The following is a 72,089-nucleotide window of genomic DNA, read 5'->3' on the forward strand; positions in this document are numbered from 1 at the left end:
CATAACATCTAAGCAATATCAATTAGGTATTAATTGCGTAGTAAATGACAATACAATTGTTGTTTCCCATTGCCATACGCATATACCCAGCTTCACTCAATGTAGTTCCCCGAAACAAAGATATGAGCCAATTGTCTACAAAATTTTATATCTTGACTATAAATTACGAATCAACCAATCGCTTGTGTCATTCTTAACTATCTCTCGCTGCCCTTTACCAATTATCAATACTAAACGCTAAACTATCTCTTTCATCAACCTCTTTTTAAGAGTTCTTTGAGCTTATTCGGGTTCTTTTGCCATCTAAGTATATAATGGATAACCACTGCAAGTTAGAGCCACCACAAAGTTTTGGGATTATACAGCAGGACTTTCTCAGGATGATCTTAGACAATATTTTAAGGAATTATCCACTTTTCGATTACATCACGAGCATCAAGAACATTGCAACTATGTTCACTGGCATGCTACAGATCAGTTGAAATGCATGGTTCTGCTTGATTGGCTGTATCTCAACTTACTCTATCGCTCTGATTGTCAACTGTAAGGTACTGATAAGTAATGCATTTACGGTTCATTAAAAACGGTTTATTTTTGTAACAAAAATTTTTATTTTAAAATACTTTTTAATCAGATACAATGATGTCTATATCATGTACAAATCAATTCATCAAACTACTTATATTATTTCTCGTTTTGAATTTTCACTATTTCACTACTTTTATTCAACGCCTATGGCCCAACAAGCCACGTTGCATGTGTTACCCATAGCCATTCTTATGTAGCCTGATTCACCCCAAGAACTTCCCTAAAAGATAAAAAGTGTTTAAAAGTAAGCCTAATTTAAATTCTTCTAGATGACTTACCCATGAGTTACGAACGATGAAATATTCTTGACCTGCTGTTGATCCGTAACCAACTGCAACCATTGCTGAGAATTGAACATTTTTAGATCGTGTCAAATAAATTATTCATTTTATCCTTACCATGATTAACTGTTCCACATTGATTGGGACCAGGACATGAAGCATCAGAGAAAATTCCAGTTTTATAATTTTGGAAAAGTCCAGAACTTGAAACTTGCATTGCAATAGCAACTGGTCCATAATTGGAAATGATTTTCTTCAATGCCGTTGCATTACCATTCAAGAAGAACTGGAAGGGAGTTGTGAAGTTTAGTGGAACAGATGGAGGACTTTTACATGATCCTGCCACTTTTGTGGTACCAGATGTGTATGGATAGTTAATAGAATTTGCAAGTTTGGTTCCATAATTACTCTTTATAAAGTCTGTAAAAGTGAATTGAGTCAGTAAGACTTTAAAATGTCCTCTGTAACGATTTCTTACCTAAAGTAGCTCTAGGCCATCCTCCATTACATCCACTATTAGTTGTATCACAATCAACAAGATTTTGTGGTGACATTGCAGTCATTCCTTTACCTCTAATTTCATTGAATGCCTCTGTTTGAATTTAATTCCAATATTTTAATCTCAATTGCTAAGCTTAATGTTTAGGTCTTACCAACTACAGAAACAGCAGAAAAGGCCCAACAACATGCACATTGTCCTTGATTTACAATAGGTTGAGTGTAATTGGGTCGCCAGTCAACTGCTGGACTTGCTGGAGTTGTGGATGCTAAAATTGCTGGTGGAAGTGGAAGTGAACGAGTCATTTGAGGTATTTTAGTTCCACACATATCGTCAACGAATCTTTCTGGATGACGATCAGAATATGCATTAGAACCAAGTTTGAATCTATGCTTTCCTTCCTTGTTGTGCTTTTCAATCAGGTCCAAATTCTTCAAGTAGTTCTCTCGGCGTCTAACTCTTACTTCCTCTGGTAAATTTTCGTAATTCTTTCTGTGCTTTCTCAAATGGCTATTAAACTTCGTTCTTTTTCTGATTTCCTTATCTTTGCTATCTTTGCTTTCTTGGCTTGCCAGCACACAGGTTACAACAACCAAGAGAATTATCAAATTCTTTAACATTTTTAAAGCACTTCCTTCTTTTTAATTTTACTTGTAATCAATAAGCTTGATAATTAATAACTGATATTATGGGATCAATTTTGGGCTTAATTTATACTATAATTGAATTAGGGCACACTTGACGCACGAGACTCGTGTTCAAAACCAATTTACTGAAGGGTATTCATAAGTAAACAGTTGCACATATTTAGATTTCATCATGTTGCCTGGATGAGAAAAATGTTTAGTCTAAATGATGAAACTCTGGATGGAACTTTATATTTCTCATGGCTCATTTGTACATCTGCCTAGCTTCCCAGTAAGTTTTTGAAGAAACGACATTAGAGAGAATTTGAGACTTTAAAGAATCCCTTTGTAGTTTTGTCTCGACCTCGAAAATTCATCGAAACCTAAACACCTGGACATTCTAGGGCATAAATTATTGATTTGATATGACTATTTTATTAAACGCTTTTGTAGATTGTATTTGGAATTTAATATATTAATGTTATAGATTGCATATTACAATAAAGATAATGAAAATTTCAAATGATCAAGAGGCGCAGTCAGAAAATTTTGTTAAAGAAAGGCACGACCGATTTTTTGACTAGTTTTTCTAATTACCAATTTTTGGAGCGTTGTCTGTGCCTTAAATAACCTCTCCACTCCCCCTTCCCTCTCTGGCTACGCCCCTGACGTTTAAGTTTGAGTATCAACAAAATTGTTGTGGAAATTAATTTTCCACAAGTTTTTTTTAAATCAAAAATTGGTAGAGCTGAACCTTATTTTTAGTGAACCTGGTTAAGATTATATTAATGAATTCAATTTAAATATTGCGCGATAACGGCATTGAATTATGATTTATTTGTTGGTCAAAACCCGAACAGGCAAAGAGGCCGCTTTAAGATACCGTAGTGGCATTTCTTTAGCATGAAAGCATGTTCTTAGTCTGATAAGGAAAATAACTGTATTCTACGCAGATCTGGACTTTATTTTACGAAAGCTTTGAGATGTTACCAGCAATAAAGTGAGATGTAAAGCCTTTTGTAATAACCTAGACTTCAAGTTGAAGCAAAGTCAGTAAGTACGTGGTGCAGTCATTCAAGTTCATTGCTTTGCTACGTATGCCTCGTTTTTATCATTTTATATTAATTCAACAAATATGAATAAACAACACGCACACACGCAGTTACAAAACCTTAAAAATTTTCGAATTCAAGTAATTCAAAACAGAAACCTTAACTAAGGTTCATTGGCATTTATAGTATTTTAAGGTGTAACAAAAAAATCTTAGGTTGTAATTAATTTAAGGTTATTACCTTTTATATTTCATAAGAGCTTGTGTAAGACCAGCTTGTGTGAGGGGCCAATGCCTACTGGAAACACTTGTCATATGGTTTTGATCAAAACAGCTACGTGCCTCTGTGGAGTAAACCTTACAGTGAATGAAAAAATTAGCTTTTTTTTGTAACAACAATTTTATTTTAAAAGATGATTTTAATCAGATACATTGACATCAATATCAGGTACAAAACAAAATTTCAGTTTTTTCAGGTTGAATTAAATTTTTTTTATTCAACGCCCATGGCCCAGCAAGCCACATTGCATGTGTTACCCATAGCGACTCTCATGTAACCTTGTTCACCCCAAGTTGTTCCCTAAATGAATTAAAATTAGGAATTAACTTTATCATTTAAATTTACTTGAATGACTTACCCATGAATTACGAATGATGAAATATTCCTGACCTGGAGCTCCACCATATCCAACGGCAACCATACCTGATTTTATAGAAAACATTAACAGATTCCATCGAATAAATTATTCATATTCAATCTTACCATGATTAACTGTGGTACATGTATTTGGACCAGGACACCATGGATCAGTGAAAATTCCAGTTTGATAATTTTGGAAAAGTCCAGAATTTGTAACCTGCATTGCAATAGCAACTGGACCATAATTGGAAATGATTTGTTTTAATCCTTCATAATTTCCATTTAAGTAATATTGGAAGGTATTTGTGTAATTCAATCCAACGTATGGAGTAATTCTACATGGTCCAGCCACTCTTGAGGTACCAGATGTGTATCCATAATAGTAAGAACTTGCAAGTTTGTTTCCATAATTATTTTTCAAAAAGTCTGTAAATGTAAAATTAATTAATTGTGAATATCACTCAATTGCAGAGCTTAAAAGTACCCAAATCGGTGAAATGGCCAGTAAGCTTCTAATTAAGAAGGTTTGGCACGTAACGTCATTCCTGACTAGATATCACTGATTTCATAAGTTAGCCATATTTTAACCTCACAGCCAAATATTCAAAAAAATCCACAGTTTACTTACCGAAAGCATTTTTAGGCCATCCACCATTACATCCACCATCAACTGTATCACAATCAACAATATTTTGTTGTGACATTGCAGTCATACCTCTACCTCTGATTTGATTGAATGCCTCTGTAAGAATATAATTCCAATATTTCAATCTCAATTGCTATAAATTAATTATGAAGTCTTACCAATTACTGATGCAGTTGCAAAGGCCCAGCATGATCCACATTGTCCTTGGTTAACAATAGGTTGTGAGTAGTAATATCTCCAGTCCATAGCTACTCTTGCTGGTGTTGATGGTGCATAAATTGCTGGTGCAGCTGGAAGAGCACGTGCTGTTGCTGGTACTTGTGAACGGCACATGTCATCAACGAATCTTTGTGGATCACGATCAGTATATTCGTTAGAACCAAGTTGGAACTTATGCTTTCCTTCTTTATTGTGTTTTTCGATCAGGTCCAAGTTCTTAATGTAGTTCTCGCGACGTCTAAGTCTAACTTCCTCTGGTAAATCGTCATAGTTCTTTCCATGTCTTCTCAAATGGCTGTCAAATTTAGCTTTTTTAATGTGTTCTCTTTCCGCGCTATCCTTGCTTTCTTTGCTAGCAAGAACACAGGTTGTAACAACCAACAGAATTATCAAATTCCTCAACATTTTTGAGTACGTCCTTCTTTTTTAATTATACTTGCAATCAATAAAATTGATAAAAGATAACTGATATCATTGAGACAATTTTCGCTTCAATTTATACTAGGATTGAGTTAAAGTATGTGTGATACGTCCGGACTCAAAAACCTATTCTTGTGTAGGATATAGTAAAACAGTTGCACATACTTGGATATCGTCATAAATATCTTGGATGAGAAAAATATTTATTTTGATCGATAGAAACTTGATGTTTTTCACGTAGCTCAATAATTTAGGTACATTTTTGTACTGTTGGTATTAAGGCACATTTTTGAGAGCAACATTTCTTTAATCGAACTTCCTTGGTCATAATTGATTAGAATTTGGACATTTTATATTTAAATAAATCTGTAATTGAAGGCAAATATGTCAAGTCTAAAGTAATAGCGATTAAAAGACCTAGAATGGTTGAGTCCTTCGTTACCTTACTTCGCTGGCCGGACAAATCAATTGTGATCCATGGCCTCCTTCAGATAGCCCCTAAAGCTGGTTCTATTGCTGGCTTCCGTCTGCCAATTACCAATACCAAATGCAATACTGTCTCTATCGACAGTTTCCTTTCAGGAGTTCTTTGGTCTTCCACGAACTCTTTTATGATCTTTAAAGTCGGATTAACCTAATTATTGCGATACCGACATAGCTTTCATGGGTTCGAGACTTAGCTGAAAAAAATTGTCACTTGTACTCTTTCAAATCATATGTAGCGGGAATACGACTCAAAGCCTTCATATATTATGTTAAAGACAGTAATGGTATCAAAATAATGATTCTGATCTCACTAAAACTGTTCATCTGGAGGGGATGCAGAGTGAAGAGTGGGTGCAGCAAGTTTGACTCATCCTCAATAGTAGCTCAAGATCTCAATCATCTGAATAGCTAAAGGTTTTAGTTTTCGTTTTAAGGTTTACGTAAGGATCACAGGATAAGTTAAAAACAAGAGCTAAAATTCTACGGTGTATAAAATGGACGGCTTGGAATGTCTGTCTTAAAATATGTTATTTCCGATTTTACAGTCCTTAATTTAATCTATGTAAAGTAAATCAAATCTTTAATATCTAATTCTTTGATTAATTTAAGATTTATCCAAAATATATTGTTATATCCTGTATGTAAATGCTAAATTTATTTTCACCATTTAAGGTACATATTACGTGAAAATAACAGAGAATAAATTACTTCCTCATGTCTGAAATTAAAAACAACATTTTTCTCAGAATTATTAATATAAACATATAATAATAATGATAAAAATGTGATATATTAATTACGTACATGCTTGCATTAAAATATATTGTGAATATGGTGTGTGTTGTTTTATTTAAACAAATTTTTTTAAACATTTTTTCAATAAATTCACGTATTCATCAAATTCCATTCAATAAGATCCACGAGTAGTAACACGTATTGTTAATCACGACATTAAGGATATCAATCATAGAAGTTGGGACATATAACAAAATGATTTTAAAAGGATTAGACCCGATTAGACATATTACAATACTTTAAAGGTTTTATGTGATTTTAAAGTCTACAGTTATGACTCATAGCTGAGATGCACGTGGATATCTTGTAAAGGATGTCTTGAAATTGCTCTAAACTCATGAGCTCTAAATGAGACCGAGACTGAGACTTAGACTGGGACTGCGTCTGCGACTGATACACTGAGACTGAGACCGAGATACCGAGATACCGAGATACCGAGACTGCGAATGAGGCCGAGATCGAGACTAAGACTGAGACTGGGACTTCGACTACGACTGACACTGAGACACCGAGACTGAGACAAATCTTGAGACAGTGACTGAGAAATTTTGGTTTAAGTATCAAAGAACCTTAATTTCTACTTGCAAAATACATGATTTATCAATCACTAACGATTGTCTTATATAACAATCAATCCTTTACCATAAGAATCAGATCCCGATATTCAAAATTAAAAAATGCTTTACATATTCAGATAAATCATGTCTTTAAAGTATTTTAGAGATAAAGCAATAATGTAATTTTAATTCTTATAGAAAATCAGCTTAAAAGCTTTTCAACATTACATTGAGCATCTAACAATGCATTCAGGTGGATAAAATATACTCCATACACATTGTACTAAAGTGTACGAGTCGATAAATGAATGAATCCATCCATAGCTATCTTTAGATTTATAAAATTTATTCATCTATCCATTCTACATTCTTTGATAGCTATGTCATTGTCGCATTTATTCACACACATACACACACACAAATTTTTACTCATACTCATGAAATTATTATCAGCATGTGAGATGATTCTAATGTTCATAGTCGCATGAATTGCTTATGCTTTTACATCATCTATGAAATTTTCATTTTACATAAGAGCTCAAAGTCATTCAATAACACGAATTTTCCATTATCTGTTCTATCCTCCTTTATTTCTTTACGCCCTACTCTCACCACTCGCCGTTATCTCACATGTCATAAATACCCGAGAAATGCATGAGATTTTTTGAATTTTTAAGGTGGGGGAATTGACAAGGTAGCTAAATGTTGAATTTTAGAGCATTTTAAAGCACTTTTTAGCTTGACGTGCTGACAGAAAATTTGTACGAACTTGGTCAATAAGTAAGTTGGATGGAGAACAACTGTTGTAACGTAAGCTCTACATAAGAATATGATTACAGCAAATAAGTACCTTAACAGACAAGGAGCAAGCTTTTAAGGTATAGTAGCCACTATGGTCTTTGTCTGGTCAGGTTAACGGCAACAAAATCTATCTAAATAGCATTAAATTCCCAAATTTCAGTTCGGTATCTTTCCGATCAGCAATTGATTAAGTTCTTAATATTATTTACTTACATCAATTTACATTGGTACAAAATAAGCTATATAAATATGTCATGCATCAGTTTAAGTATTTAAATGAGTGAGACAAAGCTATTCACTCAAACTTTCGCCTTTGAGTTATGCAAAATGATTACTGATGATTTTCACCACATTAATATCGAGTGCTATAATCAAATGAACTTCAATTTAAGTATTGTGAAGAAATTTTATTCATAATATAAGTCATGCATAAGTTATTTTTGATATTTAGGGTTTGTGGAAGCTGTTCTCAAAATTTTTAGTAGGACAGTCGCTAAAAATCTTATTTTAAGACTGATGCATTGAGTTCTCATATTATCACTGCATTATATAACTTTAGTAGGATTCGAGCAAGATTCGCAGACCAGAATTTCTTACATTTAAGATACAAAGACCTTTGCAGGCCTGAATCGTAAACGAATGGCTTGAAGAAAATCTTTAAATTCAAGTATTGAACAATATATTCAGTACAGCATTTGATATTGATAATTGGCAAAAGACAGCCAGCAATAGATCTAGCTTCAAATGCCAGCTAAGAGAGGCCATGGATCTCATTTGATTTGTACGCCCAGCTAAGTAAGAAACCATGTTCATTTTTTTACAATTATCCAGAAATAATTCACCTTAAAATTCGCGTCTAAACTCAAAAATCCTTGCAAATTTTTCCAACTTGCTTTATGTCACTACTCATAAGGTCAATGCTTTTTATTCACAAATATAAACATCATTAATTTTATGTGATGATGAATGTGTAGCGTGTAGAAAATTATCATGAATGATAGACTCTCTTTGTAAATTGGCACTCGACCTTGCTGAAAGCCGAATACACGTTGATTCTATTAGCAGAATATTCTACTTTTGTCTTTAATTATATTTTTATTTATTTTGGGGATTTTAATTGGTGAGGGTGTATTTAAGGAAGTGGTTTGAGAGAGGGTTGGGAGGACTTTGGAGGTCCGGACACCAAATGATCGACTAAATTGCAGTCCGGAGGAATTTGGAAGTCCAGACACCAAATGTTAGTTGTCCAGCATCAAGTGAAGTTCAAATTTCGTTCAATATGAACTCAAATTCTTTTGGAGCACTGGTTCTAGTAGAGGCACCCTAATATTGGAGTCCTACCAACTCTGGTTTGGGGATTAGCTCTTTTACTTCCCCTAACGACCATTTATTAATACAGGCTATGAATATTACACTGCATAACCTCCCAAATGAAGTGTAAAGTCCTCAACTCAACAGCTCATTCCATGCAAGAATCGATTGAATTAAAAACACTTAAAATCGTTTGATATTTCCTCATTTCCTCATCCTTTGGCCTCATGAAAATTTTACATCAAACCGATTGAGATGGAAATGGAAGTTTATCAAAAAACTATAACATTCAAGTCGAAATCGTCATCAATAAAAAAATATTTTTATGACCATCTGTTTCAATATTTTTTTTTTACGTTTATAAGATCATTTCAGTTCCAAACATTCACAATTTCTCATGACAATTTTCACACTTACTTGTACTGTCTATCATAAAAAATGTTTATTGAATGTTAAAAAACATAAACATACAACATAAAGGCACATTCAGGTCACAAAAATGTAGTTTAGATTTTTGTCTTTAGCACTTATGTGCTTGATATGAGTGCTTCGTGTGACATATTTGCAAGTGATATGATATTGTAATAAAAAATATGAATATATAAAGTCATGAATATTTGAATAATGGAATTTGATATGGAAAAGTAGTGAAGCGGATGGATTTATTGGGTGAGAAATTTCATGGGTATGGTTTGAGATTAATTTATTTTTTGGGGATTTTTAAAGGAAATTTACATTAAATTTTTGAGTCGTTCACTTATTAAGGTACGCTCTTAGGGTGGAGAAGGTGGGTGAGATTAAGTTACGCTTCATACAAAGAAAATTATTTCTAGGGTCCGACCAAGAAGCGTAGGCTTACAATTCCAGTATTTTATATGCGCAGGCTTCCAGTTTTCGGTTATACTTTTGTCTGCAGTTTTGGACGAACCCTATTTTTTTTTAAATTCTAACCAAATAGGGGTCTAGAGTCAAAAAGTAAATTTTTTGCATTTACTCACAGTAATAAGTGAACGACTGCTAAGCAGCAGACTACAATTTAAATAGCTTTTTCGTGACTATTTAATAATTACAAATTAAGAATTTAAATCCCTAAAATTAATTACTTTTAATTTTTTATAATAAAATATCTAAACAAGCTGATTGAACTGCTTGAGAAGTACGGAATCTCAAGCCCCACCTAAGAGCCCCTACCTAAGAGCTCCTACCTAAGAGCGTCATCATGTCATATTACGAATCACATTTCATTAACGTATTTGATTTAAAACCGACGAGGTTAATATCAAGATAAAATCTTATTTGTTTCGACCTATGTAATGAATTAAATAAAGGATTATTATTATTATTATTAAGAGCGTTACATAATAAATGAACTGCCCCTAAACTGCCTCTATTTTTCGAATGCTTCTGTGAAATTTTTTACATTAAAAATTTGAAACATTCTAATTTACTATCTATATTACCTTGATGTACATATCAAAAGCATTAGGTACTAAACTCAAGGCTATGGGTCAGTTATGGGCAACCGATGTGTCACGATACACTGAAGGGTTCCAAGTTGAAGGCGACACACTGATAGGATCAGATGCAGCTTTTTTCAAAATTCCAAAAAGAGAAGATTTTTTTGAAAATTTTCAAATTTTGTAAGGAAAATTTCAAAATAATAGCTCCACTTTTGAGTACATCAACTACATTTGTATGCCGTGACACCAAAACAGGTTGCCCAACACTGATACAGTAATTCAAAATTTTGAATTTTTTATTAAAAACTAAAATTCACAAAATATCATAAAAAAATTATTATCTTCTAACCCCCCAAATGAATCATACAGCACACAAAAAAGTAAATCATACAGCACACACATATCTCTCAATAAAATAATCAGAAATAAAACATTTTCATACTCATTCTCATCTTATTATATTATACCTATTACTATATTATATTATATATATATATATATTTTTATGAAAAGCTTTTTGAATAATTTACGACCAAAAACAAAACAAAAATGCGAGAAAAAAAAAAGTTTTTTATTTTTATTGTGATAGATCACTAAAAATATATGATACACTTTCCTACATCTCAGCTCCTCATTTCTTTAGTTTATTTAATATCTAGAACAATAAACCACATTTTTGGCTATCATTGTTTTGTTGAGTTTATTAAAGTCATCAAGATGAAATTGTTTCAATCATAAAATTTATTATCATCGTTCCGCATCTATATTCACTATTTTCTAGATCATAAGAATCTCTCTTATGTGTACGTACAGATGCGAACAAGTGAAAGTAAAAAAAATGGCACACAATAATCATTTCTAAGTCACATTTTCAAACTTTATATCCGCGTGCAAAATGTTCCATAGAAATGCAAATTTGCATTCATCATCTACTTAAATCAAAATGGGAACTAAATTCACATTGAATCAGTTTTTATTTTATCTTCCTTATTGTTCATGAATGTGAACTATGTAATAAAATGAATTGCATGTAACATCGAGTTTGCATTGCTTCCGTCTGGAGTCTATTACGTCTTGTAAGACATAATTCATATGAGACATAACTTAGACATTATAATAAAATCAGACGTGCTGATGATTGTAGAGTGAAAAATTATCACATATGCATGGACGAGAGAAAGGAGCTGCAGCGAAAAAGCTACAATCAAGATGCAATGGTCTAGTTGTTGAGGAAGTCGGGCAATTGACTCAAAGGTCCCTGGTTCGGTCCAAGGGACAAGTGGAGTTGAATTCAGATGCTTTTTCGCTGTTCCTGTCAATTCAACAGGTTTTGAGCATTTGCGGCACACAAATTGTGGCTAGGAACAATGCATTGATATACCCTGGGTCATGAAGTGTGCAGAGTTGGGAATAAGCCATTAAATAAGGTCCATTGGGACAAAAACAGTCATCACGACGAGATCACAAGGACGGACGAGAATTTACTTAAAGTTTTCAATTTGTCAGGCAAGGACATGCAAAAAAAATGCTCGCCAAAAATTATATTCATACCCAAACAAAACATAATTGACCTTCCTGAATTCTAAACGTGAATAAATCAGATCATAATGACAATGATTACTCTAACTACATGCTGGCATTCACAAAAGGCATGCGACGGAAATAAAGTAGGAAAGAAAATTTAAATTCATGATCAATTCAAAGAAAAGAATTCTATTGTGACCGTGACCCGATTTTACTACTGATAGTAGAGGACACACGAAATAAAAATTCGTTTTTAATGATTGTCAACCTATTTTTATGTATCTATTGTGTTTACATATTGTTACTGCTTCGGTTTGCCTTTTTTTGTTTGTACAACTTTTTATTGAATAGGCTGTACATGCATAAGTTATAGAAAATTGAATATGAGCAACGATGATTGTGAAAAAAATAAATATTATGTACGATTGCGGAGAATGTAAACATTTTTAAATTGTTATTCTTATTAATTATGAAGGACAAAATATTTTAATGTCTAACAATTTAGAATTTATGCAATTTAGAGAGTGAAGAAATTGTGTATTTTAGAGAAAATTATAGAGCAGGCAAATATTGAGCTCTTAAGAGCAGAGCAAGCTGAAAGCAGCATTCATGAGCATGCTCATCACTCAAGCAAGCACTCGAGAGAATCTTTGTCAGTTCAAGTAAGTTGATATCTGTACGTTTTATATTACCTATTAGAGCTCTAAGTCGACTCTAACGACTTTTGACTAAAATTGTTAACACCTGCTATAACATATGGGTTTATTAAGTAGAAACCGAAAACATTGGACCATAGACTGTCCCTAGTGTATTCTCGGGTGTATCTCCCTTTCTATTTCACTCTGAATAATATTCAGTTGATCGATCATTCTTCATCATTGGCAAGTCTTCGAGTGTTTTAAGCTCAATGGATAGGTCAATGTGAATATCATTAACGTCATCATCCAGTCAAAACAAAAACGTATTAACATATTTTTTTTGGTGTCTTCTTCTATTTTCATTTTATCAGACATCGCGTTACACACGAGATAATCTCTTCATTTTTAGTATAACAAATAAAAATGCAAATGAGTATTTTTGGTTACACTTTTATGTATCACTTTTAGATCAGGTTTGGATACTCAAACTAAAAATTCAACAAATTCCTACTTGGGTCACAACTTGTTAGAAGAATATTATGATTTTTTTAGAATATTCTTATTCTTTATTTAAAAGTCAGTGTCAATGTAATTTTCCCGCAGAGTTGATAAGCCTCCATCTGAAGACATACGACATTGATTTGGTGCAAAACATACGACTTTTAAAAACGCGAGAAACGAAGCCTCAGGCTAGTGTAAATCGTGACTATGTCCATAACAATAATTGAATTTTGCTATCATTCTCTGACCTCAGGTCACAATTGATGATTTCCTGCCTCAAGCCAGGGTGGAGTCAGCTTGGGGTCGGTCTATCGACCATATACTGTAATTCTGCCCATATTCTACAGCTTATAGATAAGTGGTATAATAGCAAAAGTTCTATTTCTTAATTTAAGTTAGTTCTTAAGTTAGTTTCCAACCATCAATTTTTGCATAACATTAAAGAAGCTGTTTTTCGCCAAAACAAAACAAAAAAAAAAATCAGACGAATAAAGTCATTCAACCTTATTATAAATATTCGATATTCATATCTCACAAAATAAATTTGTTTGTTTTACATAATCAAATATATTAGCCTTATCGAGCACCACCACAGTTTACTTTCTATTTCTTCTATGATAATAATTTACAACACTTTATGGACTTCTATGTTGATTTTAGATCCAATACGATTTGGTCTCATGGATTTTGTAAGGTTAAAAAATTAATTTTATGGTCGCATGTTTATGAATGAAATAGTTAGAAATAGTATCAGAAAATAAAGTTGCAAAAAATGTGTGTGACTAATACGAGGTGTGTTTGGATTATTTAATAAATTAACATAAATAAAGGTTTAATAATTTTTGGGGAATTTTAGGCCCGAGCGACACAAATTAAGATGGCTTCGCCAGGGATCTTAAAAGGCTTCACTAAACTTTTTTTATTAATAGCCGTCTTGTGTCCATTTAGTGTTAATATAAGAGGTTTAGCGGAGCCCGACAAGCTCAATGGCGGAACCTGTTTCATTTCATTGTCGCTCGGGTAGGCTGACTTTCCAATTTGCCAAAAAATTCTTACATAAGCTTATAAGTTGTAATAATAATGCATGATTGGTATTGGGTCAATGACACATGTCCATTGCTAAATATGAAGACTTTAAGACCTCTTTTGATTCTCGGGTATCAAAACTTGAATTGTTGTCGCAAATTTCAAGTTCATTGGTAAAATGGGATACAAATAGTCGTTAAGATACTGACAAATCAGCACATCTTCATGTAATTTTGATATTTTTGGGAAAATAACGATGTTGCAGTTAGGATTTCTTGAGGTTTCGGTTTGAACGAATATTCGATTTCAAGGCCGATACTATATGAGAGTTCTTTGAAGTATCAGTCTCAACAAATTTCAAAAGTAAAGGTTCTTGAGGATAGTTCGCTTGCAGTCTCGTATTCCGTCACGGTCTCGTTCTCCATCCTCGGTCTCACTAACGATCCCGGTCTCATTAACAGTCCCGGTCTCGTTCTCCGTCCCGGTTTTGTTCTTCGTCTCAGTCTCATTCTTGGTTTCGAAAAACTCGTTTGAGACACCCTACTCCAGATTAGTAGTGCCCTAATGACTATGATATGCTTTTCGGACAAAAATTTGATTCAAAGTTCCTTGATTTCTCACAACTTCCAAAAGAATTTTTCATAATAATCCTAGACTGTTCAGCACCTTAAATAAAGTCTCTCATCGAAAAAGGTCGTTTCCCAAATTCATAACACAATGTCAAATGATGAAAAATTTGTCTCCCAAACTCTAATTGAAATTTTATGTTATCACACTGTGAATCCACTCATATAAAGTTATCAGCAGGTACATTAAAATCAGTACGTAGAGCTTTATCAAAGCATAAAAGGAGACATGTCATCACCACCTTAAGGTACGAGAAAAAAATATGAAATTTCGTTCCTTTTCTTATCATCATCATTATTATCATCATGAAAACTGACACATTCAGGGCACAATTGTTAAGAATGTTCTCATCCTCCATTTCTATCAAGGAACATATTATATGTGTGTGATTGCAAATTCGATTCACATAAGATATGTGAGACACCAAACTGTGTCACTTCACAATGGCACCATTATGATTAAAAAAAAAAAGTGTATATATAAAAATAAAAAATAAAGATGTGCGTACATAACAATCACATGATGATGAAAATGTTCCCTTTTGTGTGATTACGATCAATTCTTCTACATTTTCATCTTCTTATTCTTAATTCATTTTACATGCTTTTCCACTTCCTTACTTCTTTTTGTTACAGAACAAAACTTTCACTTTTTTCTCCACATTCACTTGTTCCTGGTTACTTAATTCTGACTCACATCATATTTTGTAATAAATAATCAGTTTATTTTTATGCATTTCAGTTATCTTGATTGCATTGTTGGAATCGTTTCGCTTATCATGTGATGATATTATAAATTGCAATTTATGACAGAACTAGTGCTTTTTGTGACATAAAGGTTGTCTTATCTTTTTGAATTGAGGTTCAAAGTTGTGCTTAATCTAATTACAGTTGATCATTGAATAAAATTCATTGTTTGTGGAAAGGTTGTCGATCTGACTCGGTGGCTGACCAAAAGTCAAGTGTTTCACCTCACCGTGGTACTTCTTGTTTGCACTAAGAACACCGCTGGCGATCGAAACTATGAATTGAATAAAATATGAATGTAATCATGACAATTTGGGTCACTATCATAATTGGGAAATTGGGTCACTATCTAAACTAGAACACTAGGTCGAAACACACCTCCAAGGCAAAATGTACAGCATCGTCTCGGTAAAAATGCAGCAAACGTCTTCTCTACCTACTATTTAACTTCTTTCAATAACCAACCTTATTGCTCACTGAAGATTTTCATATTATTTCTGAGATAAAACTTCTTCTGCATGGCAACTGCATCATTTTCTTTAGATTTTCAGCCGCGGCCACTAATGACCAAGGCTTAGACACTCATCTGAAAATTGTAAAAATTGTAAAATGTGGATTAAAAAAACTGTACAATTATTTAATTTTAAGTATAATAACAATTTTCTACAATCAGAACTGGCATGAGGTACTGAGGGCAATGGCTGCTTTTGGATGGTTGCCGCCAGAGACAACGGCCACCGATGGGCTCCTTTCGCCAGTTACAACGGTCGCCGAAAGACATCGGTAGCCGGGAACAACAGCCATGTTGAACGCCAGCCGCCAGGGACAGAAGGTGGTGATGAACAGCCGTTTTTCCAACGCTTAATACAATTTCTGTTAATCGAGTCTCATAAACAACTTATTCTTGCCACATTACTGCTTATAATACCCAACTTTTTTTAAGTTATCAGATTCCAAAAGTCAAACGTTAAGCATATCCATACAAAATTTTCAAACAAAAGTGATCATATCAAGCACACATCTCATAAAAGAAGGAAGTTGAAAAATAAAAGTGTGAAACAAACTTTTTTCTGGAGCGATAATCATAAAAGAAGTGATGGCAAAAAAATTTAATCACGATAATGATGTCTCTTGAGTAATAATTGTCATAATATTCTCACTTGTTATGCTTTTGATCTTGCTTTTGAAATCTTTTCTTTAAATTTCATATCACATCATATCAGCATGTGGAAGGAAAAGTTTTCCCTTCCAGCTATTTCACATGAAAGAACATCAAAAAAAAAATAATAATAATGTTGTGTAGATGAGATTTATAAAAGCAAAAAGGAAAATGTTTATTCTTTTTTTCTTCTTTTTAATTTTCATAAATGAAAATTGAAATGTGTAAAGGAACAAAAAGATGTTAAATTTAATAAATTAAGAATCAAAAAGGTAAGTTTTTATGGATTAATTTAAGAAGGTATGATATAATTGATTCAGTACCATTTCCAGGTTGACTCAACTCTGACATGGTGTAGAATTTTAACCGAATCTAACATCAAGTCATATTCACTGCAATCTGTGGCCAGATTTTTGATTGATTAATCAATGATTGTGGTATTCTGGGTTACGTCATCAATAAGATATCCTATAATTATAGCAAGTAAGTTTTGATAATTCAAATCGCTCAACCGAATAGCACACATCATTTAATCGATCACAAAATATGCACCAAGCGAACGTGACTGTGACTTGATCTCGAATTTGGATTCAATCCAACACCAGACCAGCGTGACTCTGAACATCATGCCGGCTTAGTGTCGGAAAATGGAACGATTGACCGAATTGTTCTATTCGACTCACTATAATCTCCCACCCTCACTACCAGAAGTGCATACAGATAGTTAAGGTATTCCGAATGGACCAAATTACGTTAGAATTAGTCACTAACTGGACATCAACTTGTCTTTAACCAGTTATAACGTATTTTTGTCCACTCGAGAATGGGATGGCTCAACCTACTTTCTTCAAATATTCTGCAATATCCTAGGCTTTTCGGGATTTTTCATCTTTCTTCCCTAGATTTTTGCGATCAATACAAACTCTTCAAATCTCACAAATCCTTCAAAACACTTTTGGTTACGCCCCTGCTGACTAGATTTCAAGAATTTCTGTCTATTTTCGGACGTCTTAGTTTTGTTCCTCAATATTTCAAAAAAAAGAAACTTTAATTTTAAAATACAAACTTTCTAAAACCTGCAAATTTATCAGTACATACATATTTATGCTCAGCCTAGCTGAAGCATCTCTCATTCAATGTGAATCTGCATGAATACAAACTATCCGCTCATGTTATCATCCTATAAAACACATACAAACTTAATTTAAAGCTTTTTTTTCTCCTCCAACTAAAGTCTCGCATTTTCTATACTGACTCTTTTTAAAATTAAAGATATTGAGAGTGAGGATGACTATTGACTCTTTAAAGTTCTCAGATTTACTTTACTCAATTCATTTGTTGACTCGCGCTCATACGCACATGTACGGGGGAAGCTCAGTTTTAAAAATCTGATCAAAAGATTGTGAGCTGGTGATAAAATCAATTACTTTCAAGTTAAACGTGCTATGAAGAGGATCGGTCGCGAATTAAAGGCTTGAAATTATTTTTTGTTAAGTTTGTTTGAAAAATAGTGTTGAAAAAATTAAAAAAAAATTGTTAAATATTTTGTTATAAATTTTATTAAAATAATCGTTAAAAAAGACTTAAAAATAATGAAAATAATAAATATTTTAAATATGTTTAATTTGAAAAATACAAAAAGTAACAAACATATGGTTTATAAAAAGACATAAAATTATTTTAAGTTAATTATGTGTTAAAGCTACAAAAACAGCTTTTAGTGAACCGAAGTGGATATTCCAAACTTGTATCTACTCTGAGTAAATTTATTAAATATTAAATGTCCAATTTAAAACAGCTGGAATAAAATATTGATAATAAGTGTGTTCAACGTCCAAGTAAATTACTTTATTTTTAAATAAAATAACTGATGTAGCTGTTTTAAAAATAAATAAAAGTATATGAAAACAATAAATTGATGTTTCTAAAAGTGTGGAAAATGATTCAATTTTTAAGGAGAATGAACTATTTTTAAAATGTGCTGATTATTGCTGAGTTGGCAAAAATACGTTATAAATAGTAAACGACAGATTGATGTCTAGTTAATGACCTGTTCTAACGGTTTTTGTATCACTCGAGATTGTGTTTATGGAATATAGGGTTTGTCCAAAACTGTTGATCTGCAGCCTTGGACGAACTAGAACAACGGTGGAAAACCTGTTTTAAGCCAAAAAAAATTAAGAATGTCATGAAGCAAATGTCATGTTCGCGGTTTTGATCGAGCATTACCACCAAGTGTGTTGCGAAAAATATAAGATTTCCCTCCATTGAACTTTAAGACACAGCCGCAATTAGCAGGCCTGCGTGTCTAAAACGTGTGAAACGCAAGCCTGTGGTTCTTGGTTGAATTCTCTTGAACTGCACAAATCGATTAAATTGATCAAAAATCCGATCCCAAACTTGCGCGACTTTTACTTAATTTTTAAGGTCGCAAATTCAATTAAATCCACCACAATGTCAGGGTCAGCACAGTCTGATGTCTGTTTTTGGACCGATTAACAGATTTGTGCTATTCAGGCCTTTTTTAAAAGTTTTAAATGCCTTGAAAATTGTTAAATTCAATGAAAATTCAAAAGTTTCAACCATAAAAATTCAAAAAATACCCAAAAAATATTCAAATTTGTCAAGATCTTCATTCAAAATCTTAATACATCGCGCAAGCGAAACTTGACAAATATAGCAACAATTTAACTAAATTGGTGAATTTTGTCACAAAATCTGTGTCAATTGGCCTTAATATTCCGGTGACTTTTTTTGATAACATCATCAAAATCTTTTCTCCAAATAGAAATGTCATTGTATCCATAAATAATGATAAACTTGAAAATGCTCAAAGTATCTTGTCGTTAACCTTTAAAATGTGTATCAACTTGAAATTTCTCAATGCAGATTAGTCATATTCTTGAGTAGCGATTTGAATTTAAATTTGCAGCTTCAAATCAATGTCTGATAATGATTAATAACCTTTAAAATTGTGACAAATTACGAATTTCACAATTTTTGTGTCCACGCGTCATTTTAAAGTACTCAAGACATAATTTTGCCTTATAACTGTAATAAAACCCAATCATTTTATCAGTCATACCAAAAATTTCAAGTGCTTAATCCAATGTTCAATTTCATTGATGAAAAAAACTCCAAACTCGTGACGATGACTATTAAAAACGACAAGAATATTCGTGTTTATTTGAGTTGATAAGACAGAAAAAGTTTAATGAGTTATTGACAGATGATGAGAATGTTTTTCAGAACCTACACGTGTTTGCACATAATTAGAACAAAAAATTTAAATCAATAAAGTTGAAATGTAGGTTGACACGAGTCAAAAAAGTTTTGATTTCATCAGAAAATTATGGATCTTCAATGATTGGCATAGTGCAATAGTTCAAATGGATGTCACGAGATGCTTAAAGCAGGAATTAATTGAAATTTTGCTAAAAAATAATGACTAAATGATTTTTTGATGTGTTGTCAAGTTTGTCACGAAATGATGCTCTGTTTTGAAGAACCAAGTAGCAGTCAATTGACGAAATTGATCAAATCCGCGAAATTGATCAAACTTACCAGTTTGACTTTTGGATAAAATTAATATTCGATGACAAAAGGCGCACTGCGATCAAATTCAACGATTGATCAAATTTGTCTTCACTTGAGATCGTTTAAAGTACTGCCGTCGGATCTTCTGATAAATTCAATAATGTCTGCGTATCGTGCTTCTTTAAATCCATGTTTTGGGTCGAAAGTCATTGACCTTGCCATCATCAACTTACCAGTGACGATCGACACTTGATTCTAGACTCAGAACAATACTTAAATCCACTTCAAAAATCAAGTTTCTTTGTCAATCCTCATAGTACAAATTTTAAACAGAAAAGTACAATGCGGCAATTACCACATGATTTTACGAAATGCATCATTGTATCATCAAAGCACTTAAGGATGACGTGTTTTCTCGAAATCTCGGTCCCGATAAATTTTTTTGATATCCCGCTGGATTTGACCCGGGATCAATCTCATCAAAAATCCCGATCCCGATCCCGATAGCGAGAAAGCATACTTAATACGGTAACTTAGCCGTGCCAAAGTCGTCAACACATTGTTCTATTCGGACTCAGATCAATATATGTTCCTCCCCATCCACAAATCTCAAAATCTGAAAACCCACAAACAAAACTTTCCATCACACTTCCAATTATTAACTCTTTCGTGACTTCATTCATACCAAAAACAAAATTTTCCCCATTCCCATATTCACTTCAAAGACTTTGTTAAAATTTAAATGAGAAACCTTGTCAAATGCGAATTTACGTCATTTGTGACATTTATGATAATAATGAAAAGACATTTAATTAACAATAATCAAATAACAAGTCTATAATCGAGTGAGACAAACAATATTGTTCTGAATAATTAGACAAACAAATAAACAATTAAGTTGATACAAAAGCTAGTAAAAGAATTAAATTACGTCAAATTGAAAGTGCTGCTAATGATCCATTAAGTAATTGACTAAAAATCAATTAATAAATTCACGTCAAGTGCTTCCGAAGTGTGGATTTTGTTGCCAATTAAAGTCTCATAATCTATGAATTGATTTATTGAAGGTGGTTTTGGCTATAAAGGAATGGAAATCACTTGTCAAATATTACACGTAATAAATTATCCAACATTACTCAATACATTGTAAGAATTTATGATCTATCTGTTTTGAGTGGTCTAATTAGGAAGTTAACTGTTAAAACTATAAAGTCATTCAAAATTGATTTAAGATAAGGATTTTTGATATTGGATCAATGCGCTTCCTTGTGATATAAAATATGTTCATGTTGAAGTGCTTTTGAAAATATGTAGGTGGGATAAAGCTATAGATTTATATAGTTTTTGGGATTTAGTTAGTTGAAGTGGTTCGGTGACTTAGTGGTGTTGTTATTTGGAACTTAATCATTGCACACCACCCAACGATGATGGGTTCGAGATTTGGGCTTGAGAAACTTTTCACACGTCCTTTTTGGAATGCAACGCACTGAAAACGCGTCTCACGTCAGCCTATGAGGATTAAAGTCGATCCTATCCTTCCAAACCTTCGACAAAATCAAGATATTAAAGGGGTGTTGGACATTTGCCCACTGATACTTGCCCACTAACACATTAGCACACTGGCATTTTCCCTTTGGTGCAAAAGCCCACCGGTACATATGCCCACTGGAACATATACTCACTAATAGATATATCCACTGGTACATATGGCCACTGGTACTTATGCCCACAGATATATAAGTCCACTGGTAAATATGCCCAATGGGTCGATTGTCCACTGGTACAAAAATCCACTAGATCTGTCGTGTTTTGTATCTAGTCGAGTTGACTTGAATCGGCTTTTGCATACAAAATTTCGAGTCGACTTCGAGCTCTGTTAAAGATTTTGGAATCAATTTCAGATTAATTTCCGAATTTAACGTTATGGCAAAACTGGTGTTTTTTAGGGGGTAATTCAAACCTAAATCTGAAACGTTCTTAAACCTGCATCATTACTTTTATGCTTCTAAATTGATTAGGTAGGATAATTTTTAAGGATTTAAGGTACGTTTCAGGATTGTGGATAGCAAAACAACTCTGGCATTGAGTAATTCGTAAGAAAATCAGTTAAACTTTGGTTGAATGCTTAAGATAAATTATACTAAACTAATAAATCTTCACATTAATTCTCCTTAATCTGATTAAAATTGACACAATCCTTCAAAGCAAATAATCATTTTTAAACACATTGAATAATTTTTCCGGCAACAAAGTAATTCCTAAGCATTCCTTCAATTGTTGCTTAAAACAAAAAAAAAACTAGAAACAACTTTAACTTTTTTCATATCATTTCCATTTATTGTGGAAATAAAAAGCAAATCTACAAAAAAAGGGAAGGAAAATCCTCAAAAAACTTTATGTGAATCTTAAAAGAATTATTTTCCACACAGCTTAAGCATCTACTTAGTGGTTTTCATATATTCAGCTGCACAGAACAACAATATGTAGACAAAAAATCTACAACACAAGTAACAACTTTCTGTTTTTTTTTTATAAAGTATAGAATTTTCAAAAGCAGTGAATAAGCATAAACCGAATAGCATTATAACTCAAAGGCTCAAGTGTGAAAGAAGATTTGTGCTGTATATGTGAATACAATTCTATAAATAACGAGGCATCGAGTTTGAAGTCTCAGATTTTTTTTTGTTATTGTGTTTCAAGTGTCCTCGCAAAACTTTCAATTGTTTTCGTAAAGGAAGAAGTTGCCACAAGCAGCAAAAATCAGAAACAAAAGTTTAAGGATTTGACACAAAGTGCTTTCTACCTCCTCCTCGGCAACAAACTCCTTCTGGTATTTTACATCATTTTCTATAAATAAGGACATATAGCGGAAAGTGACAAACAAACGGGAAGTAACAGCATTGTACTTTATACTTGCAAGATACAAAGAAGTAAAAACCTAAAGTACAATACAAGTAGCTGAGAAACCATAAGCTTCAACAATGGCAATGTAAAGCTCCTTTTCTTGTTCACTTTTTTTTCTCATTTTCTTATTTACTTTTTTTTTGTTATGTTCAGAATTTTCTCGCATGAAAATTTCTTGTTATTCCTTTTTTTATTTTGGAAAATCGTCTAGAGTGCTTCGCGTGGGTTTTTAAAATTTCTACTTGAGGATATAGCTGAAAATAAACTTAATTGAATGAGTTTTCAGGGAAGTTTTCATTCCCAAAAATAAAATTCTTTGGATAAAGTTGAATAAAATTTTTGATTAAACTTTAGAAGATTAAGAAAAATTCAGAGAAATGAAGAGATGAAGTAGATGTAGATATGGAATGGGACTTCTAAGAATATACTCGGAAGGCATACTACATAGAAATGTCTCAAAATCCGGGATTAGACCAGCTTTACTCTGGTGCTAAGAAGAATTCGATGAAATTCGACCTCAAAACCTAGTCAAGTCAGCTAGGCGCTGGATTTTCAGTCATTTCTACGTCTTGTACTTTCCGAGGTAATTAACTAAGTAAGTTTGGTTAGAAGTAAAGCAAATCATTTCCTTTGTGTCCCTTTGTGGTGTATTGGTTTGCAAAAATGCCAAACTCACTTACTTTGCTGGCCGTACAGATGAAGTGTGATCCATGGCCTCCCTCAGTCGGTTCCTGAAGCTGGCTCTACCGCTTGCCAATTACCAATTCCAAGTGTGACACTATCTCTATCGACAGCTTCCTTCCATGAGTTCTTTGGCTAAAATGCCTAAAAAACCAAAAAATTCAAAATATTTTAATTACACAGTGACTTATAGCCAATTAGAACATGATTTTGATACTTAAGAAGGAACTTTAGGTTTAAGGAAATAAGCTAATACCTTTAACAGCTTAATCTGAAAGAGAATAGCATCCGCGGCTCTTAAGATTAACATCCCGGACGACACCCGGCATGAAAAAGACGCAAAATAGCATTTACATGATAGTGTGACTCTTGCATGGGGCTGGATTTTGTCGAATTTGACTCCAAACTAGAGTTTTGCCTGCATGCGGATTCTATTTTTCGACTTTTGCATGTCCTATCCTAGCTAGGCAATGAGCGTGCTCTCAACAATAGAGTATATTAAGGGAAGTGCTCATAAGCATGTTTAACTAGCATATTTAAGCTGAGCAAGCACTTTTGATCATGAATTTTGCTTCTTAGAGACGAGTATTGTGATGAATTGGCTATCAAGTAATTTAATTCTGCTTCAAAGTGGAAGTGACTTTTTGCGTCGAAAGAAATTCTGCAGATGCAAAAAGTCACAATTGTTCAAAGCATCGATACTTAAAAAGCAATTTCGGATTATCGTTGATCGATTTTTCGCTTTAGAACTGTTAAGAACCTTCAACTTTTAATAATTCGCTACCAATCATCTCTTAAAATCGTTCCCTAATCATCCCTCGACCCCTCATTCACTCCAAAGAACATGATCAGTTTAAATAGCTTTAAATCCCCTTTAAAAACAGATTTATGTCAGTCAATTGGCGATGCTTAAATAATTTTAAGTATTGTGCTACTCAACTGATTACCTAACCCAGTTCCATTGCCAGCAAATTTCAAAAGAAGCGTGAATTTCTCGCGAAAAACATAATCTTCTTCCTCATTTCTTGTGCTGTACACTTCCTTTTCCCTTATTTATTTTATATTTTTGTACAAAAAATTTATTTTTTCGCTTCCTTTATGTATGTTATGTATATACATAAATACATTTAAATAGCTGTCAACAGCAATTTTCATTGCGCAAGAATGAGGAAGAAAATCTCAAATTAATGACACTGTTGGAGCACTCTAGGCACATATCCAATTCTTCAATGTCAGCAGCCAGGAGTAAAATTAATGATACATTTCCATTAATTGGTTGAAATGTGATTATTTATTCGTTCCTTTTCTAATTTTTCTCTTTTTTTCTCATCTCTCTCACTCTGTGGCACTGTATGTATGTATATTAATGACTTGATACTGATTGATGTTATATGCATATCTTGCCTACCTACCGACATCATCATCATTATAATAACGACGAAAAATATACAGCAATAATTGCGATCAATTCACCAACGAGTGTGAAAAAGCTTCATTAGACAGCAACAGCGACACAAGAAGTAAAAAGTTCAAAATTATTAATATCAATCAAATGACGAGTGGTGATGGCAGTGAATATCAACAGAAAAAGACACAGTTAATTGAGATTGACAAATTAATAAATAACAGCGGTAATGAAAATGGACCAAAAGATGGAAAAAAATCATCGAAAATTGGCGTTTGGCATCAGGTGAGGAAATGCTTTCATTTTTTTTTTTTTTGCTTTTCTTTCGTATTTTGTGCTCTTTTGCCTTTTTCCTTCGTTTCCTTTTCTGTCGCAAACTTTTTTCCGTATTTTGTAGGGAACTTTTTAAGGGCTTGATGGGTAGGGAGACTATAGTTTGTCAGTTTGTCTTTTAAAAGTACGAAAGACACCATAGCTGAGATTAAGTGGCTTAGTTGTGTAATGACTTCATGATGTTGTACTTAGGGATCATATTTTATCAATTCTAGGCTGAGAAAATTGTTGATTGTCGCTTTATCGTGTCGAAGATACTTAAAATGAAGTTTATACCATTTCTTGGCTGTTACAGGCAGTAATTTCATTCAAGAGATGATTCGTACCATAGTCCATTCGTAAGCCATTCGTACCCAATAAGTAAAGTTTCTAAATTCTTAATATCCAAATGGAATTGAGCTATCCAGAGATCTCTAATAGACAATAAACATTCTTATCTGAATGAGCATGTTCATGAATATATTCAACCAATATAATTAAACATGCTCAATTTTGGGACCATGCTCATAGTCTTGTTTCTTATTTGTTCAAGAAATTGGCTCAATTCTCCCTCAAAAGTCCATAATTCTCACCGACAATGAACTATCCCTAACATACAAGCATATGCTCAATGAGCACTTTATGGTACCAATAAGCATACTCACTAAGTAGCATAAGATGCCTAGAATTCTTAATTTTATACCCTAACATACAAGCATATGTTTGTGTTATTTGCATGTTTGCGATATTAATGAGCATACTCACTAGGTACCTTACCACACTTACTGAGCACATGATTGTTTGTTAAGGTGTACAATTGAAAATCCCAAAAAGACACTCCATTCACAAACCAGCAGTAACTCCTCTACTCGTATGTCTTTCATAAAAACTCCCTTCATCTTAACACGGCTGCTTTTGGACATCGCTTTATTTGATGGTACATAGCTTCTAGCGAGAAACTTTTTCATTCGCTTTTTTTTCCTCCTCTCTTTCGCACTTAATGAATGTTTTTTGGTGGTGCTTTTAACAGTACCAAATGGCAGTAACAAGAAAAGAATTTTCTTCCCTCATTCTTAATAATTTTTTTTTTGTCGAAATTTTCTTCTTTATGAATTTTTTTTTTCGAGAGAATATAAAGAAAGTTGAAAACTTTTTTTTGCTTTTCATTTATGCTGTAGGTTTTTTTTTCTTATTTTTTGTTTTGAATGCCTACTTATTTCATGTCTTTGAGGAGGTTTTTTGGTGAAAATATGATGAAAGTTTTGTGAGGCTTTTGGTCTGTTTGTATCCAATTAAGTTGGGATTATGGATGGATTTCTAGGACTAAATCATATTTTAAATGAATATTATTTAGATGACCTTCTAAGAATTGGGTTATAAGTGTCATTGAGGGGGATATCCTGAGGAAAATTAGAAAATTCAATTCTAATTTATGGTAATTACTTCACTGGGGTTACAAACTCATTCAACAGCTTACTTGCATGAGTTTTTTGGGTGTTATACTTCCTGACTTCACTGATCGTACAGATCAATTGTGATTCATGTCCGAGTGGACAACTTGACATAGATTCTGCTTAATAACTAGACCTGTGGTTGACTAATGTCATATTCACAGGACAGTTCCGTAAAATATGTCATTAGATAATCGTAGGTCTAATTATTAAAAAAATAAACATTAGCTTTGCAGACCTTAAGGTCCATTGCTGCGCGTTTATATGCGTCTAGGTCTAGTTATTAACTTAATATGATTGTCATGTTGTCCACTCGGGATGGCTTCCTTCAGATGGTTCCTGAAACTGGCTCTATTGCTGACCAATTGCCAATGTTAAACGCAGTACTGTCTTTGACCAGGTCAGCAATTAATTGCAGCCATCAGTTATTAATTAAAGCTTTTAATTAGCTAAAAGTCAGCTATTAATTGCAGAAATGCTATCAACAGCTTCTTTCCATGAATTCTTTAACAGTCATCTTGATCTTTTGCTATCTACAAAGTCCAAGACATTTTTTAAATGAGCTTCTTCTTAGGTCTTCTTAGAGCAGGCTTAGCCCACCGACCCTTGTTCACTTTGATTCGTTTTACCATTCAAACTACAAAGTCAGCTTAATTGCCTTCCTTGAAAATTCAATTCAATTCCTGAAAACATCATTATTAGCAATTATGAATTTTGCAGAATATTACCCTAGAATCCCTAGAAAATAGAAAATTTCTTACTATTTCCATTATATCACTGATTGCACGTACTGCTTAACTACAACATCAATTAGATTCATCAACATGAATCACCCATCTTACCTTAACTTATTAATGAATAGCAGAGACAAAAGCTGTAATTAATGATTCATTCAGGAACAAGAAATTTTCTGGTTTTTCAGCCTGAATTGAACGTAATTACAATCTATTCCCCAAAAAAGTATTTCCCTTGCCTTGATGATGTAAAGAAAAAAATTCTTTTCACGCTCACTTTTTGTTGCTCATCCATAGAAAGTTACATTCTTTTTTTTTTCTTGTGGTAAAATGAAGGCAGGCATAGTAAGGAAGAAAAAATTTTTAATGATTAAAACTGACACTGAAGTTAAGGAAAAAAATGAGAAAACAAGAAGTGAGGAAGGTAAGCAGCACAAAAAAAAAATATGTACGAAAAAATTTTAATGAAAATTTTTCTCCACACAAAAGTGACTCAACACAATTCTTTTTTGTTGTTACCCAGCCTGCTTTGCCTACCTTTAATGCTGTCAGTCTTTTTTTTTGTGCAATCTCATTTTAATTTTTAATACTTTTTAAGTTGGTAAGGATGAAAAAATATAAATTGTGTGGGGATGATGGAGAATAATGAAATTTTGACGAGATTGATAAGCATGAGCAGCTGTTGTCCTTAATATTAAAGTGCGTTCTTTGTTAAGAATATATTTAAATTAATGCAAAATTTATGGAAATTTTGAGAATTTTTTTGGACTTGTGGATTAATAATTTTGATGTAATAGTATGTCAATGACGTCTTTAGAGTCAATAAATTTAAGAAAGGGGCTGTTTCTTTGTTACGTTCAAGGAGGAGAGTAAGGGGTCCAGATTCAATTTCAACTAAGTATCGTAATATGTGAATGGTCGCTGAGAACCTACTCATCTACTTATGACATCTAATAAAGTTGATAAAAGGTCTACAGAACTCGTTTGCATTCGATCGTCACTGTTAGTTTAGCCCTATTTGCATTCTGTTGCTGCTTTTGAACATGTTGTGTTTGGAGGTTGTATATTGTAAATCTCACCATTTCTATACTGATTGGGTTACTAATCTTCAGACAGGGCTGTTTGGATTGGCTTTTAATATATGCTTTCAAGTAAATATCTTAGCTTAGAGCTTGGATGTCAGTTGTGCATTTATTAGTAGCAGAAAAAAATACTCGAAGGTATCCTTTGGACAATTGTACAGCTTCAGATTCAAACTTTGGCTTCCCCAATTCCTCTTTGTCGAAGTGCAGCGATTATGCATACTTACTTACTTCACTGGCGGTACATATCATCTGTGATTAATGGCCTCTCTCAGTTGGCGTCTAAAACCGGTTCTCTTGCATCGCTGACTGCTCTTTGTCAGTTTCCAATACCAATAGCTTAATAATCTCTATCATGAGTTTTTTTCGAAGAATATTTTGGAGGATAGCAATTATACAGTGCTGTACAAAGGAATCATGACATATAAAACTGTACATTTTGGTACTCTAAATAAAAGACAATCCTAACCAACAACAACAAAAGCAAAAAACACCATAAATGCTGTAAAATTTCCATTAAAATCGATCAATTGAGTAGAAGCAAAAAAATCAATTTTTTACAAAAAACAGTCAACATTTTCACCTTATATTCTATTACTATCATGTCACACTGCTTCAAGATAAAATAAAATGGAATTTTTTTAAAATTTCTCAAAAAGGGAGAATTTGTTCAAGATGACAATTCCGTATCGTGCTAGAATAAAAATAAATAAAGTTTGCGAGAAGAAGCAAAAAAAAAAATGGGAAAATTTATTTTTCAATAAAAAATGTCATTTGAATTTCGTTCCTTTTTTCCCACAATCTTTCAATACTTCCGAAAAAATGTTGCCGCTACACATTTGTGTACATCTACATAGAAATAACGTCGTGGAAGAGGGAAATCGATCAATGTATCTGCCATACGCACCTTTTCACAATGTCATTGAATGTGATTTGATATATACCGTAACGTAGCATTTCACATCTGTCGATTTTCCTTACCCGCGAGCAAATATTTCATATCAAACTATAAAGAGATGTAAAAATATCGTAAAAAAAATTTTTTTTTCCTTCTTGTGAAATTGTTGATAAAATAAAGATATATCAAAAGTTTTAGGGGGTGTTTGTCGTTGCTACTGCTGGTGTATGAATCCATCAAAATTCTATATGACTGCGGTATAAAAGGTAATTTTTTTTTTTTGTTAAAAAGTGCACAAGCACATGCGAAGAGGAAAAAAGGTGAAGACATATCATGGAATCATTATCGTAAAACGAACTGCTTTGTGGGCATGGTGTGGAAATTTTGTCAGAATTTGGCCTGAATTTGAGTGTTTTTGGTCTTATTAGGAGGTTGATATGGGTTGCATTCATATTTTACTGCATATTAGATCCATTAAAGTCCATTTAATATCTTAAAATTATGAATCTAAGTCACAAGACTGTTAAGAGCATCTACGTCAATTTAACATGATTTTGTAGGTTGCTAGACATCTATGCTAGCTAAATTCTCAAACAGACAAGGAGCATGCTCATGAGTATACTCATAAAATTGAGCATTCACAATTATATTGATATTAAGGACCCTCATTTAGGTGAGAATGCTCATCATCTGTTAGGGACCTAATGAAATCCATCTGAAATCAATCCATTTTCCCTATCAATCCATAAAGTCCCATTCATTAAAATCTCCTAAAATTTACCACCAATTTTCCATCAAATTCTGACAAAATTCACCCTAAAGGTACTTTACCCGTCATATACATTCATTGATGTTATCTGCAGTTTTTTAGCGACTGCAAGGCATGAAGTATCTGCCTAATATAAACTCATAAATCATCATCTGAATCATCACGACAACGTGAAATGTTGTAAAAAGTATAAACGTATACACCGTAATGTACATATTATTTTCTGGCAAGATAGAAGCAATGAATTTGGGTGGATGAAAATACTTTTTTGATAAATTTAAGCTTTTTGCGATGTAGGATGTAAGTTTAAAGGAGATTTTGAATTTTAAAGGTTTTTAGAGATGGTTTTTTAGTTGACATGCTCATCAAGAACCATTTTCAAGCTTTTAAAGTAGCAAATTTGGATATGGATACCTAAAATCCTCAAAAAAATCATGTTCTAGTTCAAAAACGCAGCTCAATCTCTCAAGGCTCACTTAAAACGATGAATTTTATCTAAATGATCACATAATTCAGCACAATAAATCTTTGATAACGACCCATACATCACATTTCCTTTTCTGGTAACCTTCACGTCGTAAATTCGTAGAAATTTCACAAATCGCCGAAAATTTATTCCATTAACCTTCACAAAAAACACCTTCAAACTCTAAATTCGACATCAAGGATAAAGAAAAGTACAAAAAAAGACTTCCACAAAATTCATTTTAAGGTCACTCAATTTTTGATTACGACAACCTACACGCAATGACCTTCTTACAATCATTGGATAAATAAAATTTTAAAACTTCTTCCTCTTTTCACTTCGCATACTTAAAATTTATATTATATTATTTGTACTCCAATTTCGGACCTTGACCTCACACAAAGCATCGTGTAGCCTTCTCAATTTTGTTGTGACAAAATGATTATCATATTTATAGAATGCATGATACAATCTCATTCAATTTAGTTGAAAATTTTTCATTTTTTCTTATTATTATGACGATTACTATCTTATGCTGATGATGATGATGTATGTATGTCATCAAGCATATGAAATGCTTTGAAACAGCTGATGATATAAATTGTCTCGTCTATTATCATGCAACAATGAAAGTTTTTTCTTCTTTTAAGTGATCTTTTTTGAGATATTTGTACTTGAATTTTTGATTTTGACGGACTGAGTATTTAGTTGACATTAGATTCATTTCCTTGTAATCTATGGTATAAACTACATTGTATCTGTACAACATATGCTAGCTATTATGCAAATTGAACAAAAATTGATAAAATCTGACGAAATGACGACCTAGCGCTAACAGACTTTGTAGAAGCTCATGAGTATACTCACAAACTTTAGCTGTAATGATAAAGTCAAGATTTAATATCACGAATAGCACAAATCGGTTAATCGATCCTAATATTGACAACAGACTGGCGTTTAAATCAAATTTGCCACCAAAATTTAGTAATGCCGACTTGGAGTCGGATTATGGATCGATTAACTGAGTTTTCTATTCGAGTGTATTCTTGAATACGTTCCTTAGGTGAATGTGCTCTTGTTCTTCTAGTCCTTAACATTTTGGGTATTAATTGGCATTAAACCCTCTGGTACAAGAATGATTTTCTTCAAAAACATTTAGAAATCATTCATGAAGGAGATTTTGTAGCTAAGTCTATTCTTTCAAGTACTCATTCCGATACAGAGCTCAGTCACCAGTGATACATTTAGTGGTAACAAGGGATACCATGAGAAGGGATGCACTTGAAATTTGGTTAGCTTCGGAATCAAATTGCGGATTCATCAATCTCTCAATACATGAGTTAAATAAAGGAATCCAAAAGACTTTCAAAAGAAGCTTTGTGTCGCTCTGAATAGTAATCAGGCTTCCATTTTTGAATGTTCTTCTTCTCAGTCTTTTCAGAAACTTCATCCATAATTTTATAGGTCTCTATTTTAGATCTTTATTAAAAATTCAGCCAAATGTGACTGAATCCTGAATTTTAATTCAATCTACATTTAGCAGCAACAAAAAAATGCGCCATATACCCACAATTCCTACCTAAAATCCTCAAATCATTTTCTTCCATATAAAAAAATTTCATCATGCATAGCTAGAAATTCCCTTGGAAGCAATAAATGCTCACTTTAGTCTGTAGTACTCACAATGTCACGCTATTGATAATGATGTGTCGTGTCTCTTACTCACTCACTCATGTTCCTTTTTAAAAGTATGAAAAATGCTTGTAATTTTATCATTAAATAGCGTCTCACACTTTGTGCAAAACTGACATTAAGAGCATTTTCATGAATGAATGAATATATGTGAGAAATGAGAAGTTTGATAACCGCATAATGATCGTATATTTTTCATTTTTAGCGTAAATGCTTTTGAGAATCATTTTCATATTTTTTTTCAAGTTTCTTCCGTGCACCATGCAATGCTAAATATTCTTAAAAATTGATTTGAATGTCAACAGTGACAACGAGGAGTCACACGTGTGAGACATGTAATTATGTCAAGCTTTTATGAATTTTTAATTATTTATTTGCTGCTTCCATTTTTGGACAGCTGTAAAATTGAAAAGTGTCATGTTTTTGCTTTGATAGCTACAAAGACCTTAGAATATTGATTTGATGATGTCAGTGACTTGACGTGGATGATTACGTTCAATTCTCTTTATGCTTTTGTAATTTTGATCAATTTTTATTCAGACTGTGGGGAATTTTGAGGGTGTCTGGGTGGGGTTATGAACTTTTTGTGACTTTTTGCAAACTTTAATTAAGATTTTTATGGAATATTGTCAAATTTGATGCTTAAGTAGTCAAAATGTAATTTGGGAGCTTCAACTTCCTCACAAATCATCACCATAACTAGTTTACACTTCATTCATATCACGTGAATTGAATTTATCATAATATTCATATCAAAATGCGCGCATAATACTTAAATTGAATTTAATATTCTCGTGTCATATTATTCCTACAATATGAAGAGATAAAAATCTCTAAATTGATTCGAGTCAAAACAAACAATTAAAGTTTCACTCCCACGTCTCAATTCAATGATGTCGGATATGATTTGCTTGCCTGCTGCTTTAGTATTCTCATACTTTTTTTGCTTCCTTTTGTAAAAATTTGAATTGACATTTTGTGACAGTTATGAAACATTATTGGAAATGATAGCTAGAAATGTATTCACACAGGATTTCAAGGTCACTAAATCCATGAAATTTGATAATAATTGATGAAAAATAATCGGACATAAATGCCAGTTTTGATGCTTTCTGTAAAATAATGATAAATATTTTGGTGTGAATATAACAATTATATGCTTAATAGATTTATTTATTTTCATTTTAAATATGTACAATTGATTGCGGACCAATTAAGGGCAATGAGAAAGAAATTGTAGTTAATGAAATTTTCATGGTTACAAGAAATGAAGTGCATTCACATTCTGTGATATTTATTTACCCTCAATTGATGGCATAGTAAAAAATGGGTTTATTGGTGTCAATATTCAATTGAGTTGAGAAAAACATCTCGAAGTGTCGTAGTAAATGCTATCTTGAGGGACACATCGTGACAATGACGTTGTGGAATCATTCGTTCTTAGTCAAAACACATTCAAATGTTAAGGCAAAGAGTTGTCAGTGTACTTAGGGCCAAGATATAGTCAATAGTCAATTTTGGTTGCCAGAATCTTGATTCTAAGAATTCTATCGCTTCGTCGCTAGTAGCAACAATTCAATGTTTGGTCATGACTTCATATAACTTATTTACTTACTTTGCTGGTCGGAAAGATCATTTGTGATCGATGACCTGTTCTTTAGACGTCTCCTAAAGCTGGCTCTTTCGTTGGCTTCCGTCTGCCAATTGCCGATTCCAAATGCCCTGCTATCTCTATCAACAGCTTCTCTCCATGAGTTCTTAGGCTTTTTTTTGCATTCTTTTACCATCAACATAATTTGACTTAAAGACCCTATTTGACGGGGCTTCTTCTTGACAACACGTCCTGCCCAACGAAGCCTGTTTACCTTAATTCTTTTTGATCAAATAACGGTTTTTCTAAATATGATCATTCGATCGTCGTCACAAATCCTTGTTAAATGTCATCGCCATGACTCATGATATGTCACTTAGAATAGTTAAAATTTGACTTTTTAAAGAAATCCTGAAAAATCTACACCTTGTGACATTCTAAACGGCATATGCCATACAATGAAATCCTAAAATTCTATTAGTTTGCATCCACTAATAGCTTTAGACATTTTTGTCTAAAAATATAACTACTATGTCCTTAATCGAGCCATACAAATTACATATTAGACATTTTATTTGATCATATGACACATAATTCGACAGAAGTGTGTCAAAATCCATTAACTAAACTAAATATGTCTCTTAAGAACCCCACATATCACTATTCCAGTCTCATTCCTCTACTCCATAATATCCCATCACCATACAGTACGTTTATATTTATTGGAAATATATTCTGAAAAGTAAGAAATGTAATGCTGTAACTGAGAAAAAGGGAGGAATGAATAAGAAAAAATAAAGAAAAATTGACATTTTCAGTGAAATGAAGGCACACAAAAGAGAAAAAAAAAATAAAAGAAAAGCAAGCAAAACTTAAATGATTGTGTAACATTTGGCGTGATTGTGAACTTTATGAATGTTACATTTTCGTCGACAGGACATTGTATTTTTCGATATGAAAAGAATGGGAACATAAAAATGAGAAAAGAAGGAATTGGCATTTATTTCATTTCATTTTTCATTTCTCTAGAATATGGAGAAGGTCTCGACTCGTTGTTAGTGGGGAATATATAGAAAAGGACAGCATAGGAAATTTATTTTTATTACATGACATATAGAAATTTTTTTTTCACAGAAGTAACATGAATGTCATGTGTCCTTATAAAATAATATGAAAGTTAGGTATGGAAATGTTTAAGGTTGTGACATGATAACGCTTTTGTGTACGAGGATGATAGTTTGTTTATATGATTGAATATCATTCTTGGAAGTTCGCTTTAGTTATATGTTGAATATTCTCGATGGAACAGACAAGGAGCTTGCTCTTGATGATCAGGAGAGTATGTATTCAGGGGATAGGGAAAGCTAAGTTTGAAGGTCCGTTTCTTTTTCGAAAAATTCTTAAATCCGCTTGGGTTTTTCAACTTTATTTAAATTTAATTGATTAAATTGAATTATAGCAATTAAGCATAGTCATAAGCACTTTCATTTAAATGAGTATACTCATTGTCTGATAGAGCCGAATTCAACAGTTTGCCGGCCAGGCTACTATTTGCTTACTTCGCTGGTCGTACAGATCAATTGCGATCCATGACTTTGCTCAGATGTCGTCTGAATTTGGCTCTATCGCTGGCTTTCACTTGCCAATTTCCCATCAATGTCCAATATCAGCACTATTTCTATCAACAGCTTCCTTTTAACAGTTCTTTGGTCGTCCACGAGTTCTTTAACCATCCAGAAATTCAAATTTGAAAACCTTAATTAATGGAACTTCTACAGGACTCATAATAAGAGCTGATCAGATATCAGATACTTTGTGTATACTTAAGAACCGAAATCTCGAATTTACCCTCAAAAACCACAATTTGTCAACCAAAACTTCCAACCGAGAAAGTCGCATTAAAGCAATTAAAACAAACGATTAAAGGAACTATTCAGGAAGTCCAAAAAAAAGAATATGCAAGAAATCCGTAAAATTTTATGGAAGTAAATATGCGGAGGTAATCACTCAGTCAGCAATGCGCATTGAGTATGGCAAAATTGAATATCCATAAATATAATGAGTTGTCAATAACCGTCGTAAGCTCATTGTCCATTTACGATAACATCGAACATGAACTTCACCATTGACCAATGTCATTCACTAGTTTAACATTTAAAGTCATGGCATTTCACTGGCATTGAAATGTCTTCTGCCTGCTTATTTTTTAATCTTTGAATTAATTTTAATTTTATTCATATATGGTCAATAAAGCACAGTGATATCTACTTAACATTTCTCATTTTTTAATATCAACACTCTCAAAATGTCCATTGCAGATTTTAATGACAGGCGCAATCTTATTGCTTGCATGTTCGGCTGGAATGCCTATTGGGTGAGTAAAAATATGACTTTTTTTTCATTTCCCATTTTTTTATTATTATTTCTGGTGATATCATACAATGTCACGAAGGGCTTTTGTCTGTGACATTTATCGTTATCAACAGCAGTTGGTGCAGAACTTTTACTTTTAATTTTGAAATGTCAAGAATTTTTTTTTGTAAGAAATTGACTTCTTACTTTTTGTTTGATATGGGGATACATTTTGGTTGACTTATTTGCAGTCATAGTGAAATTAGAAATGTCAAATTTTTGAGGATATGAAGCAGTATTAATATAGTATTTTTCGTGGGTATGGTGACATGCGTGCAGAGTTGGTATGACTTCAATAAGAAGGCGCCCTAACTGAATTCCGGACTCCATAGCTTAAAACCAATTTTTTCAACAACCTTTACACCGAAAATCTATGAAAAATGCAATTATGTATGGAACTTCACAGACTCCGTTGGACTTTACTCCATTGAAGGCGACTCCCAGAGTCCGGACTCCCAAAGTCCTGCCAACTCTGCAAACAAGATCGCTTTATGGAATATGGATGCTTTTATGGAATGTGATGTATCAATTTGGTCAAAAAATAAGGAATAACTGAAACTGAAAGGAATAACTGAAATGTAAGAACTAGGGTTTATTCAGTCTTCAGCCTTGGACGAACTAGAAGATGTAGTCAACTTCCATAGGTTTGCGAATCTGCAATTCGGGAAAGGCTGACATGCGATTTTTATATAAATACATGAAAGTCCCAGCCTTATGAGTTGGAAGCACTGCGATGAACAATCTGTTGTACCACACCCTTTAGACCTACAGTTCACAGTGGGATCCAAACCACTTGCAATTGCGGTTCTTGATCAAACCTTAGTAAGAACTAATTTATTGTAGATACAATTGTGAGAATTTCATTTGAATTTGATCCAAAATTCTAGCTACATCATTGAGTCAATCAAATGTTAATCTAATACAACAATTTAAACAAACAATTGATAGACCAATGCATATGCAAAATTCATGCAGACTCACCATCAAACCTTCAAAATCTAATCAAAATTCAAACAAAATCTGGTCAATGTGATTGAAACTAGTAAATTAATTTACCAAAAATCAAAAACTTCCGAAGTTCTGCTAATGAAAATTTCATTTTTAATTACTTAATTCCATCTAATTTCCATACGATGTAAAAGATTAAATCCCACTATGCAGCATATGAATTTTTCAATAATTACTTTTAAAGAATGTGATTTTACAATGCATTTTCGTAGTTTCCTGTATATTTCATGTATATGCAACTATATATCGATAAAAGAGAATAAAATTTAATTTTATGTCAATATTGACATTCGACCATATCAGCAATAATATAGATGGACTTTTAATGCACTGACTGCTGATGACGGAAATTGCATTCACAAAATTAAATTTATGCCATTTTCATTCCAAAAAAATTGGAACTTTGTGTTGTGCATAAAATGTTGGAACTACATATATGATGGAATATAAAATTGAATTTAATGTTAACTTAATTCCTTTTTTTTTCTTTATAAGGTATTCGGTCGTTATTCTACCTCAATTGGTCAACCATCCGTCAGACGAGCTAGCAATGGACTATGAAATGGCGAGTTGGGTTGGTAAGTGAAATTGCTCCCCTAAAATCTTTTTAAAAAAAGATTCAATTTAATGCTTTAATGTTTAATGGATCTCCCTTTCTACACTTGAGTGTACATTTTTAGGTTAAATCTTTCTCACATTTGAAGATTTAAGGTTTACTTTTTACTAAAATTGCACTTATTTGGGGGAAAAATTTGTTGAAAATCTTTCAGAAATCAAAATTTAATTTTTAAAGGAATTGCTCTTATTTGAGTTTAAATGGTAGCAGTTAGTGTGGTGTTTAGGATGTTTTGTGCTTCAATTTGTCAGTCGTCTGCCCGAGCAGGACATTATGTGTGCTGGGGCATCTCTGCATCGTCGTCAAAACCTTAAAACGCAATGTTGCCCTGACAACACTATGACTGCGGATTTGGACCTATTTTTACGGCTAAAAATGCAGCTCACAGCATTGTGCTGCTCGGGATATCCAAACCTATCAAAAACACCTCAATCCCCATCTATTCCTTAAATTTTCCACCTTTAATAAAATTCGAAGAAAAAACACTTTTTTCTTAAAGAACATTAAGTAGATCCTTATCCCATTAAATAGGATTTAATGTCCGAACAAATTGTGTTAAAGAAGTTAATTTAATTACTTTAAAAAGTGTATGAAGGAGAAAGAAAGCCTTTATATCCTATCAACAATATTGCTTTCACATCTCAACTCCTCTTCAACGTAATTTTCTAATAAAGTGTTATGTTACACCTAATAATAGCATCCTTCCTATCCTTCTCAACCATCATTCACTTTATTTCAATCCACACAACTTTTTTTTCACCTGTTTCCTTTTTTTAATCTATTCTCATGAACAATAGCATCAATACATTCGCTTGCAACACCGATGGGATCGTTGGTATCAACGCCTATAATGAGTGCATATGGAAGAAAAAATACACTACTCTTATCAATTATGCCATTATTGTGTGGATGGACTATAATTGCACTATCGACTAGTCATGTGGCGATTCTTGTTGGACGAGTGGCGTGTGGTATTGCTGTTGGTTTAATGGCTGCTCCTTCACAGGTGAGAGGATAAACAGTTTTAAATCAAGATTTGTTGACTTTTTTTTTTGGATGATGATGATGGGCATTTTATGGGAAATTTTGATGATATTAGAATTGATTGTTCTGTATGAGGACTTGTTCATATACAGTGTCATTATGTGAGATTGAAGACTTGTCACCTAAACTCATGCAACTAGATTGATCATTAATTTGAAAAAGCTTATAAGTTTCGTATAAAACAATTATTAACTTTATTAAAATTACTCAATGCATTGAATTATTAAAACTATATCCTTAAAATTACAAATTTGTAGCTACTTATGCGAGTATTTAGAAGCATTCGTTAACTTGATAGGCTGAAAGTGATCCCTGGCACTTGTTCTTCCATCCGTACCATGCATTATATCCATGTCTAGCGTATATGATCTTTGTGCATGCAATGTCGTCACTAATGCTGTCATCAACTAATTCTGTAATTAAAGAATATAGAAGAAAATGTTTAAAGCTTAATTCAAAGACAGTTCAAAAAGTTAAGATATTTATCAGTAACGTATTTATGCAGAAAGCCTTAGTGGCTTTTAAAATGTAAATCGAAAGGCACACGAGGTAAAAAAACAGAACCAAATCGACTTTACTTTGACCTGAAGCCAAATTTCATCGAATCCAGAGTCTCGCTTGGCTGAGGTTGGATTATCAGCCTTTTCTATGCTGTATGCTTTCAGGGTATCTTCGATACTCTTAGAGAAAAGCTAATTACTGTTCCTGAACGACAGACGCCTCACTACTTATCATATTCCTCACTAAAATTCAACCTATTATCAAATCTACTTACGGTTGCAATTCATGTTACAGTCACCACCATTATAGCCAACTTTGCACCAATATCTGTCATTAATTTGGAAGATACCCCAATCGTATGATCCATCTGAGTTTGGACCACCTTTGACTCTCGAGTTGAAATTACTTTCAGATTGTACAAGACAGACCCAGTCAGGTAATGATGCCCTTGAAAATCCAGCGTTAAACATGGCTCTTGCGAATTCACATTTTGTGTAGACTTTAGCTTCTGAGTTGTTGACTAATGCGATAGCTAAAATTGTAATTGCGACTAGGAACTTCATAATTTTTTGATGAATTTTTAGAATTGCTAAAAAAATTGGTTTAAATTTTTGATTTGAGATAATTTCTCTTTGAGTTATTCCTGTTGAATGTGATACAAATGCTACATTTTGATCCGTTTTTATATTAAACTATTACAAAACAATGCAAAGAGTTATCAGTAAAGCAACAGCGATAAGAAAATTTCTTTGTGCGACTTCACGTGTATGAAATTATTTTCGCTAATGTTTTGACCGGTTTGTTCATTTTTCTTGGAATTGTTGTGCTATTTAGTTCATTTGATAATTTATTAACCTATTTTTGTTTGATAAGTTCACATATTACTTAATATTTTTAGAAGTGTTTACAAAATTTAGATTATTTTTATTACTTACACAAGTTGTTTGCTGAAATTAGCAAAGCTCTTAAATGGGGTGAATGTCATTTGAAATAATTATAAAGGTGATAATTAAAGACATGTGAATCTAACTAGATTTTCCTACGGTACCTAATTCATTGCGATATTATTGATAACATGCGTAAATTATTTATTTTTATGTAAGGTGGCCAGAGGATTTTCGCAAAATATCGGGACACTTTTGGAAAAAATCGGGACACTGCTAAGTTTGGCACTATTAAGGTTCTTTTGGACTGTTTTGGGACTTAATATTCAAAAAATTTGTTTAATTAGGTTAGGAACTTGCAAAAAATAATTGAAATTCCGAAAAAAGTTGCAAATTACGAATTTACATTAGGAATTTAAATTTCTTTAAACAAGAATTTATTCAAAGCTTTTTATTACTTTTATATAGCTATTGTACAAATATTTTTGCCTTAAAGTTATGCATTCCTACTTTTTAGTGTATTTAATATGTGAATTTACAGAAATTATTTCAATTTTTATTTCATGTTGTTTTCCTGCAGTTTTCGGCTGTATCTTATAGCTTGCAAACGCTTCAGACTTGCAGTTTGAGACGAACCTTAGTTATTAACAATTGAAAACTAATATTGTATAAGTAATTAGAAACATTCTTTAACTTGATACGCAGCAAGTGATCCCTGGCACTTGTTTTTCCATCCGTACCATGCATTAAATCCATGTCTTTTGTATATAATTTTTGTGCATGCTATGTCGTCACTAATGCTATCATCGAGAAATTCTGAATTAAGTAAAAAAATTAATTAAATGTTTAATTTTGAACTTTAAACATAATTATGCAAAGCACAACTAAGATATGATATTAAGTCTGCACTTACTATTGCAGTCCATTTTACAGTCACCACCTTTGTAGCCAACTTTACACCAATATTTGTTATTAATTTGAAAAAGACCATAATCACGTGATCCATTAGAATTTACTGGACCTCTGAGTCTTGAGTTGAAGCTATTTTCTGCTTTTACAAGACATACCCAATTAGGTAACGATGCCTTAGAAAATCCAGCATTGTACATGGTCCGAGCAAATTCACATTTTGTGAAGACTTTGGCGTCTGAGTTGTTGACTAATAAAATAGTCAAAATTGCAGTTGCGACTAAAAACTTCATGGTTATTTGATTGATTTTTACAATTTGACTTAATGTTTGACTTCTAAGTAATTATATTGAATTAATGTGATATAAGAAATTAATTTCAATTCCTTTTTATACTAAAATATTGCAGGATAATCTAAAGTTATCAGCATTGCACCTATTAATTTAATTATTTTACTGACTTTTCGTGGAAAATTCTATTACTTAACGCAATAATTAATTTATTGGCCTCTTTTTGTTTGTAAATTCCGCACAAGCATTCATTTAAAGAGGTTTAATCAATGTAATAAAATTTGATTATTAATTAAAATGGGAATCACCATTTCAAGTGGATTTAAAAGAATCACAGACAGGCCAAAGGAGAGTTTTCGGCTGTACCTTATAGTACAATCTAAGGATGCATGTCTGACTAATTTAGATATAAAGAATGCAACCAGATTAACACCCTAAATATAGAAATTTTTTATCAAATTTACTTATCTATTTCAATATGATTTAGCTATACTCCTATTCAACTCAAACCTTAACATATCAAAATTAATAAAATATTTTTTCCTTAAGGGTATGCAATAAAATGTTTCTTTTTTAACACATTGCAAAGAAATTTTCAGAAAATAAATATTCGCTCTTTAAAATGCTCAAAAAGTTTAAATGAGTTCTCTCATAATATTTTTGACTTCTCAATTCAATTCAACGTAGCTGCAACAGATAAGCTTAAAATGTATTCTAAGGAAATGCTGTTTATATTTATCGGTTATCATAAAATGATAATTATTTTAAAGTGCTTTAAATCAAAGTAAAATCTGAAATATTTGGGTCATAAATAAATTTAATCGTATGGTGTAAAGCAGTTCTGGGCAGTGATTAGTAGGAAGCTTCGACCGAAGCTGCACTCGAATATGGTTCATGGCATTCTAAAAAATTTGTTGACGACATACAGGTGGCTACTGACAGGTTGCCATCACTGATGTAAAGCAAACGACTTTGAAATCAAAAACTTCAACATTCAAAAATTTCTCGTTGATTCTGAAATCCTATACAAGGTAATCTATGGCTATGAATTCTTTCAGATGCTTAATACAATGAAAAATCTTTAAGACTTTAGAGATTAATTGAATCAGATTTATTTTATGTACAATACAGAAGTTAAATTAACTTAGAAGTATCGATTTATTTAAAAATTGACTTAGAAGCATTCATCGACTTGGTATGCAGCGAGTGATCCTTGACACTTGCTCTTCCATGCGTTCCATGCTATAAATTTAGTAAAATTAAGATAAGTCAAATAACTTAGAAATTATGCTTAGAAAGTCTTCAGAACTAGACATCCATAACCTACCTGTAAAACCATGTCGTGCAAAGATGATCTTTGTGCATGCAATATCATCAGTAAGATCTTCGTCAACCAATTCTGTAAAAAATCCAATTTTCAATATTTCCAATTTTCAAATAAAGCTAATCCACTTACTGTTGCAGTCCATATTACAGTCATTTCCTAAATATCCAACTTTACACCAATAGTTGTCATTAATTTGGAAAATACCCCAGTCAAATGATCCATTTGTGTTTGGACCTCCAACAACATTTGAATTAAGAGCACTTTCGTGAATAGCAAGGCAAACCCAGTCTGGTAATGATTCCTTTGTAAATCCAGAATCAAACATTACTCTAGCAAATTCACATTTTGTGTAAATTTTGGCACTAGCACTGTTGATTAAAGCAACAGAAAGAACAATTGCAATAATGAATTTCATTTTGTTGTACACTTTAGTTACTGATACAGTATCTCAAACTTCTTAACCTTCTCGATTACTAGTCAATGGCTTATTTTTGAACATTTTATACCAAATGATAATGAACATTATCGACTGTTATCAAGTGTTTGTGCCTGCAAAGCTCTCCAACGGCTAAGATAATCGGTGAACAACATGTATGCAGAGCTCAAAGTTGATTTGAATGTTGTATGGAGTCGAATCGACTAGATTTGAGTTTTATATATGAAATCCGGGTAGGACTTAGCTCTACACATTGCGTGATCCATGGTTTATCATTAAAATGTATCCAACCACAATTCAGGTGTCGCAAATTATACAAACCGAGTTGAAATGGCTAGAATAGCGAAAGAGCATCCAAATTCAACAAGACTCTTCCTAGGATTGAACCTAGATCATTAGAATCGATTGTCCGACACTCTTACAACTACGTCACTGTTGCTTTTTCACTGCGTATGCTATTCTCTGCGTACGGTTTGCAGACTAAACCATTTCAATATTTGAAAAACAATCTATAATTGTGTTGCATTGCTTCAGCCAATCTAGACTCAAAGAAACTGCTTTTTTCGCCAATTGTAGTAAAATATTGCTTAAAATACTCAAGAATATTACATTTGATAATGAAATACATTTATCAAAACAGAAGCATATGAGTGTATAAAATTTAATCAGTCAAGTACTGCTGTAGATAAGACTTCAAATAAAATCTCGTTAAATCTAGATTACGATTAGTGCTTAAAATAGTTTTTGACAAACAGGCTAAGCTATTCAAAATCTTAATTAAAAATTTCACAAAATCTCTAAAAAAATTCAATTTAGCTTTTATCTTATCAAAATTTATCTAATATTCTCATAAAATGCTCTCTTCACATTATGTCTATAATACAAGCCTACCTTTTTACCTTTTCTACCTCACTTTGTAATTTCTTATTTACTTTTTTATTATTCTCAATTTTGTTTATTGCAATTCACAGATTTTGCTAGCTGAAATTTCTCAGGCTAATTTAAGAGGTAACTTTCAATATTAAACATTATTTTCTTACCTTTTTTGTGCTTCTCTTTTTTTTGGTATATTATGACACGTTCTAATAACGTCCGAGCTGTACTACGAGGTGTGGTGGACTAGAGGCTGCTGTGAATTAATTGATTGAGTTTTTTATGGAATTTTGAGTTATTTTGTGAAGTTTAGAATTTGAAATTTAAGGGTTAGAGTCTCTGCAAAAGAAGAGCATGTAGGGTGGGGAGGGGGTCTTTGGAGGTCAAACCACCCAACCTATCTGAGCAAAATTCTTTAATTTCTTAAAAGAATTCGTGGAAAAAATCTGAAAACCCTCTTCAAATACCAAAATTTCTCCCCATTCCTTTCAGCTACACCTCTGGTACGCTCCTGCGATCTTAATGTCCATCAATCTAACAAATTCAGTACATCACATCATGTACAGCTCGGTCAATATAGAAACAAAAAGAATAAGAAAAGTTAATTAACATACAAATGTTTCACTTTACCTTTTTTTTCCTCCTCATCATCTACGCTCCGTATTTTTTATGTATGCTGCTCATAATATCCAAAAAAAAAAGGTATTTTAGTTGGAATACCATTTGTATCATACTCGTGCGGCATCATGTTAGTATATGGCATGGGCAGTATTTTAAATTGGCGAACAGTTGCATGGTGTGCTTTAATGATGCCAATATTTTCATTTATTGCAATCACACTTGCTCCCGAGTCACCAAATTGGCTTGCGAGGAAGGGATATTATGACAAAGCAAAAAAAGGTAAGGAATATTAATATTTTTGGGGTGGGAATTTTTTGGGGGAAAGAATTTTAATTTATTTTGTTTTGCGTGTATTTTAATTATTGTGGATTTATATAATTTTGTTGGCTGGTCTATCAGTCTTGTTGGTTATGTTGACTTATTTGTAGGTTGAAATTCTTAATGAGGATTCATTTGGGATGCATAGATAGATCATAGGTTCACTCTTATGTCGTCCGCTCTTAGATGAAAGGGAAGATCCGGGGGGTATCAATGCCTTGTATAGATCATAGGTTAACAACTTATGTATCGCTCTTAGGAGGGTGAGGGGGGATAAGGATGTGGGGTTGAGATTCTGTTACTCTTTGTACATTTGTCCATAGAGAATTTTTTTATAAAGGGGATGGGAAGTTAATAAGGGGCAAAAGTCAACGTTTAAAGTCATCAAAATATGTAAACGGCTCCAGCGAGTCAGTTAGTAAACTGAAGAAGTAAATCTCAGAGAAGTAAGGGGAACGTTGTGCTCAGAAGGATATCAGACAAGATTTCAGCCTGATTTACCTAATTTACACAATACTTGAGCTCTATCCCCAGTATTTTGGGTTTTTTGCCAGTCAGCAGTATACATCAAGTCATATGTTGATGGGAAATGAAGCTTATTACAGTAATATAGTCAATGTCATAACCATCAAACCTGATAGACCAAACTTCTAGTAATCCACACAAAAAAATAAATTTAATGAAAATATTCAATTTACATAGAAAAAAACTTAAATTGTCTCACATTTTTTCCGCTCACTTAGCATTAACATGGCTTCGCGATTCGGATGAGACAGCAAGACTAGAGTTAAAACAGATAATTGAGCATATTGAGAATGAAAAAAATAATCGAAGCCTTAAAAGTCAATCGATATGGAATACCATCAAACAGCCATCAGTGTTGAAGCCAATAATCCTAATTAATGCATTTAACATGCTACAAATCCTATCGGGAACGTATTTGATTGTATTTTATGCTGTCGACATTATCACGGAGATTTGTAATTTTGGCGATGACGATACAGTGCAAATCTCAACAATGCAGTCTGCTGTACTCACAGCCTTAATACGATTACTATTAACGATGGTTTACTGCTATTTATTATTAAAGTGGAAACGTAGAAATTTGTATATATCATCATGCCTATTTTCAGCCATTACAAGTCTGACATTGTCAATGTTTTTGTTCTATAAAGGCAACTCGACCAAATCTTTTAATGATTTAATCATCATTGGTGTATTGATGCTCCTCTACATATCAGCTAATACATGCTCAATGTTAATGCCAGGAGTTATGGTTGGTGAATTACTTCCATTGCGTGTACGACATTGGAGTGGTATGGTCTTTACAGCATTTAATCTCATGTTGTTTATTGTAACGAAAATATTTCCATGGCTCAAAATTGTCATTAAGACACAGGGTCTCTTTCTCATGTTTGGATGTTCAAGTTTTTGTGCTTTTATACTATTTTTCTGGCTTTTACCCGAGACAAAGGATAAAACATTAAATGACATTGAGGATTACTATCAAGAACAAAATTGGATATGGCAGAGTCGTGTGAGGAAGACGACGAATGGAAGTGATCAATCTTGAAGGATATATGCGTGTATGTGTTTGGATTAGTTTGTGGGGGGGATTCATCGATGGATGGATGAAAATAAATGAGAAGGAAATTGGTGCTAAATAAAATTGACATTCGATGTCTTCTTTCTTTTTTTTTGTGGATAGTTAAGGATGTCCTCAATGTATACACATAGTCTATATCATTTATTTTTATTTCAAGGCACAAAATGAGACTCATAAGCATTATTTTTTTTGTATTTGTAAATAGATGTAAGATAAACTTTTTGATTTTGAACAGGGAAGTTCATTCTATTTATTTATTATAAGTCATTCTTATTGATGATGATGATGATGATGATGTACATAAGTTAAAAGTATATTTAATAAAAAGACATTTTTTTACTATACCTAATGAGAATTTTTACAATTTTTATTTATTTTAAAACTGTGAATCTGTATTTTTTAATTTCAGACAAATTTCAGATGAAGACTTGCAGTTTTCGACTGCATCTTTACTTTTAATGCACCTGCAATTTGAAACCCTATTTATTTTCTACAGAATATTATTGGTATTTTTAATTTTGAAATTTAACGATGATTTCATGCTTCTAAAAGTCTAGTTTAAGAACTATTCTGTTTAAATTTTAGCATTTGATATAATTGGCAGAAGACTGTCAGCAACAGATCCATTTTCGTATGTCAATAAAGAGCATTTCAGACAAATTTCAGATGAGTAAGCTTGTGGTTTTGGACTGCATCTTATGGCTGCAGGCCTGCAAATTCAGACAAATCCTACAAATGTTTGAGGAATCAGGCTCCAGCGGGTAGGCCAAGCTACGCTTGGCAGAGGAATCATTTATTGGTTTGAGGAGTCAGGCTTTAGCTTCGCTTGCCACATGTTTGAGGAGTCAGGCTAGCGGGTAGGCCAAGCTTCGCTTGCCACATGTTTGTTTGAATTCTCATGGGTAGGCCAAGCTTTGCTTGGCAAAATTTAACGCAAATGATTTCTTTGAACTTTTAGGCCAAGCTTCGTTTGGCAAATGTTTGAGGAGTCACTCTGAAATTGCTTCGCTTGGCACATGTTTGAGGAATTCTTAACGTAGGCTTTCGCTTGGCACATGTTTAAAAGTCCAATGTTTGAGGAAGAATGGCACATGTTTGATTCTGTTTGCCAATTTTAGCGTTTGCAAATATTGCAAATGTTTAATTGGCAAATGTTTGAGGAGTCAGGCTCCAGCGGGTAGGCTGCTTCGCTTGGCAAGAGGCTCCAGTGGGTAATTAAAAATTTATATGGCAAAAAGTAAAAGTTGTCAGCATGGATCCAGGGTAGAATATTATGCCTTCATGTTTGAGGAATCAACTCTATGCACATGTCGGTATTTTTCAAAAACAGTTTTGCTGAGTAGGAAGCTTCGCTTGGCAAATGAGGCTCCAGCGGGGTAGGCTAAGCTTTTGGCAAATGTTTTATACCTCAGCTTCGCGAGTTCAGGTGCTTCGCTTGGCAAATTCACCGTACTAAATCAACATCAAATGTTTGAATCAGGCTCCAGTGGGTAGGGCAAGCTTCGCTTGGCAAATGTTTATCAGGCTCCAGTGGGTAGGCTGCTTCGCTTGGCAAATGTTTGAGGAATATCCAAGGCCTGCTTCGCTTGGCATCATGTTTGAAATCATATTTCGGGTATAAATTTGAATCAGGCTCCATAAAAATGTTTGAGGAATTCAGGTGTACGCAAATAGGTAGGCCAAGCTTCGCTTGGCAAATGTTTTCAATCGTGCAAATGTTTGAGGAATCAGCTCCAGTGGGAGGCCAAGCTTCGCTTGGCAAAGTTAGGCTCCATAGGCAAGCTTCGCTTGGCACATGTTTGAGGAATCAGGCTCCACAAAGCTTCGCTTGGCAAATGTTTGAGGAATCAGGCTCCAGTGGGTAGGCCATTGGCATACAACCTAAAATTCCAAAAACAGTGTTTACAGGAATCAGGCTCCAGCGGGTAGGCCAAGCTTCGCTACATGTTTGAGGAATCAGGTTCAGGCTCCAGTGGGTAGGAAGCTTCGCGCTAGCGTCGAGAACAAGACTGTGCTGAACCATCAGCTTCTATAGAATAGCACGGAGATTGTGGAGTCATAAGAGCCGGCAGCGATAGAACAAAACATTGTGCTTATTTTGTAAAAAGTCCGAAAACAGTGTTTACAGGTCTACGTTACGCTAGCGTGAGAACAGACTGTGCTGAACCAAGCTCAAAGGTGGAGTCATAGAGCCGGCAGAACATTTTGTATGGACGCAAAAACTACAAACAAGTAAGAATCTGAAAAAATAACACTATTTTTGCTAATATAACGAAATCAATCGCAAGATGATGAAGTTGATTTCAAAAATTGCGTAATTCTTTTTCATTTTCTGACGAAATAGTTTAAACTAATATAAAAGAGAATGTATTGAGAGAAAAAAATTCATTCATAGTCTGCTTTCAGAACGAAACAGCTGAAAAATTGAAGAAAAATCAAGTGAGCGTACACAAACATACTGAAAATAATTAGTCATACGTTTATTGAGGTAGGTCGTGAATAATTTTTAAAAACTTAAATTTCTTTGGATTTAGTGCTACAAAACATTAAACTATTAGATAGCATTAAAGTATTAGGTACTTAAAATCTGAATGATTCAAAGATTAAATTACCTAAATTCTTGAAATTACAACTTTTAAATCAAACTTAATACATTTATTATTGTTTACAGAAATAGAAGCATTAATCATGGATTACTCATCAGAAAATCCACACAAGATAAGCCTCTATCCTCTCGCGGGAGAATACATAGCAACAATTGACTATCAACCTCCAAACAGAAGTATTACATGCCAAAGCATTGAAACAGTTGTGATTCTTGACAGATCAGGGTCAATGGGACAGTCTGTATTTAGAATTGGAACTAAAATTTTGCCGCTCTTTTTTCAAAAATTGAATTATGATATTAATGACAAAATTCACTTGATCACTTTTGACAATGTCGCGGAGTATCAGTATCTGGAAATAAATGAACTTCCCAACTTGGTGAACTTTCAGGCACGTGGTGGAACTTACATGAGCGTTGGAATTCAGACATTCCATGAAATTATGAGACAACTAACTGAAAAAGGAACTAAATTCCTTCGCATTTTAACAATATCCGACGGAGAAGTCTTTGATGCAGTACAAACAATTACAGAGGCTGAAAAGGTTGCTGACTTCCTTCACAAATATGAAATGTCAATCAGTTCAAAAGCTGTAAGATGGTTTACAAGCGATTGTGATCCTGACACAACAGCTTTATGCTGTTTGATGCAATTGAATAACATTCAAGATTCTAAAATGTTGGATATAAGATATGATGTGAGTTTCGAAGAAGCTTCATCAGCTTGGGCTGCATTGTTCGAGGGCGATGGAATGTTCAATGGAACTCATCTGTCCTGTGAATCTCCAGTTTTTCTCAAATATCCATGGGACTCAAATGCTTTGGATTCTTTACTGTTGGTTCCTGGTAAAAATACATTCTGGTTAAAAGACATTCCTGAAAATTTAATGATTGATAATCGTCCAGTTGACATTGAGATTAATGACTCAATTTCCTATCATTACCTTCAAAACCTGCTTACTGAAAAAGTTGATTGTATTATTAGTCGAATGAAAATTTTGAAGATTGTTGAATCAGCTACGGCATCAGACACCATTCAAAAGATCCTCAATTATTTCAAAAGAATTGAAAATGAAGTTCCTGATCCTGATTTGGATGTTCCAGCTGATGCAAAAAATTTGAAAAATCGTATGAAATTGATCAAAATTAGACTATGCAGCCAGAAAATCTCAACTGTTTTGTCGGAAATAGCAAATGACAACATGGTCCATAAATTGAATTCAGCACAAAAAGCTGCTTACTTGAGACAAACGATGGTTACGAAAGGAAGTAAAAGCTTAGCTAAACGATCAGCAAAATGTACAGGAGAGCTTGATTTTGATGAAATTGCAAGGAAAGAAGCACTGAAGATTGCTGAGAACTTCCACGAAATAGCTGATATTGATGACTCAGGACATGAACTTTCATTCTATTCACAAGCAACAACAATAGAAGGAATTAAAACTCTCATTGAGTTCACAAAGGATGAAGCTTTCCAAAATGCATCTGTTCTTGAGATTCTTGAGCTTTTGAACATTGTTGGTGTGGCTTGCAGAGGACCAGTTGGAGACTATCCAGATCCATCAACATGGATTATTGACAAAATATATCCAAGCTGTTTTGTCAGCTTTGCGGACATCCTTTCAGTCCTCAATCAAAGTGAATATAACAAACTGTTTGTTCCTGCATACGATGAGGAAATCACCAACTCAATTCCAATTTTCGATGATCCAAGAATCGGAAAATTCTTAAAGCGCTATGCACGATCCCTGCTAGATTTTACATTCTCAATTGGAATGCGACAGATGATTGCAGAAGTTCCAAAAACGACTGACTATACAATGATTGCTGGTGCTCGTTGTATGATTGACTTGATCAGTACGGATAAAACGACGAAAACATACGAAACATTTAAGAACATGGTCACAGCTGTGGAAAATTTTGCTGGCAAATTTGATGTCGATGAGCTTTTGGTGCCTCAAAAATGTGGAAATTATGGATACTTTTTGGACAACAGTGGAATTTCAGAAATGATTGTTCCATTTATTCGAGTCATTCGACAGAATAAGCCTGAAATTGTGAATCTCATACCTGCTATGCTTCGATCAATTTACAACTATGAAATCTGGTTGAAAATCCGACGAAACTACAAAGGAATGGACTATGCCAAAGAAATAATCACGGATATGATGATAAAATTACTTCAAATTGACATTGAAAAGTACAAAATAAACGTAGAGGAACCGCCCAAAGAATTAGTGTTCAATGACACTTTTGAAATCAACTCAATTTATGTGAAGGAACTGACAGAAAACCTATCGCACCTGAACATTACTGCATCGATTCCAGTGTATTTGAATGCTGTAATAAATGGAACATTTGAAGATGTCAAAACGATGCCAGCTGTGGATTCAAATCTGTTCCTTAATGCTCTAGACATCAACTACAGTTATGAGACCTACATGTTCCTTAATGTCTTTCAAGCTTTACGTTACACAACAAAACAGGAACGCTGTGATACTGAAATTAAAACAATGAAGATTATTGACTTGAAGAATTATAAGGAAGCTTTAGAGGATGTCAAGCTTTACGTCAGAAATTTCTTCCAAAAACAATACGAATTTGATATGGCAAGAAAAAGTCAAATGGAAGCGATTCGGTTTGGAAACTCTAAATACTCAAACATCAACATTGAACGATACCAAAGTCAGCTACAAAGAGAACCTGCTTATGCTAAAATGGCTGTCCAAAAAATCATCGAAGCAACAAACTACAATGACATGATTGAAGCTTGGAAGAACGGAATTGAATTGAATGGAAAAGGCTTCAAAATAGTTGATCCTGGAAACTTTGGATATCGATTGCTAAAACTTGCATTGGGTAATTTAGATCTGAAAATTCCAATGCGATCAGAAATTATTGAAGTCATAATGTTCGGCGTTGACAGACAAGATCAAGAAGTGTGGAATCGTGGACAACGATACAGTATGCGTTCAAAAGGATGTCGATACTTCCGTATTGCATTTTTATACAACAGCTCGTATGAAGATTGGGATAAACTTATGATGAAATATTGGAAAGCATAATATGACAAGAGGCTTTTGACTCTGAAAAGAGAAAGGATGTGCTTAATATGAAGGATATGAAATCCTAAGCGACTAGTAAGGATTTGGAAGAAGCATTTAGTTCGTGAAGATCAAGGTCTTGATGCCATACCTTCTAATGTGATAATCTTATTGCTAATTTACCAAAGTACTCAAAAATACGATTGAAGTTGATATCAACTAGACATTGACTTGCCAATAACTAGTTATAGCTCAATTTTTGTTAAAACTATAGTTTATCAAGTTATTAGGTTTTAATCAAAAATGAATTTTTATATGATCTCAAATTATAAATTAAGAAATAAAATACGTATATTAAAATCTACATAATCTTGAATTTTTTATTAGATCCCTAACAAAAACCAATCATTTGCAGTAACTTAACGATTTTAATAGACAATATGGTACCAGAAATTAACAGGTACTCAATTGTAACGTTATCAAGGGACTATGGACTATGGATCACAATTTATCTGTAAAGCTAGTTGAATAAGTAAGTATATTTTCATCAGCCCATTTTATATAAATTTTGCAACAAGCAGAATAGCATAGCCAACATTTCACCGCGTTGAGTAGTCTAGATACCTTCAAGCCTTGCTTTTAGCTTTGTACCAGCTTTATTGTTCAGGAACAACCAACCTGTTGAAGAAGGATGCACTGACCCTCAATAGGTCCGCCTTCTTATACTTTAACAGCGCTTCTATAGCCTTAAAACCACGAAAGCCTGACTACTAGTTACATATATCAAATATGTATTCATTTCTGTGTATGTTTGTATTTAGTCTTTTGGAGTTCAATGAATCGAGAAATGTGTATGCAATAAATCTCTTTGCTTAGTAGTTTTTCATGCAGCTGTATTTGTGTATATCCTTCTTCGAACTTGAAGAAATTTTTTTGTGTGCTTCAAAAAATATAGAAAAAGTTTCCCTTTTTATAGCAAAAAAAAACCTTTGAATATACATAAAGACTTTATAAGCCGTAACTAAAAGCAAAACGAGACCCATAAAACAAATTTTATGAGAATGAGAAGCAGCAGTAAGTTGGATGTGGGCAAAAAAAATTAATATCTAACTTGAAATGAGAAATTTTTCTAAAAGTTTTGGCTGCAAAAACAAATAACAAAAGATTTAAATGAATTTAAAGCATGGTTCTGATATTAGTTTTAAAAATAGCAAATTTAATGAAAATATTAAGGATAAATAATGAGCAATAGACAAATTTCCAGTTCATTTGTGATACGTCCGAAAGGTTTCAATTATGATTTTTAAAGGTAAAGAAAATAAAATGATTATTTTTAGAAAAAAAGGTTAAAAACTAGCATGTGGGTTAGTTCTCACGGTCGAGAGAGTTTTCGGACGTAAAATTAAATTTTGATCACTTTTGAAGCTTAATTTTTGATGAATTATATTTTTAATAATTCTTGTCTAACCTCAACGGACGACATTTGAACTCCTGAACTTCATGAATTATTGACAAATTGCTTACTTACTTACTTCCCTGGCTAAGGCGCATATGAGCTCTTTGTCGCATTTAGATTTCGTCAAAAGCTGGATTCGACTTTAGATAACTTCTTACTTGCTTACTTCCTTGGCTGGGGCGCATGGGGGTCCATTGCTGCGTTTAAAGAACGTCTTTAGACAGCTCTATCTTTCGATAACTTCTGCCAATTTGGGATATTGAGAACTCTAACGTCCTTATCCACATAACCAATCCAGGACATTATCGGTCTTTCACATAATCTTTTGCAATCAGATAACTTCTGCAAGTTCTAATTACAACCACTATTATACCATAAATCGTTCTCAATACACCTCTCTCAAAGACACTAAACGCCTGCTCATCTGCAGCCATTGTGTCGATTGACAAATTGCTCAAAGTATTTCCCACTTCTTATTCTATCCAAAAATACCAAAAAAAGGAAACCAAACAAATTTTCCAAAATAAAAAATTCCAACTCGTTAAATATTCGAACCTTCAAAAGGCACTGATAAGAGTAAGAAATGTAGCAACAAAAAAAAAAGTATATTTGAATTTCAAAAATTATGTTGATCAGGAATGTTTATGCCAAAGATACGAACGATATCTACATGTGAAAGGAGCAAAAAAAAAGGAATCCACAAAGTGAACACAACAGAGACATGAAAATTATTATTTTGAATAACTTTTGATACATACAAACATTTAGGAATAATAAATTTATTTATGCACACACACACATTTTGGGTATGTTTGTGTGTTATTTTTTGAGGTTATGGAGTTGAAGAAATGGAGAATTTTGGTTCTTGCTTATATACTTCATTCCCGAGGAGCACAAGGTGGCGAACCGAATTTTCTGTCCTAAAATGGATCGAAACCAGCCGTCACGGTGCCGTCAAGGCAATTTTGCATCTTACCAGCGACATACCGGAGCCCTTGTTAACTCACTGTGCTTTTTGGTACTGAATGTAAAGTGATTCACATCCTTTCTTAGATGGATGCTGAAATTGACTCTATTTCTAGCTACCATTTGACAATTAACGATATTTAATGCTTTTACTCTCTCCATATCCGAAACAGACAAGGAGCATGCTCATGAGTATCCTCAACCAATATAATTGACCTCATGTAGTTGTGTATACTCATTGTATTTTAGGAATAAACAGCATATTTTGATCATTTTGCATCTCTCCATCTCATATAATATCCCATAAGGAAGTGACAGCATTTATGAACTGTTATCATTACTGCATACAATAACATTGGATGAATGAATCACTTAAGTGTTTACCTTCAACTTGAAACTATCTTTTTTGTTCCCTGCTCTCTCATACTTTAGAATTTTTTTTCTTCTTTTATTCACAGTAATGCATCTCGTCTTTGAACCTAGGTATCTATTTATCTGTGAAAAGTATCTATAATGCATACACCATGATATTAACATTTTACAAAGCACTTGAAGTAAATAAAGATGAAGAAAAGGTAGTTGGAAAATGCTAGAGGAAATTCATAGTTAAAGCGTATTAGCACAATGTAAGGGATTATTTACTGCTACAAATACTAAGAATAAGAGTATATTGATTGAAGTGTCACTGTTGCAAAGACCAGTTGTACTACCTTCCTCCACTTCCCTTTCTCTTATTAAACACGTTCCTCTGAAAATTGCAAATTTAATTAACTTTGAACAAATGACTATAAAGCTCCATTCAAGGCTACACTAGGACATACTTACTTACATTGCAGACCAAAGAGAACATGTGAGATCCATGGCCTTCTCAGTAAGCGTCTGATTTTGACTCAATCGCTGGCTACCGCTTGCCAATTACTACACTAGTAGCTTAGCTTATTGAGGCACATCGAGCTCTGTATTCTGAAATTACTAGTAATTCCTTATTTTAACATGCAGAGCTTGAAATCGACTAAAACTTGTATAAATTCAATTCCATTCGGGTCGATATTTCTATACGAAATCCGAGTCGACTTCTTGATAAGGAATATTGTATCAGTAAAATTAATATCATTGACTCAAAAGTCTATGGATCTATAGTCTGTAAGGTTTTCAAAATTTACACACATTCTCACACAATGTCCAAAGACTTATGGACAGGAAGTAAAGCTTCACAGCTTTCGTCTGCAAATATCAGAGAAAATTGTCGTCAAAGCAACGACTTTGCAGTACCTCATATGAAATTTGAGTAACTGAGGTCATTCTGAATGACTCAGGTCTATTGAACCCTAATTCTTTGACTCGAACGCACAAGACCTATTGAATTATGGCAATAGCTTTGCAGTATCCTTGACATTTAGATACTTATTATGAGCCAATTCTTCCTCTAAGACAAACTGCACACACCATCATCACCACTATCTCTCCCTTAAAACTGCTTATAAAATACGTTGAAAATTGAAAGCCAGAAAGGCAAAGTTGAAGAACAGAAACTAAAGAAAAGTAAAGAGAAGGAATAAAGAAAGAAAGGAAGGAAAAAAAATGAAAAACAATAAAAAGGGATTTAATTTTAAAGTTAAAAAATAAAGAAAAGACTGAAAGAAGCTCAAAGCACCTTCAATCCACTTTGTTGTTACTCTGTTACTGTTTGCAATTCTTGTTTGTACATCACCGACGAGAGGAAAAACTTTGTTTCATCCACAATGTCTTGTAAGAATTTTTCATTCTTCTTCTTCTTCCTTCATCGTACAATCTCTTTAAGTTGGTAATAATCCAAACAATAAACATCTAATATTATTGGAAATGAGGCTACAAAAAGCGTCTTTATGATTGTGCTGTAAATCGCTGTACATTTTGTTTTGTACTTTTTTTTTCATTGCATCTTTAAAGTGTGGAACTGTATCTTTTTGTTGTTCTTCCGGTTTTATAGTCGGGGTAAAAATGAAATCGTTGGCATGATCATAAATTTGTGGTTTACGCATTATTACGTGAAATGACCTGAATATTTAGTGGACTGGAAGTTGTTTTGAGGGATTTTGTCTTATTATTTGTGAATTAAGGATGATGACTTGTGGTTTGGGATTCTCAGAATGTCTCTTAGTTTGCAATTTGGTCATTGATTATGGTAGGGTAGTATGGTAGGTTATTACAATATATTGAAATCATAGTCATGTGTGTCTTGTCCTCACCATGTACATAGCTTAGATTATTTACTTACTGGAAGAATTCTACAATGGATGTGAAGTCGAGCCTGTATTACTTCAAAAGACTTTCCATCTGATTCCATTGCTGACCTTATCACAAAGTTAGTACAGATTATCCATTTTCGCATATAATTGACAATCTCTTAGAACCATCTTACACCATTTTGTTTTTGGAGCTTTGGTGGGTTTTTCCTTGAGGAATCAACCTTATGATGGTTAAAAAAAATTGAGTTTGTGCTTATGTAGCTTTGATTGACGGCCTTTGGACTCTCTACCCCGAAAAGACAAAGAGCGTGCTTTCAAGAGCAGAATAAGCTAAGAACAACGCTCACGAGCATTATCTAGTATATTTAAGATGAATAAGCTCTCGAGAGCATGCTCTTTGTCTGTTAGGGTTCCTTTTACATAGACACCAAAAGTGCTTAATTGTACACCATAAAGTCATAACCCCCAGTCGCCCTCAATAAGCTAAATACACCCTTCAGCATGCCCTTCAGCTATTTCTCAATATCCCTCTTTTTCCAGCAATCTCAATAAAAAGTTATAAATCAGATAAATCTCCCCTCAATATTTAATACCAAAAGGAATTGAAAACAAAGAGAATTTTTAATTCACAATCATGATGATTTAAATGCTTTTAGGTCAATTTCTAGTCTAATGTAAAGCAACCTAAAGACAATTTACACATCTAAAAATTTATATTTTACATTCACGTACGATGTATGAAGCAGCAGCTACACATAAGTAGCACCTCATTATTTAAGAACTTTTCAATTCAACTCTACCGACTTTCTACCTTTTCCAAACTCTATATCATGAGATTGGATCGTGTGATAGCCTTTGGCTACTTTCAGTCCTCTATTTTATATTCTCTATTACTTTTATTCAGTTTTTTTTTTGTTGCTTCTCGAGCCGTAGAAGCAGCACACATGTTGACTTTCCTTTCAACTATTTTCCATACTGATGGTATCATGTATGTGTAGTTTAACACATTGTAGATATCCTCTAGCATCGAGTAGGTAGTTTTATTTATGGTTTTCTTATATTACAAAATGCTGGCTGTTGCCATGGAAAAGGTTATGAGTTAAAGAGGCATGGTTGAGGGGTGATTAAGGCGCAGTTTTTTGGGTGATTTTTAGGTTGAGCATTCTTGGATTAGCTTTGAATTTGTGGTCTTGTGGATCTTCAAAAATTGGATTTGTGAGAATGCTGGACATCCTCACAAGCAATGTCAACAGTCAGTCAGCAATTTGACTCATCCAACAACTTGGTCCATCAATAAATTCTTTACATAAATTTTCCTTTCATTTTTTTATCAGGATATCCTTTTATTTTGATATTTTCTAATAAGCAATATGCAAAAAAAAATCCCTGCTAATGAAGTGATTCATAATTCATGATGCTACTATGGCTTTGAATCACTTAACATAACTCCTTCATGCATTCATTCCAACCCTCCTTCACTTTTCGTTCTTGAATGATTTTTAAAATGCTTCCCTTTCAACCTCTGTTGTTCCTTATTTCCCTTTTCATCATGACATGTTCTTACATTAAAAAAAAAGAGTTTTCAAGGATGTAATGAGTGTGTGGATGCATTGAATGTGCATGTGATACAAAAAGTATTGCTTGATGTTTCGAGTGAGCTAAATTATCAGATGGAATGGATTTAGTGGAAAAAAGATTTTTGTGTGGATTTTTAAATGATTTTGCAATTTGATGTGGTTCAATGTTGATCTGACAGAAATAAGTATGATTCCGAATATCGGATTCCGAGTAGGACTCTGGTCTACGTCCTACGATTAACAATCGCATCCTCCTATCACTGAGCTATCGGTTACTCGGCAAAGTGCCATAAATCAATTAAACATTTTCTGTATCCCCCGGCTGATAGGGCATTATAGGTATTCTGTTCCAACATAGAGTTCTGGAGCTGATGGCTTAGTCAAAGGAGGTTTCAGAGGATTGACCCTCTTTCCAAAATCCAAATTCATTTTCATGCCATTTTAACAACAAAATTGCATCAAAATTCATCAAAATCTTCCTTAAAATCCAACATAATCTCCTTCCAAGCTGTATAAATGCAAATAATTCATCCCAAAAATAGTTCAAGATACCAGAAAGATTAAAGACATGCAGTGAAATTCTTATTACTGTTCATTGATCATACCAAAGGAATAGTGAAGATTCTCAACTACTGTAAAACTTTTAATTTAGCAATAAATCTTAAAATCTTGATTTTAACTTTGCAGCCATGATAGTGAGAGCTTAATGTTTATGGACGAAAATGAATTTTATTCAAAAGAAAAGTATGACTGAGATTTGAGATGCTAGATGTGATGGTTTGTGGATGGATTAATGAGTGAATAGTTTAAGAAAGTCTTTGTTTGGGGAAAATTTATTTAAATTGATGGGATTTTATGCTGCTGGAAGTTGCTCTTGAAAGAGTCTTTTTGGTCAATTGGGATGGTTTGAGAATGATGTCTAGTATTGTAATGATGGGGTAGGATTCAAAGTCGATGATTTGAATGAATCAGACTAAGACAGCGTGTTTCTGACACCTGATTGGAACAGATTGCGATTAATCGACCTTAAGTCTAGTTAGAAATTTGAAATGTATGGAACACGTCATGATTTGTCAAGTTTATTACTGACTTGGATTCGACTAATCGCAGCCTGTTCCATTCGGAACGGAATCGTTCACGTGTAACCTTTTACAGACAATGAGTATACACATTTAAATGAGCGTGCTCATGAGTAAACTCAACTAATTTTAGTGAATATGCTCAATTTTTTATATTCATTGGGTATACTCATCGGTATCTCACTCGCTAAAAATCGACTGTTTGACCCCCTCCCTCTACGTGCTAGAGGCGTAACAAAATCTCAGCCCACCCCCTCTAAGAGCATTACATATGCAATGAGTAAATAGCCAGTTAGCCAGCTATCGATTTCCTTAAATGAACGCTCTACATTACCAGTAAATGACCCCATAGCCACCCAACAGCTTACATCTAAAAATAAAAATCAGCTGTGCCTGAAATTTATGTCCATAAATTTAATTACAGAATTTTCAACATAAAAACCAACAAATTAGTCAGCAAAAAAATCTCTAAATCACCCAATATGTCCATAAAAAAATATCTCATGTAAACCTTAAAGCAACCAACAACATCAAGCCTGTCAGTAATTTTACAACACGTAAATTCCATCTCCGATTTCACATTACATAAAGTTTTCAATGTTGAAATTTCATTCTGCGTAATTTGTTTTATGCAATAAATCTTCAGCAACAACAGCAACAACATATCCTGAATACAAAGAAAACTTGTTTTTTTGAAAAAAAAAAATCAAAGCTTCCAATTCTCCTTTAAAATCACATCCGAGTATGAATTTCTGAAATGCGTAGAAATTTCCACTTTGAAGTTTCCCTTTTTCCTCACTTTTTTTTCATTTAATTTACTTCTTCTTCTTCTACTTTGTTTTCATCTCTCATTTCATTGTGATTTATGGCAGCAATTAAAAATGTTCATGGTTGAACTTGATATTTAATAGGATTTTCCATCGACTTCCTTTTCAGTTCCTTCTCTACCCCCTCGAATCATTCTAAATTGTAGCATTTAACTTTTTTTTTTGCTATTTCTTCTTTCTGTTACTCTCGCTAGGTCTCATCACGATTCTGTGTGTGTACTTATAAGTTATATGAGTACGAATACACATAGATGTATGAGGCTTATGAATTCACTTTTGAATTATTTTTCAAGTATTTGATAGAAACTCAAAATAATTTCTAATATAATGGTTACAATGGTCTTATGGTATTACGTGAGTATCGTCATTGTCTGTTAAGGACATGTCAGAGCTCGAAGCTGACTTGAATTTTATATGTTCATGAAGTGAACTTGATATTTAATAGGATTTTCCATCGACTTCCTTTTCAGTTCCTTCTACTCGAATCATTCTAAATTGTGTGCATTTAACTTTTTTTTTTGCTATTTCTTCTTGCTGTTACTTGCTAGGTCTCATCAAGATTCTGTGTGTACGAATTGAATACGAATACACAAATGTATGAGGCTTATGAATTCAAACTTTCGAGGCATTTTCAATATTGTGATAGAAACTCAAAATGATTTCTAATATGATGGTTACAATGGTCTTATGGTAGACTACGTGAGTATCTTCATTGTCTATTAAGGACATTCCAGTGTTCGAAGTTGACTTGAAATTTGTATGGTTCTGAGTGAACAAAGATACGAAGAATAAAAAACTTATCAGCTAGATTTACTCTAAAAGTTTTTAATATTCCACATGGATATATGAATTTAAAGTATAGAATTGGTTCTAAACAAACCCTTCGGACAGTAAAAGGTTCATGTTAAGGAAAATCGGTTAATTGATTAGAAATCCAGCTCCAAACCAATGTGACTCTGATTTGATACTCTGATTGACATTGTGCCAGAGTCACACCGGCCTAAGTTCGTATTATGGATCGATTAACTGATCTGTGCTATTCAGGATGGTAGCCAATAATTAAGCCAGCTGCAAGCACCATCTGAGGAATGACATGAAACATGATACTCTGACTAGCAATATGTATGTCAGAGTCACACAAGCCTGGTTCTGGATTGTGGATCACTTAATTGACCAGTCAGCATTAGATGTTCTCTAAGCAAGACCATAGATCACAATCGATCTATAAGACTAGCAATTTAAATAAGGAAGTGATTCATATTATGTCACCCATAAAGCATTGCTCATTAAAACACAATTTCATTCAAAATGCGCTCCAAACAACAACCCAATAATCATTAGATTCACAAAAAATATTTGGTGGTTACTGCTCCATCCATCCATCTCGACCCGAACAATTTTCGCATCATATTCTTCCTATTCATTCCCATTTTGTTTTTCAAAAAAATATAAAAAAAAAAAACTTTTAACGAGTAGCAAAAGTATCATAGATGGGAGTGGTGGTTGCAAAATAAAGTATGTAGCAGTAGCAAAGATGAAATGAAAGGTTGCGAAAGAATTTTTTTTTTCAGCATATATATGAGTTTGTGTGCTGAATGAAACAATCATGATGATGATGAATTAAAATGAAACGTTTGTAGCATTTTGTAGAGAGTTGGAGGTAAAGGCATTTACCAGACATTTTGTAGTGCCTTAAGTGCTGTGTAGGAAAAAAATATTATAAGGTATACAGTATGCTGTGTACATGTGTATGAAAAATGAAAATGAATAGACATTAAATGAAAAAGATTGAGTGAGGTGAGAGTTGTGGCTTGAAGGTAGAAAATGAGTGAGGCAAGTAACTTGAAGCTTGTGAATTTTTCTTTCATTTCATATTTACGCATAGTTAGGTCTACACAAAAACGAATTTATTCGATATCGTACATGTATGTGCTGTACATATGCTTCCAACATTGTGTTGCTTTCAAGGCTCTTAATAAATCATGGAAAAATGGGAATTAATTAAAACAATACAATCGGTTTAGTGTCGTGCATAAATCTCTAACTTTTTGCATGGATTTAGATTTTCTTATTCGGCAAATCTTTTATGCTGAGATTTTGTAAATTCATACCATGAACTATTTAAACGTTTACGGATCTATAGCTGTACTAAGGTATATATGTGTATCTATGTATGTAGGATACGCATAGCTTAACAAGCAAAGAGTCACCAAACCACAGTTTTAAATTCTACAATCTAGATATATGGATTTTAGTGGAACACAAGATAGTTCACTTGAAAAATAAAGAACTATATTCATGCTAAAGAAAAGTGCTATAGAAAATGTAATTGCTGGGACAGAAACACAAGCTTCCTGCAATGCCTTCGATTGGAATCCGCTAGTGAAATTGCGATCAGGAGCTCCAAAAACTACTTTGCGCTGAACAGTGATGAAAGAATTCCAGCTAACCGAGTGGACAGAGAAATTGAACAATTTAGATGACAGAGCGAACAACTGAGTCAAATGTAAAACCTTTTGTTGTAACTTAAGCTTCATACTTACTTGCTGGAATTCTCAGATGTAGAGCCTAGGTTTCTACAAATTGCTGACATATGACCTGAGCTCCTTATAAGAACATGTTTAGAGTTAGTAAGTAATTAAGATTCATACAAGAAATCACAGGAATTACATTTGGAATCCTGTGTATTAAGATCCAATGACGACATTTTTGCTAAGATGTTAGACATTTTGAGCCAAAATTTAAAATTTGCTGCAAATTTCCGCAGAATAAGCTTTGTCCACAACAGAACTAAATCACTATCCAGAGCTACAACGATGAAAAAGCTCCTAGACAGAGCTGTTAATGCTCCTTTTAAGTATCTAAATGGCTGCCACAAAGTCAGCTTATATTTGGTGATGATTAAAAACAGAAAGAGGAACAGAAAGACCGCTACGGTACCTAAAAGCGGTCTCTTTGCCTGTTAGGGTTGGTGGAGACTTGAAAGCTCTATGGCAAAGCCATGTTAATTTGCGTTACTCGGGTGTGCATTTCAGCATTCCACTTAGTAGAATTTTCTAAAATCTACAGCTCAGTTACACAAATTTCAACCATTACTTCATCACAGTCCCACCCCCAAAAAAAAGAGATTCAACTAAAAATTCTTATGACTATATTCATGCACATATGAAAATGAAGCAAGAGAAACCTCATAGAATTCAAAAAAAACCGAGAAAAGGGAAAAAGAGCAGCAAAAAAGTTAAAGTGACATTTTATTTTGCCTTGGATGTAACAATTGATATAATGACTAAGACATCTTGAGATTTCAGATGTGAATGATTACAATAAGCTTTTACTTTTTTTTCTCTCATATCCTTTTTTTTGACAAAGGAATGACGAGAAAATCTAGTTGGATATTCAATTTTAATCTGTGGGGTGATAAAGGAAAAAGTTTTTTTATTGCTGTTGCTAAATGCTGTAAAAGTTTTCTAAAATTGAGGTTTAAAATTAAAGAATAAACCGCACCGAATGAGGACAATTTTGGAACTGCTATCTGAAATTAGGGATTATTCTAATGGAAAATGTTAAGTAGCTATCGTTCATTCAAGCATATCTAAAAAAGACAGTAAGTATGACTGTCATTTTCAACCCATCCACTTAGTCATTCAATCACAAACTATTATACTTCATCATTCTAAGGAAGTAGCGTCGACAGAAGTATAAGGCATAAGAAGTCCCTCCGATTTTTCAACAGGAAATTTGAAAGGATTCCTACCTTCTTTTTCGGCTGTCGAACAATGGCAACAGCATATCTTTACCCCATTCATATTCACATGGCTGTAAAAAGGCACAATTCATACACACACAGGAAATAAATAAATGGACGAGTATGTCAAGAGGTGTACAGAGGTAGGAACATGACATGCGGCTTGCATAACTTATGATATTTCTCCATGTGTCTGAATATTTTATCATATTTTCTGCAGGCAGTAAATTCAAATTGCTTCGAGAATAAAGAACAAAATATTCATAAAAAAAAATCATTGCTGAACTGAACTTTTTTTTTGTTAATCCACACCTGCATCAATGTCCAGAAAGAAGTTTCTGTTCATATTTATAAGAGGAGAATGATGAAAAATTGAACGATATGTGTGAAAAAAGGGTAAAGGCACTAGAGTGGAATTATGAGGCGGTGCATGAAGTTGAGAGGAGCAGAGAGATTTGGTGGGCTGGCATTCGGTCAAAATATTAGGGAATTGCAGATACAATTTTAAATTTTAGGGTTAGTCAGAAATTTTAGGCCTGCAGCATTGAATGAATTGTAAGGTACAACAGAAATCTGCCGATCTGTCCATTTAAATCGCAGTAATTTCATTTGACTGAGCTTTAAAGTTACTTTTTGGAACACTCAGTGATTTTTGATTAGTTTGGACTTCAATACTCATTTTTGAATCTAATAAGTCTCTAATCATTGGCACTTCAATTCCTACCTGAGTGGACAAATCTAAGTTAGAACAAGGGTTTGCCGACAAAATTGCAGGTTAATTAATTTATATTGTTTTAGATGCGCACCAAGATAAGCAAGACTGCAGTTTTTTGCATCTATGCAAGCCTGCCTATCTGATTTTGGCAAATTAACGTTATAACTGGACATTAACTAGCCGTTAATTAAGTATTATGTATTTTTGTCCATTAGAGCTGGTTCAACCTAACAATTGAGACAGATCCAATGCTTGAGATAACTTAATACATGTATCAAGCTCCGCGACTTAGTCGTTGAAATGAACGACGAGCTTCCACTTAAGTACGGTCTAGGATTGAACCCAGGATCATTATCAATTATGGTCAATGCTCTCCTACTTAGGATACTGCAGTCATTTAACCAAGAGTAATTGATGTAAACTGTGATTCATATGCTACATAAGTATCCATAGGAGTGCCCATACATAGGTATATAGAGAGGAGTAGTAGCTGAATGATTTAAGCAAAGAGCTCGATGTCGACTTTTTTTTATATCAAGTCTAGTTGGCTAGACTCGAGCCTTTTCCATAAAAGATCGGAGTCGACTTCGTGCTCTGCTTAAGCATTTCATCTAGCTAAAGTAGTTTATGACCAGGACCTAGACAAGTTCGATTGACATACAAGATGCCTATGACAAATATTGTTTTTAGATTTGAATGATTGTACAAAATGAACCGGAATTGATCTAAAAGAATTGAATAGCATAGAGTATTATTGACTGAGTTTGACTAACTACCGCAACTTGAAGACCATCCCCTTAAATATTACATCCAACTAAAAAGACTAGGTCTTATACACAGTATTTTTATAATTATACTGTTCCATACTAGGTTGAAATCACTTAATTTCTAGTATTATTCTCAATATTCCGTAGTAGTCAGCATCTAAAGCGTAATCCTCTAATCTTCACCTTCTCTATCCACCTACCATTCATATTATTATGAAAGAAGAATCATGTGAGAACTCAATGGTCATTTTTTTTTCATTCATTCATTCACTTTCTTTCGCCTCGTTAGCTTTTTTTTCTGCTGCTCTCCCTCATTCATATTACTTGCTAACTTGCTATAAATATATACGTACATACCGTATGAAGAATGAGGAACAAAAAAAGGTCTTTACGTATGAAAGAATTTGATGATTTGAAAAATGTATGATAATTTATATGAAATTGCGATGAATGAATGACTGAAGGTGTGCGCATGGGAATGTGAATATGGGGAGGCAGTAAAAAAAAAAGATATATTTGTTGGATGATGACATAATGAAGGAGCAGTTGTAACAATAGCAAATATTAAATGCTTGCAATTTACAAAGAAATTTGGGATTTTCATGTCCTTAAATGAAATTGGAAGGAAAATTTCAGAATTTCTTGAAGACATTTATGGAATTAAATGAATGCATGACACATTACTAAGGCATGTGTATCTTACTCCTGTTATTCCATGTTGCAGTGTTGTCTAAATTGTTTGCCACGGTACACTAGTATGGAAATGTCTCAAACTATATGACGTATATGTAGGGCGACCATCTGCCGTACCCTTCTACCTTGCTGTTGTGTCCCGAAAAAGGCTTAAAATGTCCAGATTTTTCAGCAAGTCGAAAACTCCAAAAGTGTCCCGATTTTTTCCGAAAATCTTCTGGTCATCCAACGTATGTGGTCTCGGTCATGGCTTACCACCAAGATGTGCCGTAGTACCGGTTGGCAATTTTCTTGATAGCAAAGAAGTGTACTGGACAAGCTGTGATTTGACTGTTTGGCATTTATGGCATCACAAGACTCATTCTTAAATGACGTCCAGCTATAGTTTTCTAAGTATTGGTCGACGTAATTTGAGAAGAACACCCGAACAGCACAGCATCTTCGCAAGGATTGCTTTCTGATTTTGATCCAATATTATACGACGAAAACAGCAATTCGCTGATTGTGCATGCTCGGGACAGGCCACTTAAAAATTATTCTCCGCAAAATGGTTTTGCTGCCCATAAAAGTTGTTCTGCATCTATTGATTCACTATAAACCGTAGGACGTTAGTATAGCGACAGGACAGATTTCTGTTTCTAGCTTAAACGGCTACTTCTTGTGTTGTTGCTCTGCCTCCTTCTCTACGGTTGTACGCAAAGTGATTTTCCTTCTGCCTAAAATGACGACCAATAACTCCCACAACTCCATAATATGCTACTCGGTCTTGATGAGCAATGAAGCATAAAATTTTTAAAAAATGGAAATATTTCAACAATATTAATGATTTTCTCTTTGCCTTACTGTACATGCATGTATGTTTGTGACAGCTTTGAGATTTAAAGTAGGCAGTCTTTAAAGCAATTGATTGATCAACTTACATAATTTAAATATATTTTTTTCTTTGTGCTTCTTTGGTGAACATGCGAGAAATGAAATTGAAAGGAATCCTTTGTAAAGGCAGAAAAGAAATCTATTTCCATTTCTTTATGTCGTTCTTTATTATCGGAAGGAAAATATGACATTTTATATTTCAATTCACATTATGTCATCAAAGTGGCGTCGTTTTGTTTTTGTTCATTCTTTTATAAGTTGGATATTTACAGTCAATTAGTTGGAAGAATGCAGGAGTTAAGGGTGCGTTTTGTCCACTTGGACTTGAATTTTAAGGTTTTAAGACATTATTTGAAAACATGTACATACATTTGGATCCTTCTGTAAACTGTAGATTGAGGTTGAAATGTACTGCTAGTGATTCCTCAAACATTATTGACATATCACTATGAACGATATATACAGATTGGATATTCACACGTTTAATTCCTGATTCAAAAAGGATTCGCATACTAGGCATTCTGTAGAATATGCTACTTTGACCGAGGTCCTCAAAATCATTCACCCTAAGAGAAAATGTGCATACTCACCAAAATGAGACATGGAACATACGGACTTTGCACGACGAACAGACGAACAAACGAAAAAGGAAGATCTCGTAAGGGACTTTAAGAAGGTACGACTTGAGGCTATGGGTGTATGTGTGAGCATAGGTGGTCGTACAAAGGGAAAATTTGTATCCAAGCAAGGTCTGAGCATGTCTCATTTCAGTTCTTGGGAAAGCCACTTTCTGAACAGCGCGAGTGTGGGGCTCCTTTTGTCTGAATCTGCTAACAAGGCACTTTTGGATTGGAATTCAGGCTTAGACAGGATAATTGAATTCAGCTTTCTTGCTTACTAGAAAATGTGTCACTGATGATCTTGACCTTACTAACTGTAACCATGTTATTATGTGGAGCTTATTTACTCACTTCCTTTGTTGGGATGCATGGATGCTCATTGCCGCATTTAGAGAACATTTGTAGACAGTTCCATCTTTCCATAACTTCTGTTAGTTCGGGATATTGAGAACTCTAAAATCCTTATCAACAAATCCAATCCAGGAACTCTTCGGTGTTCCCCTCAATCTTTTCACGTCCACAAAGTCTGCAAATGTTCCTCATATACTTGAGAGCTTAGATTACAAAAGAGAGATTTTCCATCTGTTGCTAGCTCTGTCACCTAGTTTGTTCCCATCCTATTAATTCCTAAATGCGCTAAAAAGTTTATATCCATAACAAATAGATTCCCTAACTCATCACTCTCGTTTTTGTGTTATTTTGAGGCAAAATGGCAATTTCTCGTTATACTTTTTTGTTCCTTCACAATTATTTTCTTTTTCTCCTTGCAATTCTTTCATATTTTCTTTTTTTCGTCATACACAAGGAGGTGTGCAAACAAGAATAAAAGAAGAAAAACCAATTTTGCTTGAAGGTAAACCATCATAGAAGAAGAAAGAAGCAGAAAAAAAAATCTCATAAAAACAAAAAGGCGAAGTGCTCACAAAAAAAGAAGGAAGTATATACATATATTGAAGAGTATGATGAGGTGGATGATACAGAAATAAGTTGGGTACGGGAGTGGGGAGAACTGAAAGAATATAAAACCAAATAAAGCGACAATAAAGGCATACTCACACCACAAATAACATAAATTTCAATTTTTCTACTTTTTTCTTTCCTTTCCTCCTTCCTTTAACCAGAGAGACTGAATGCTTTGTGCACGCTCTCAACAAACTTCAATTGAAATATCGCCAAAGGCCAAGTGAGCTCATGTATATACAGCACATGATGACGACAAAAAAAAAAGATGACATAAGATGCTATGCAGGAAATGTTGTGGATGATTTGAGCGCATCATTAGTTGCTTTGAAAATTCTTTTATGGATTTTTTTCTTTTTTCTACTTCTGTAACCTTCAACTTGTTCAATTTAGAGTGGATTATAACATATTTGCAAGGATTTGCATATGTTGGTGAATATCCGCAAAGGAAATAGAGTTCTTTTGGTAGTATTTGATCAAGTTGAGTATTAAGATGGATTAAATATTGTCTGTGCCAAGAAATACTACTTGGAATCAGCACTGAAGACTAACTAAAAGAAGTAATACCTCAGAAATTGGAGTGCCGACCTAGCATCATGAGAATGTCGGATTCAGATGCTTCATACCGACTTCTGTTCACTATTCTTTCCGTTTGGGTAATTTGTGTACAATTTATTGTCATATCCGCTTAATTACCTCAGATTTGTCATGTAAGATGCTAAATTGCACAACAATCTGAATATTGTGGAAGCAAATTAAGATTGGTTATGGTTTATGATACCGACCGAATTTCGACCACGCATTATGATCATTTGAGATCAAAACAGAAGTGAAAGCTTCAAATCAATGAGCTGCTCAGTAAAAGCCTTGGACAAAAATACGTTATATCCAGTTAATGGAAAGTTAATGTTCAGATGATGACTAGTTCTAACGTTTTTTTGTCCACTCGGGGGAATAATCCTGGGAGGTCATGGATCACAATTGATCTGTCCGGCTAGTTGAGCAAGTAAGTGGAGTGATCAGCAAGATGCTTAACTCAAATCTGGTGTAAAAGCTGCAAAATCATCAGTTCGAGTTCCCCAACATTCCCAAATTTGTGCTTTTTAAGAAGTTTAGTATTTTCGGAAGCCTAATGTACCAAATCCAGACACAATTTGAGCTCTGAGCAACGTTGGAATTGAGAGTGGTTTAGGAACAACCAAACAGAATAGAGATCATCATCCAATTCCACACAAAATCATTCCATCAGCCTATAAATTTCCTTTCCATCTTATTTGTTTCCACCGATGTTTTATGAACAACATTTTGAAAATGAAGCTTCACCTTGTTTCACACGAAAATCTCATCTTTTAGTGATTCACGAGGATGTGTACTTCTTCCATCATCATTTCTCCTTCTCCCTACTCCCATTCAGGTTCAAGTTCATCATTATTATAAAAGAAATTTGTGAATTTCAAATCAGATTTGTGTATCATTATGTCACACACTTGTGAGTGCTCGTGAATGGAAGTATACAATATGTAAAGAAGAAAAAAAAAACACAGATAAACGAGCTATTCTTGAGAGTTGAATTGTGCACATGGAAAATTTATCATCCATCCATTCATTCATTCACTTTATTCCTCCTTTAAGATGCTTGTTATATTCATATAGAGATGTTTGTTCACATATACAAATAATGTTATTGTTGAGCACATGAAATACACTTGAATTCCTCAATATCTTCTCCTTGTGATGCTTGTTATAGCTTTTGTTGGAGAAAAATTTGAATGCTTTCGAATGAAAATTCCTCTTCTTGTGTATCTACATGTGTGTAGATTCTGTTATTATGTGTATGAAGTAAAAAAACGTAATTTTTGTGTCATTTGTGTCGATTACAAAAGATGGAAGCAGATTTTCAGTTTATTGACATGAAGAAGGGTTGAGGCAATTTAACTAGAAATGTATGTTAAGAGATTTAATATAATTAATGAACAGAGTGATCAGACTAAGTGTCATCTTGTTGAAAATTAAATTGTTGACACTTCGTTTCTTGTTATCTATTTCATGGAACCAAGTTAAATGTCATGAAATCCTAGAATTGTGTTTAAGAAAGCAATATCAAATTCAACGGATTTGTAATATTTAAATTGCTTTTTGATTAAATGTGTCTAAATCTACTCAATATACAAAATTTTAAATGAACAATAATAAAACTGTCAATTAAAGAACTTCCAATTCATACCAAATTCAACGGATTTGTAATATTTGAATTGTTTGAAATTAATGTGTCTCCGCTAAATCGAAGAAATATTAAAAACGGAAAAAAAATTTAACGGATTTTTAAAATTTGAATCGTCTAAAATCTACAAAAAATATTTCTTGGATGACAAAAATGATCGAATTCAAATTTCAAAAATCCGTTAAAATTCAAATCAACCTTTATATTTCATAAATCATCTGAAATCACAATAAAATCATTAATACTCATCAATTTCTTTTCTACCCGAGTGTGATCCAACAATCTTTTTTATTTTCAAAACAAGTCCTTTAAAATATGTTATAAACAATTTTAAAATAAGTTCTTACAGTACGTTTTTGAATTTTAATTTAACATTTTTTCCAGTCACTTCCTCATCATCCACACAACAACAACAATCACACTCCACTTCCTCACTCTAATTAATTTTTTATTTTGTTTTCATAAATAAATGAATGGAATATTTTGTGCATTTTTAAGGCACTTTGTTCTATAAGCCTCAATAGCTTCTTACTCTGCAGCATTGATGATGATAGTCTTGCCTTTTGGATCATCAAATTTATCCATAGTACGGATATCCATCATCATGGAAATTCCATAGGTCAAGATACTGACCATGATGAAGATAACGAATAATGCACCCCAAATTCCAGGGCTGAAGAATCCAACACAGTCTGAAACATTTTCTGAGAACTTTCTGGGTTCATTTGGATCAATTTCTGTGCCT

At 33.4% G+C, this 72,089-nt stretch overlaps 7 protein-coding genes across 11 annotated transcripts in view; 2 read left to right on the forward strand and 5 right to left on the reverse strand.

Annotated features, from left to right (window-relative positions):
- Positions 1-710: 710 nt before the first annotated feature.
- On the reverse strand, positions 711-1,988 carry LOC139085831 (cathepsin K-like). Its single transcript, XM_070634001.1, has 5 exons — positions 1,523-1,988; positions 1,348-1,461; positions 987-1,289; positions 867-931; positions 711-808 (listed from the first exon to the last, which is right to left on the reverse strand). The coding sequence occupies exons 1-5, from the start codon at positions 1,986-1,988 to the stop codon at positions 722-724; spliced, it is 1,035 nt and encodes a 344-aa protein (XP_070490102.1). The 3' UTR covers positions 711-721.
- Positions 1,989-3,426: 1,438 nt separating this feature from the next.
- On the reverse strand, positions 3,427-5,025 carry LOC139085848 (uncharacterized). Its single transcript, XM_070634022.1, has 5 exons — positions 4,490-5,025; positions 4,314-4,427; positions 3,809-4,111; positions 3,684-3,748; positions 3,427-3,625 (listed from the first exon to the last, which is right to left on the reverse strand). The coding sequence occupies exons 1-5, from the start codon at positions 4,953-4,955 to the stop codon at positions 3,539-3,541; spliced, it is 1,035 nt and encodes a 344-aa protein (XP_070490123.1). The 5' UTR covers positions 4,956-5,025; the 3' UTR covers positions 3,427-3,538.
- Positions 5,026-18,304: 13,279 nt separating this feature from the next.
- LOC139085856 (facilitated trehalose transporter Tret1-like) lies at positions 18,305-47,200 on the forward strand. Of its 5 annotated transcripts, XM_070634034.1 has the most exons (10): positions 18,306-18,439; positions 22,676-23,127; positions 25,176-25,413; positions 36,442-36,497; positions 38,039-38,121; positions 38,957-39,165; positions 44,522-44,558; positions 45,126-45,323; positions 46,106-46,678; positions 46,756-47,200. In XM_070634034.1, exons 2-10 carry the CDS (start codon positions 23,120-23,122, stop codon positions 46,839-46,841), a joined length of 1,488 nt encoding a protein of 495 aa, XP_070490135.1. In that variant the 5' UTR covers positions 18,306-18,439; positions 22,676-23,119; the 3' UTR covers positions 46,842-47,200. The 5 variants fall into 5 exon arrangements, with proteins under 5 accessions (XP_070490133.1, XP_070490135.1, XP_070490130.1 ...); XM_070634032.1 differs by having other exon boundaries at positions 18,305-18,439; positions 22,681-23,127; positions 46,106-47,200; XM_070634029.1 differs by having other exon boundaries at positions 46,106-47,200.
- On the reverse strand, positions 39,427-40,344 carry LOC139085857 (lysozyme c-1-like). Its single transcript, XM_070634035.1, has 2 exons — positions 39,979-40,344; positions 39,427-39,616 (listed from the first exon to the last, which is right to left on the reverse strand). Exons 1-2 carry the CDS (start codon positions 40,265-40,267, stop codon positions 39,477-39,479), a joined length of 429 nt encoding a protein of 142 aa, XP_070490136.1. The 5' UTR covers positions 40,268-40,344; the 3' UTR covers positions 39,427-39,476.
- LOC139085858 (lysozyme c-1-like) lies at positions 42,876-43,605 on the reverse strand. The gene is made up of 3 exons (XM_070634036.1): positions 43,244-43,605; positions 43,115-43,186; positions 42,876-43,029 (listed from the first exon to the last, which is right to left on the reverse strand). The coding sequence occupies exons 1-3, from the start codon at positions 43,527-43,529 to the stop codon at positions 42,962-42,964; spliced, it is 426 nt and encodes a 141-aa protein (XP_070490137.1). The 5' UTR covers positions 43,530-43,605; the 3' UTR covers positions 42,876-42,961.
- A 2,144-nt stretch (positions 47,201-49,344) lies between the features above and the next one.
- LOC139085845 (uncharacterized) lies at positions 49,345-52,962 on the forward strand. Its single transcript, XM_070634017.1, has 2 exons — positions 49,345-49,456; positions 49,640-52,962. Exon 2 carries the CDS (start codon positions 49,657-49,659, stop codon positions 52,636-52,638), a length of 2,982 nt encoding a protein of 993 aa, XP_070490118.1. The 5' UTR covers positions 49,345-49,456; positions 49,640-49,656; the 3' UTR covers positions 52,639-52,962.
- Positions 52,963-71,596: 18,634 nt separating this feature from the next.
- The window catches only part of VhaAC45 (Vacuolar H[+] ATPase AC45 accessory subunit), a 3,344-nt gene continuing 2,851 nt past the window's right edge, over positions 71,597-72,089 (reverse strand). Inside the window, exon 4 of the mRNA XM_070634021.1 lies at positions 71,597-72,089. This exon is cut by the window's right edge and continues 524 nt beyond it. Coding sequence (XP_070490122.1) covers positions 71,873-72,089 — 217 coding nt within the window. The 3' untranslated portion in view covers positions 71,597-71,872.

The sequence above is a fragment of the Chironomus tepperi genome, unplaced genomic scaffold, assembly GCF_022539635.2.
Source record: "Chironomus tepperi strain 1889 unplaced genomic scaffold, CSIRO-AGI_Ctep_v1 contig_84, whole genome shotgun sequence".
NCBI lineage: Eukaryota > Metazoa > Arthropoda > Insecta > Diptera > Chironomidae > Chironomus > Chironomus tepperi.

What these genes read in the sequence shown, in the direction of transcription:
- LOC139085858 (XM_070634036.1), bottom strand. Translation starts at nt 43,529, where the DNA reads ATGAAATTCATTATTGCAATTGTTCTTTCTGTTGCTTTAATCAACAGT. An exon ending in CTGTAATATGGACTGCAACA is followed by an intron (nt 43,187 to 43,243) that starts GTAAGTGGATTA and finishes GATTTTTTACAG; the next exon opens with AATTGGTTGACGAAGATCTT. An exon ending in TGCACGACATGGTTTTACAG is followed by an intron (nt 43,030 to 43,114) that starts GTAGGTTATGGA and finishes CTAAATTTATAG; the next exon opens with CATGGAACGCATGGAAGAGC.
- LOC139085856 (XM_070634032.1), top strand. An exon ending in TAATGGCTGCTCCTTCACAG is followed by an intron (nt 39,166 to 44,521) that starts GTGAGAGGATAA and finishes TGCAATTCACAG; the next exon opens with ATTTTGCTAGCTGAAATTTC. An exon ending in TTCTCAGGCTAATTTAAGAG is followed by an intron (nt 44,559 to 45,125) that starts GTAACTTTCAAT and finishes CAAAAAAAAAAG; the next exon opens with GTATTTTAGTTGGAATACCA.
- LOC139085857 (XM_070634035.1), bottom strand. Translation starts at nt 40,267, where the DNA reads ATGAAGTTCCTAGTCGCAATTACAATTTTAGCTATCGCATTAGTCAAC. An exon ending in CTGTAACATGAATTGCAACC is followed by an intron (nt 39,617 to 39,978) that starts GTAAGTAGATTT and finishes CTTTAATTACAG; the next exon opens with AATTAGTTGATGACAGCATT.
- LOC139085845 (XM_070634017.1), top strand. Translation starts at nt 49,657, where the DNA reads ATGGATTACTCATCAGAAAATCCACACAAGATAAGCCTCTATCCTCTC.
- LOC139085831 (XM_070634001.1), bottom strand. Translation starts at nt 1,988, where the DNA reads ATGTTAAAGAATTTGATAATTCTCTTGGTTGTTGTAACCTGTGTGCTG. An exon ending in ATGGCCTAGAGCTACTTTAG is followed by an intron (nt 1,290 to 1,347) that starts GTAAGAAATCGT and finishes TCACTTTTACAG; the next exon opens with ACTTTATAAAGAGTAATTAT. An exon ending in TCATCGTTCGTAACTCATGG is followed by an intron (nt 809 to 866) that starts GTAAGTCATCTA and finishes TTTATCTTTTAG; the next exon opens with GGAAGTTCTTGGGGTGAATC.
- LOC139085848 (XM_070634022.1), bottom strand. Translation starts at nt 4,955, where the DNA reads ATGTTGAGGAATTTGATAATTCTGTTGGTTGTTACAACCTGTGTTCTT. An exon ending in TGCAACTGCATCAGTAATTG is followed by an intron (nt 4,428 to 4,489) that starts GTAAGACTTCAT and finishes ATATTCTTACAG; the next exon opens with AGGCATTCAATCAAATCAGA. An exon ending in ATGTACCACAGTTAATCATG is followed by an intron (nt 3,749 to 3,808) that starts GTAAGATTGAAT and finishes CTATAAAATCAG; the next exon opens with GTATGGTTGCCGTTGGATAT.